At 40.3% G+C, this 70347-nt stretch overlaps 6 protein-coding genes across 11 annotated transcripts in view; 4 read left to right on the forward strand and 2 right to left on the reverse strand.

Annotated features, from left to right (window-relative positions):
• Positions 1–8954: 8954 nt before the first annotated feature.
• On the forward strand, positions 8955–34065 carry tesk1b (testis associated actin remodelling kinase 1b). Its single transcript, XM_046065777.1, has 11 exons — positions 8955–9172; positions 9965–10688; positions 22327–22448; positions 22635–22683; positions 23224–23370; positions 24440–24522; positions 29202–29292; positions 30049–30132; positions 30869–30955; positions 31938–32034; positions 32125–34065. The coding sequence occupies exons 2-11, from the start codon at positions 10500–10502 to the stop codon at positions 33225–33227; spliced, it is 2052 nt and encodes a 683-aa protein (XP_045921733.1). The 5' UTR covers positions 8955–9172; positions 9965–10499; the 3' UTR covers positions 33228–34065.
• Positions 34066–34185: 120 nt separating this feature from the next.
• si:dkeyp-75h12.7 lies at positions 34186–42489 on the forward strand. 2 transcript variants are annotated; one of them, XR_006827679.1, is made up of 8 exons: positions 34186–35439; positions 35653–35773; positions 36935–37104; positions 37368–37546; positions 37980–38142; positions 38935–39059; positions 39185–39524; positions 42419–42489. XR_006827679.1 is itself a non-coding variant. In XM_046065792.1 (7 exons), exons 1-7 carry the CDS (start codon positions 35361–35363, stop codon positions 39332–39334), a joined length of 987 nt encoding a protein of 328 aa, XP_045921748.1. In that variant the 5' UTR covers positions 34186–35360; the 3' UTR covers positions 39335–41950. The 2 variants fall into 2 exon arrangements, 1 of the variants encoding a protein (XP_045921748.1); XM_046065792.1 differs by lacking the exon at positions 42419–42489 and having other exon boundaries at positions 39185–41950.
• Positions 42490–43432: 943 nt separating this feature from the next.
• pik3c3 (phosphatidylinositol 3-kinase, catalytic subunit type 3) lies at positions 43433–56267 on the reverse strand. The gene is made up of 25 exons (XM_046065776.1): positions 55872–56267; positions 54268–54456; positions 53566–53709; positions 53321–53450; positions 52074–52160; positions 51261–51356; positions 51063–51134; positions 50876–50980; positions 50048–50140; positions 49723–49908; positions 49300–49430; positions 48764–48845; positions 48423–48490; positions 47999–48104; positions 47190–47306; positions 46739–46870; positions 46517–46645; positions 46130–46199; positions 45807–45871; positions 45648–45732; positions 45459–45533; positions 45205–45373; positions 44459–44549; positions 44210–44335; positions 43433–43737 (listed from the first exon to the last, which is right to left on the reverse strand). Exons 1-25 carry the CDS (start codon positions 55934–55936, stop codon positions 43723–43725), a joined length of 2628 nt encoding a protein of 875 aa, XP_045921732.1. The 5' UTR covers positions 55937–56267; the 3' UTR covers positions 43433–43722.
• A 2225-nt stretch (positions 56268–58492) lies between these two features.
• Positions 58493–62791, forward strand: msmp1 (microseminoprotein, prostate associated 1). Of its 2 annotated transcripts, XM_046065798.1 has the most exons (4): positions 58493–58719; positions 60648–61014; positions 61123–61231; positions 62036–62791. In XM_046065798.1, exons 2-4 carry the CDS (start codon positions 60906–60908, stop codon positions 62205–62207), a joined length of 390 nt encoding a protein of 129 aa, XP_045921754.1. In that variant the 5' UTR covers positions 58493–58719; positions 60648–60905; the 3' UTR covers positions 62208–62791. The 2 variants fall into 2 exon arrangements, with proteins under 2 accessions (XP_045921754.1, XP_045921753.1); XM_046065797.1 differs by lacking the exon at positions 58493–58719 and having other exon boundaries at positions 60355–61014.
• A 39-nt stretch (positions 62792–62830) lies between these two features.
• rgp1 (GP1 homolog, RAB6A GEF complex partner 1) overlaps positions 62831–70347 on the reverse strand; it is a 15432-nt gene continuing 7915 nt past the window's right edge. Inside the window, exons 1-9 of one of the 4 annotated variants that reach the window (XM_046065784.1) lie at positions 68021–68363; positions 67685–67800; positions 66882–67015; positions 66471–66554; positions 66048–66197; positions 65521–65667; positions 64883–65010; positions 64275–64452; positions 62831–63505 (exon numbers count right to left, since the gene is read on the reverse strand). In XM_046065784.1, coding sequence (XP_045921740.1) covers positions 63282–63505; positions 64275–64452; positions 64883–65010; positions 65521–65667; positions 66048–66197; positions 66471–66554; positions 66882–67015; positions 67685–67800 — 1161 coding nt within the window. In that variant the 5' untranslated portion in view covers positions 68021–68363 and the 3' untranslated portion in view covers positions 62831–63281. Of the gene's footprint in view, positions 63506–64274; positions 64453–64882; positions 65011–65520; positions 65668–66047; positions 66220–66470; positions 66555–66881; positions 67016–67684; positions 67801–67943; positions 67983–68020; positions 68364–70347 lie in introns of those variants that run through there. The other 3 variants (XM_046065786.1, XM_046065785.1, XM_046065787.1) reach the window with 3 other exon arrangements.
• The window catches only part of gba2 (glucosidase, beta (bile acid) 2), a 10698-nt gene continuing 7919 nt past the window's right edge, over positions 67569–70347 (forward strand). The window contains exons 1-2 of the mRNA XM_046063955.1: positions 67569–67704; positions 69294–70046. Of these exons, the coding sequence (XP_045919911.1) occupies positions 69853–70046 (194 nt within the window). The 5' untranslated portion in view covers positions 67569–67704; positions 69294–69852. The remainder of the gene's footprint in view (positions 67705–69293; positions 70047–70347) is intronic.

Genomic DNA, 70347 nt, shown 5'->3' on the forward strand with positions numbered 1-70347 from the left:
GACGAACAAAACAAACATTGTGACGGTGTCATTTTGGGCTCTGTTTAATTGTGACAACAATTCTCACTATTTTCAATCGATGAATGGAGAAAATTATCAGCAAAGTAATCTAATGAAAAAGTTAATTGCAGTGTGATACAAAATAGTTCAACCTCAACCAACTACAACAGCAAAATCCTGTGATAATAATATATATAATATATAGTAGTATAACAGTCACAGGGGACATTTTTCATTCTGAGTACTTTTAGTTTAATACTTTAAGAGAATTTTCCCAATTATACTCTAGGCAGTACTTTAACTTGTAACAGAGTATTTTTACAGTAAAACACTTTTTGCTTCAGGAACTTTAACTTGCTAAATTTTTTTGGTACCGGTCTGAGTGCTGACAAATGAATGGTGGTAACCCTGGAGTGCAGGCTTGGCGGGCCCAGACTGCAAAGGCCTCTCTGTTAAAGTAATAAAATCAAGGAAATCCCTAGTTGGATGGTTGTAACACATTTTAAATAAGTTTTACAATCCTCCCCACCCTTTCAGCCATCGTTTAGCTAGCTGTATTAGCATAGTGGTTTGAAATTAGCAGGGGAAGTCTGCATCTCATGTTGCCTACTTTCTGACCTCAAAATCAATTTTTCTCTGTATATTCTGAATGTGCCTGTTTCCAGCTTTGACAATCACCATGCCTGAGAGCCAGGGAGGATGTAGGTAATCACTGAAATGATCACATGACTCCTATCTTGTCTGTGATTGGTGGAATTGATGTTGTTACAACTCTCCCATGTTACAACCATAACGGGTCTCCCCTACTCTTAATACTGTACTTAAGTACATTTTGAGCATACTTCACTTTTCATACAGTTTTTCCATTTTTATGCTACTAATTCTTTTACGTTTCACAGGCAAATATTGTACATTTTGTTCCACTAAATAACGTTTTTATTCATGTATTTAATTATTAGTCAAATTGCTATTTCATGGTAAAGAATTAACTTTCAAGGTAAATCTAAAAATTGCATGCAAGTTACAAGTGTTTTATTTTGAAAATTAGAGGAATATATATGATTTATTCTGGCTAGCTTGACGGTGACCCATCTCAATTGGCCCCTGTAGAACAAAGGTAAAGTTGAATCCTTTTTAACCCGTTCAGCCTGTTTTTAATAGGTGTGGTAGCGTGAATAGCTTGTGTTTAAACTGGTATTTGAATTGGTAATTTAGAGATAACATTTAAACATTTGTTTACCATTAAACGATTAAACTGCAAATTCACATTGAGAAACTGAACTTTTGCCTCCTCACAGGTCAGAAATTAGCATATAATCACTTTATAAGCAGACATTGTTTTAGAGTTAAAGATTTTAATCGCTATTTTAAGACTGAAATCAAATAAATACTAAAATATAACAAGTTTAGAAATTAAGCTATAGATACATGTACATACATAGAATTTATATTTGTTTACATGTGAATAAAATTAAATAAAACATAGACAAATATCCCAGTTATATTATCCTCTAAAGAAATGTTTGACTGGACACAAAAAAGGCCTCATATATTGCACATTAATTTAACTGTTCACCTATGTTTTCTAGTAAGAACATTTAATTTATTTGCCAACTTTAGTCGCTGGTTACTTGTTATATACAGAATATTTATCTAAATAAAGATAAATAAAAACAAATTATGATGTATTTAACCCCCTTTACCAGCTGCATTTTAACATTGTAATGATTTTATACACCTTAATCCATCAATAGACTAATAATATAATCCAATAAAATAATGTAGGTCTGCGTTACTCTGACATTTTGTATTTGACTCTAAAATAATATCAGAAGAATACTTCTTAATTGGCTCCAGTGAAGTAACTGTCTGTCAACACTAGAGAGCAGCATTGATGAAGGCTTTACTTCCTAATTGAACACACAGAGCACGTAGTCTGCCTCTGCAATGCAGGTCAGTGGGTTAGTTACAGTCAGCTCATACTGCACCACCAGCACCGTCTTCATACTGTGCAGGAGATGCTCAACATGGTGCATTTAGTGTCTGCGTTTTAGTCCCATACAGAATTTATAAATTATATTATTTAACAGTTTGAAAGACTAAAACTGCCTGTGAAGCTTTATTGAAAACAGCCTTTGATAACATTTTATCAGTGTTACTGCATGTCCGTGTCTTTTTATCTCATTGGTGATTTAGACTCAGCTTGGTTAGAAACCTGTGGTGTAATGTAACTACATGCTTTTACTAAAGTTACTGCATGTAAGTACAAATCTGAGGCACTTGAATATTTCCACTTAATGTTACTCCTGACTTCTACTCCTCTACATTTTAGTAACACATTTGCTACTCCAACACATTTACCTGTTAGCTAAAGTAACTTTACAGGTTTAGATTTTACATTCAGAACATGTGATCGTCCTATGAAACATTGTTAAAAATTAAACTAATTAACAGGATATATACATATATATATATATATATATAGGCATGCATACAACATAAGAATGCTACTTGTGCAGTAACGCCTCAGTAAAAATAATCCAGTATTGAGATATTGTATGTAGCAATGTATAGCATAGCAAATACCTTTTCTTTAAGTATATTTCGCTGTTAATACTTCTGCCTTTTGTATTGATACTTTTACTTTTACTAAAATATCTGAAATTAACTATTAAATGACTGACAGCCCTTGTATTAGACTAGCTTGCATACATGACTTTTTTATAGTGTATTTGTGACTAAAACATCCACTGCAGCATCTTGACGCTATATGTTGTGTCAAATGGTCATTTGATGGTATTGATGTATTAAATAATAGCTGTTGTAGGTTTTACTTAAAGCAAGCAACTACATCGGCCTGATAAGTGTTCTCACTAATGAGAGGGGGTTTGTGCATTTATCATACTAGTCAAAAACATCATATTAAGGCCTAAAAGAAATGTGAAATCAATAAGATCCACAAAATGTCAGCATGCACCCTGCTGGGCTATTTATTGATCCTCTTATTTCAGGAGGGACCTCATCTCAGGGCCACTTTTGAGATTAAGAGATAAGGAAAATTAAGGAAAATTTAGTTCACTTTAAATACTGTCAACCAAAGGAAGTGAGTGTTTTTGCACACTTTGAAATGCTGCAACCTTTTTGTGCACGTGTTGACCTACAACCTGTTTACCCATTAACACACAGCTGAGAGGCGATGCTTTGTCCTCAGCAAGTAAACATTTTCAGTGGACAAAATTAAGTGAAATCACATAATTAATAGGTAAATACTCCTAGACGGGGTGTGCCCAGTCCAAAAAAACAAAACATATCACAATCCAAGCCAAGCGGAGAAAAACAGATCATTCCTTACCTGTAAGGTGAAACCTGAGGCTCAGAAAACTACTGGACGTGTAGAGACAAGAGAGGAAACCGGGGAAAACACACAACTGACAGTGTTTGCATCCCTGCAGGAGAAATGCTGCTGTCTGGGAAAGTGCATAGAGCAAATGTAACTGCAGTTAACGGCCCATTATTTTGAGATTATGTAGCGTCCTTGCCGTGTGTTGAGTCGTGTTTTATGGGAATCTTAAAGCCTTTGTGAATGCAGGCCTTCAGGGTAAAATGATATGGGGTCGGTGAACAACAGAGGCTTCTTTAGGTAGGCCGTTACATGCCTTCCACCTATAGCTCATGATTTTGACTTTCACATTGTAGGAAAAAACTCCAGTTTTATATCAGATTTTGTCTGATGATTTAACCCTCGGTTCTCGGTGGAAACACTCAAATGGATCACATATATTATTATCCAGGCATTTCATTTTCCCAGTGAGATAACAGCTGGTTCCAGTCATCTGTGAGTGGACAGTAATTTACTTTAGTCTGATCCACTTTCCAGCGCCTGGAGACCAGTGTAGGCTGGTATGTCTCTCCCTTGGGGTTAAAAAGCTGACTGTGTGTCCGTTTGTGGTTGTTTTGTGTGCCTAAGTGACCATTTTCATTACCTAAAATTAAAAGTATTCAGTGTTTTACCCTGATTGTTCTTCACAGGGTGGAAAAAGCACGTTGTTGGATTTTCTACTAAAATCAAGATACATTTGGTTTTTTGGGTTGTTTTGCTGTTTAGTACTGCAAGGGGACTCCCATCAACTGTGTGAAAACTGCCTTTAAATCAATATTAAATCTGAAGAAGAATCACTACCAAATAAATTTCTCACAGTCTTTTATGTAAATGCTTTAAGTAATTTGCTGTAGCTTCCTGGAAACATGTCAGTTTTTGTATCTGGAAGCTGCATCTCTTCTTAAAGTGCTTCTGATTCACCAAACATGAGATGTGTTTTACTCGTGAGCTTCTCGTTGATTTGTGCACATCAGAACCTTTTAATAAATATATTTTCTTCTTTCATTACTTCAGACGCATTCTACTGTTCTATTTATTGGTTCCTGTCCATGTTGCACATGATACAGACATTTAATTGCTGGATTCATTCCTGATGACCATTTTACATATTGCTTTGTTTATTTTGTATTCATCACAGTTACATTCTGTATGTTGGTCACATGAAATTTCCACTTCCTATTGGTTGCGAAAGCATTAATTTAATACCCTGCCAAACTTAAAATATTTAAAAAATGAAACCAGTCATCTGTGATATAAAACTGGGACATAAAAAGCATTGTTCAAATTCAGGATAAAGAATCATTTCTGACTATTCAGGGTTTATTTTTCTACTTCGATTTATTTGGTCAACATCATTACACATCAATACAATACAAAAAATGCAACGTGCATGTTTGTTTTCAAATATCAAACTATTTATCTGTGAATTATCATTAACATTACGTGTTCCACTTTTATTTAATTGCCTAGAATCTTAAATATTTAAGAAAGGACTGTGTCAGAGGGTTATATAATGTATTATAAAAAACTTCTTTGCATCTATTTGTTGTATTTTTTGTGATTTTTGCACTGTTCTGATGTAATTATTTTAGAAAAGTAAGAAAATATTCACCAAAAAAATTAAAGAAGACAAACATGTTTGAAAAATACAGTTGGCGGTAGCTTTTTACATCTGTGTTATTTATATGGATGTTTTTTAAGAAAAGCATGGTGTATTTTTAGTTCATATGTAGACATATATATATAAAAAAATTTTAATGAAACATATACTGTATTTTGTATATATTGTGTATTTATATTATGTGTTATATGTGGCTTCCCCCATCAGCAGCAGCCCCATCTCCGGAGGGGGAGGTTGAAGGGGGAGGTGGGGGTGAGGACCCCTCTGCTCCTCCTTTGGGGACTGGCGTGTGGGCACATGAAACAGCTGGTGTGCTCCAAAAACCAATTATAGAGGCCCCTGGCCCCCCGCCTGGCTGCCTGTAAGGCTGGGCAGGGGAGAGTGTGATCGTTAGCACCCACAGATGAGTCTCAACAAGGAACGGTCAGATGGGAGACCCAGCAGGCTCAGCATATAGATTTGGACTGTGCAGATGGATGTATAGGTGGAAAATTGTAATTTCAGATGCAGGGAGGCTGTGATGTTTTATTTACACTGTACATTGAGAGCAGAGGTCCTGACCAGAGCACTGTACAGATTTGGGGGTTTTCAGGAGTGAGATACATATATGTTGCATAACAAGGGAAAGCACAGGTTTTGATAACAATATGAAATGAAAATAAGTACGTAAGCAACCCAGGTTTCATCATTTAGTGGACGAGCTTCCTTTCAATCATTGTAACTAAAAGCTTGTGCAACAGTTGTAGTTCCTACACTTCCTATTGTGCTCCGGGATTGATCTGTCTCATAAAAAGGGTCTGACTAGCTCAGGTGTTCGATGCAGCGTGCTATTGATTCCCTTCCTGCTGGACGTTGTTAAACTTTTCAGCAGGGGAGCTGAATGAGATCCACAGGAGCCAGCCTCATTTTTAAAATACACTTCTTTTTGTCCCTTTGTTTGACACCATAAGAATGATGGACATTGATTTTAAGCCCTGCGTGTAGTCTTACTATGATGGGAAATTATAAGTGACTGAGGATTTTGTAGTTAAGATAATCAGCTGATATTTTCATGATCTACTGGCTAAAACAAATACTGAGTTAGCCCTTCTGATAGTAGAGAACAAATACAGGACTGTTGAAATTATAAATAGATTTGGGCCTGTCAGTGGTGTGAATTGGATTCTGTGAGGGTTATCAGGAACACTGATAATATATTGATAAAACACAACGCATGTTAGTTCCCTCATTGTCCCTGGTGTTTTATCAATCCACCCTCCATTTATTTATTTTATGTCTACTCTGTAGATTAGTGTATGTCTCATTTGGTTTCTTGGTGTCTCTGTACCTGTTTTTTAAGGTTCATTGTTGTCCTGCGTCTTCTGTCAATTGCTTATATTATTTTATTTAATCCCAGTAGCCATTCTCTACATGAGACCTTTGTCTCCTGCCAGGCCATTATTGTAAATTAGAATCTGTTTATTAATTAACTTGCCTGGCAGAATTAAGGTAAATCAAATAATAATAATAATAATTACCAACATAGAGACAGGTGTTTAGTGAAAAAGTGATTTTTTTTATCTGATGATGGCTCTAAAAGAAAGTTAAGGTGATCAACAAAGTTATTAGGCTACAACTACTCCTGACTGGGGAACATGAATGTCTACATCAAATTTTGATGACGTTCCATCTAAGAACCAATTAGACATTTCACTAAAAGCCCCAAATGCCTAACTGCTGGTGGCTTTAGAATAAAAGCCAGGGGATCATCAAAGCCACTAGTCTACATCCTCTGAGGAGAATTAATGTCTTTATTAAAGTTCATGACATTAGCTCAGTCTGTGGGGACTTGAACCGGAGAGTTGCTGGTTCAAGTCCAGCACAGACCACTGCCGAAGGTGCACCTGAGCAAAGGCCACGAACCCTCGACTGGGCGCTGCACAATGGCTGCCCACTGCTCCTAATTAGGATGGTTTAAATGAAGAGAACAAATTCTGCAGGCATTGTACTGTGTATAAGTTATATGTGGCACTAAAGTTTATTATTATCATCATGTAATAGTTGTTGAGATATTCAATAGATGCTAGCTCATGGCTAAAAACTAAAAAATGAGGATATGAACAGACAATTATTGTTTTAAAATAAATCATTGCCATCCCCCAAAGTCACATCATATCATGGCTTATGCTCCAGATGCAAATATAAATTAATAAAAAACTAAAAACAAATTAAGATGTCCACATTCTATAAAATACTATCTACTAGCCATTGTTTATCCTTAGAGTTAAGAGAGTTTGGGTAGTTTGTCTTGATGTTTACTCTTCACACAGATTATCACTTATTTGAGTAATCAGTCTATAAAGACAACAGAAAGTCATCAGAGGCTCTACAGCCCCACTAGGAGATAAAGTAACTCTGAGACCAGTCAGAAAGGTCAGCGTGGGTCAACATAATCCCCTGTCACACACACACACACACACACACACACACACACAAGCGTGAATGCTTGCACATAATCCCCACACACAGGCTCACTGAAGCCCAACACAGACATCACAGTCAGTGTGATGAATAAGTTATCAGCAGCCCTAAATAATAAATGATACATATTATTATCAGCTACAATGGTGTGAGTTTAGTGTTTTTTCCTTTGGCTTTATAGGGCAGAGCAAATAAACTGATTAATGCGGTGAGAGACCACAGATCCGTTCAGCAGGAAGACATAAACCTCGTCCTGAGCAGCTCAGATGAACTCCTCCGGCTGAACGTGTTAATGGTGTGTGTCAGTATTTGGCTGCGAGGTGTGGGATGGCTCAGCGCTGTATGACACACTTTTTTTATGGCTCTTTGGCATCCAGCATCTTTGGGTGTCCCACAAGTTGTTCACAATCAGCTGTAAAGAGTATTAATATCCATGAACACACCAAACTTTTATCCGAGAGCTTGTCTTTACATATATTTAACCTTTACTGGTATTGGTTTGACCAATTTTATTCTGTCCAGTTGATGTCTCTTGTTAACTATATAGTTTATAATTGATTAAATGTTATATTTGTTTGTTTGTTTGTTAACCTGGGTTTGGACAGGTGCTCTATACATAAATATTATTATGTCAGCAGGTACAGAGTGTCTGTATGAAATATACCAGCAGCTGGCCAATTTGGACTAATTCCAGCCAACACATCCCAATTTGGCATTTATTTGTTATAGGCCTACCATTAGTTAATAACAACTTAAATGTTGCCCATCAGGCTAATTCAACTGAAAAGTGCCCACTCAGCTGGTTTATGGACAGTCAGGTAGGGAGATAAGGGCCTTTAATTGTGTTTTTTGTCTCAGTCTTTGAGTTTATTTAATAAATACTACTTTAGCTGGACTACAATTATTTGCAAGGATTACATATATTTTCTTGCTCTTTAGTTTCACAATAATTTTACGACCCCTTGTGGCATCTCGACCCCCCCCAACCAAGGCTGGATCTCCAACTGGGGAAAGTGGGCAACTGCCCCAAAAGCTCCAGGTTCACTGCATGTCTTGTTATTTTAATAAGCTTACTGGTACATCTGTTATGGAAATTGTACCAACAGAGTAAAATATCAGGAGAGGCAGGTTCTGCATTGTGTAAATTAATAATTATGGATCACTGAATCACTGGATTAATCAAGCAATCAGGGATCTAATATACATAATATAATTATATTAGGCTATATAAGAGGCTATAAGAGCTCTAAAAAGGCTCTCCATTATGTTTTCTGTGGCACAAATAAAAAAGTTTCCAGTCAAATAGCCTACATGATGTGTGGCTGCTTTTAATTGGAAGAGTTTGGATACTGTAGCACAATCAGATGTATACCTATAGGTGAGAACTGGGCCAGTTCAAGCGCCCCCACAGGTGCATTTTTGCGGTGATCACGTGTGGACCCGCCCCGCCCTGCAGCCTCCAATAAAGCACTGCAAAAGTCACCGCTCCCCTTCCATCGTGGAAGCAGCAACACAGCGAGGCAGGCGCAGAGGGGCTACGGCAGGGACGTAAAACGAAACCAAGGAAGCATGTGTGTGTGTGAAGGCGGCGCACGAAGATAATTAATTAGTAAAAGAAAGGTCTCGGTAACTGGACGCCTCAGCTGATCTGTGCCCGGGGCTCAACAGAGGACACCGGCGCATGCAGAGGTTATGCACTGAGAGAAGGCCAGGTAAGTCAGACGCTACTTTGCACGCGTCCCCTGCTCGCTCTCGGTGCAGTTGTGCGTCAGCGTTTTCAGTTTGAATCATGAAGCTAATATAGTACAGGCTATGCGTGCCTACGTTTGTGTATCCGGGGGGGACTTGAGTCCGTGACAGACGAGCTCACAAACTCAGCTCCCGCTTTGGCATCCATAATTTACGAGTCGCAGCCAGGCTGTGGGGAGATCCGCGACACACGCAGGTTCACAGCATCAGGAGGCGCCTGCAGGCGACATGCGCGCTGTCCACAGACCCCCAATGTGTCCGGGCGACCATTAGGCTAGTGCATCCATGAATACTGCCCGAGTGATTGGATCAATTTTAAAGAGCGCCTGTGTGTGTGCAAAGTGCAGGCACTGACAATGAGAGGCGATATCTTGCTGCATCCACGGCTGTTATCACTGGAGAGCAGATAACAAACCGCCCAATTTACGATCAACTCTGATGATTTGTTTTTCTCCTTAGTGATTTTATCTCGTTTGTCTTAATGCAGATAAAACGTGAAACACTATTTGAGAGGTACTGTCATGCTTAATTACGCCTCAAAGCATTGTGCTTCAGTACAAGAGTTTTAGGGGATCTATAATAATTTACCACACTGATCAGATTATTATATTGCCTTTAACTCTTTTTAGTTTAGTCACTAGATTCAGTGTAAGAAGGACTTTCAGTGGCAGAGCAGTCACATCAGATGCACGCACTTGATGATTTAGTGAAGTAACGCCCCTGTTTCCGCCCCTTTCTTCTCTCTCCCTCTGCAGTTTTAGGCTGCAGCGTCACTGAGGCAGCTCTGTGCGCACTGGAAATCCGGGATTCAATTGGTAGAAGCAGGAGGGGAGCCCCGGTCTCTGCCACTGCAGGAGGAGCAGAGTTGCAGCAAAGGCAGACCGAGAGAAAAGAAACGCCGCCAAGACGGCAGTAGCAGCAGCCTTCGCAGTTTCGACAACGGCACAGCCTCCTCTGCTGCACGGCATGAGGGACCAAACTGCGCACTGAGTCTGCAGGAGGCAACGCTGCAGCTGCGTAGTTTGTTAGACACAAACAGACACAAGAGTGCTCGGGACCTGTGCAGGAATTTGACATCGGAATTAGGCCTAACCTGTCACTGACCACAGCTGCGACATTTGGTTTCCTCAGAGAGAGTTGATCATCTCTCCCCTCCGGGGAGCCCTGTGCTGTGGCCTTGTAGCGGACATGGGAAAAGTAAACAGTAGTCGGGCTGGATTTTAAACTACGCACACGTCCAGCGTCCTCCTCCCGCCTCCTCCTCCTCCTTCTCCTCCCGGGGCGTCCGAGATGGAGACGGAGAGGGTCGAGCCGAAGCAGGAGGGAGAGGCAGAGCCGCCCATGCACAGCGTCCACGGAACCAACCGGATCAGACCGTCCTCCTACCGGGCCCTGCGCAGCGCCGTGTCCAGCCTGGCCCGCTTAGATGACTTCAGCTGCGAGAAGATCGGCGCTGGGTTCTTCTCCGAGGTGTTCAAGGTGAGAGAGAGAGAGAGAGAGAGTAAGTTAAACACAAGCTTCGTGTCTTGTTGAGGACACGCTCAAGGTTTGGGCCTAATTGTCACATCCTCCAGGTCTTCATGGTAACACATAATGAAGGTTCGTCTTTCTTAGATTAATTAAGATGATTGGACAGAGTGTGAACTCAACTTAGATTAACAGCCCAGTTGTTGACTTCCTGTTAACTCATGTGACTCAACTTGATCCCTTACAATCTATTTAAAAAAGTGGTATCTATGGACACCAGTGCATCCTAAACACCAAGAAGAAAAGATGCTGAGAAATCGCAGGAGGAAGTTGGTTCTTATTCTATTTATTTTTTTAATATCACACCTCATTGTCCCATCTAATGGTCCTCTCCTGTCCACACGTGTTTGCTGTGACCTACCTGTTGTGTAAGATGGACACTGTTTTTTTGCTGTGTAAGTGGATATGGTCATGACGGTAGATCTGGCACACTTGTATGTAACCAAACACTCCCTGTGTCTGTTCATAAGCAGCGGCCTTCCTCCCTTTTGTCACGCTGCTGTTCACTTGAATAGAGACTAATTCGGAGGATCGCCTCATTAAAGGTGGCTCTGAGTTGCCACATACATCCCGGTGTGATGGTGTGTGTGTGAGAGACAGCACAGTACAAAGAGCAGCTGGCCATGAGGCAACCTGCATCACCTATATGTGAGGTGAATTTGCATTATAAGGATAAACTTTTGTTGTTGTTTTGCTGAAAGAGCTCAAAACACTTTATGTTGAGCATTGTAGGACTTGTAGACCGCAACTAATGATTCTCAATAGCGATTAATCTGATTAATTTTCTCACTGAATTTTTTTATTGTTTTGTCTAATAACTGTTAGAAAATAGAGTAAAAATGCACCAATTGACAGACATGAATCAACAAGTTTTATAATCAATCAATTCGTTATTTATCAAGGAAGGCTTATCTGTGTTTTGTAAATTGTTTATCATTTGTGGTTTTGGATTGTTGATCAGACAAAACTATGAGGATGTCATCTCTGGGAAAGTGTGGTGGGCATTTTTCACTATTGGACATTTTCTTTCTATAAATTATAATGATGATCATTCAACAATTGACAGGGGAATGTATAGTGACAATCAGTTGCTGGTCTTGTCATTTTCTTAGGGGTGGTAAAATAAGTACTCGCTATAATCACACTTTGCATGTAAAGGCTACGAGTGATTGTAGTGGTCATGTGTGCACATGTGGATTTTATTTCTGTGGTGAATTTCGATCATTTATGCCTCAATTATGTTATGCAGAGTGTTATCTTTCTGCTCATGTCACTCCAGCTCTAAACAAATGTTGTACAGAGTTCATGCGTAGTTCAAGGTCTTGTGTTTTTCAGGAATCTAGACCCCCACAAAAATCCTTTTTAAACAAGAATTGAAATAAAATTACAAACTAACATGTGTAAAACTAATCCTAAAGTTGACACTTGACATTAAAAGTCACTTTTAAAGTCCAGCTCTCTAGGTTCACTTTTTGTCAGTCGCCCAAGTTTGTTTGGGGTAATAAGTCATGTAAGTAGTCAGAGAATTTGTGTGTTTAGGCTGAGAGGAAGCTTTATTCTTCACTTTCAACAATGGAACCTGTTACAAACTCAAGAAGTACAACTGTCTACGATAATACCCAGTTGTTAATAAGAGATTATTAGCCGCTCCTTTACACTGACATGGGAGCAGTGCCAAGACTCACTGGGGTGTATTCTTTTTAACCCCCTTCCTGCTTCCTCTTTCTAGGTACTTGTTGGATCTTCGGGTCTGTAGTTGAAGGCATGATCTGGATACATGTATCAAACAGTGGCTTGTTTTCAGGTGGACCAAAAAAGTTTAATTCAGTGGAGTTATTAAGGATTTTATACAGTAGACAGTAGGTTAAAAAAATGAGGATAAAGATTTGACTTGTTGCAAAAGTGGTTTCTGCGGTTTTGTGCCCACTCTATTTGAGATTTTGTACATAAACACATGTGACATGTAAACAACTGAAATCACAAGTGATGTGTGTACATAAAAATGTAATGCTATGATTTGTTTTTTTTTTTTTGTTACTGCAGTTAATGGTTACATTATAGATTAATCTGCTCAATACTTTTTTTTTTTATTATTTACATTTTAGAGACCAAACCAATTAATATTTTGGTCTCTGAAAATGTCCAATACATTTATTACCAAATTAATCAGGACCTGTAACCAGCAATTTTTTCAACATTTTTGCAAAACTGTTTAAATTGGATCAACTAATTGTTTCAGCTTTACTTTGTGATTGATTGGCCGGCCGAATAACTGGGCTGATATCTGGCATTTTGAGATAATCGTCATATGCACTCTTGAGGCCAATAAACAAAATTTCTGCGGGAAGCCTCGTCAGTGTGGCTGCTGTGGAACAACGTCAGCCATCCCCCTTCTCAGTTTTAGGAATGTGGTGGAAAATTGAGCACTAAATGTCCTTAGTCACCATTGTCTTTTCTAAACGTTAACATTTTGCTCCTAAACGACAGCTAATTTATTCCAACACCATTACTGGCTAGCGTTATATTGTTATACTGTAAAGAATAATGTATTTGAATGACATCACTTCTCACAAATTGTACACCCCTCCCTTAAACAACAGTTACGTTCTGAAATCTACAGCATGACCCAATGTGTGTTTCTATTTCAATAATTAAAATTCCATCTAAAACGACACGTTACTGGCTGAGATAATATTAGATTGTACTCTGCATGGAATAATGGCATTTTACATGACTTTTCTTAGTTTTGATATCGGCATTATATCGGCCCTACTCTCTAAACATCTGCATTGGCCATTGGAAAGCCATATTGGTCGACCACTATAAAATATGTCTTGCCATTTTCACAAGTAAATACAAATTTACTATAACCTTCAGAGGATAAAATATGAAAATTGACAGGATAGCAAAGTGATTCTTACCACCATATTTAAGCCTTGTAGAACTGATATATTAAATGGAAAGATAAGTTGAAATACTGGACATTTCATCTATTTTAAAGTTAAACTCTGATGTAAATTTGCTTTTTGAATAATAATAATATTCAAATATTGTCAATAATAAAGTCTTTGTGGCCTCTCTGAACAACTTAAGCCACTCTCTCAGCTTTGCCCTTTGAATGGCCAATGAGCATGCAAATGTCATCGACTTTACTGCCGACATGTCAAGTTGGCACTTAGGCTTGGACAGGCTTGTCCTTTGATAGCACCATATAAATGCAAAATTGTTACCACGACTATCAGTCACATTTAAAAAGTTTGCTGACATGGCTGGCTGAACGATCCAGTATCCTGGTTTGGTTCAGAGGTAAAGGCCCAACTGTACTGCAGAAAACCCCTCTTGAATGTTTTTTGTAAAATTTTGCAGCCCCTTAAGTGTGTGTGTGTGTGTGTCGTTGAGCTTAAGTCAGTGCAGATCAATGGAGGCAGCCAGACAGGTAGCCATTCACCTCTCCAGTGTGTAATTGTGCAACCGGGAAAAAATAAAAGACCAAGACAAAAAGGGACCAAACTTGTCGAGACAAATCCTTCAGGCACCATTTTTCATCTTCCTTTTTTATATTCTTCAAAGGAAAGGGGGTGTGAACCTGAAGGCTCGGAAGCAATAAACAGTTCACTTAACTACAAGAAGTAATTATTTATTTGTTCTGTGTTTCTCAGAGCTGCATGGTTTTCTAAACAAAGAAGTGGGATTGATTTTTCTAATTGCATTACTGTGTACCTGCGTCATTTTCCAGCTGTTTCTGTTCTGATAATAAATCCGTATATTTGCTCATACAGATAACACCTGCTTGTCTAAGAACACAGAACAGGCTTCTTATCAGATTTGGTTCTCATTTGTGACCTTCTCCATAATTTACATGAGACATGGAAATCACATGACTTTGTTTGCTAAAGCTTTCACAGCGTCCCAGGCTGACTTTAGTGCTTAATTTTCTTGTGCAAGTCTTATCTGTTTGGATCTGGATTGGCCTTTTCAGCAGCAGTCCGATAGCTTGTAGTCATTGTTGCAAGCTGCTAATGGTTTCACACCAACACGGACTTGAGAAAGAAATGGTTTACCATTTTAGGGAAAACGTCAAATTCTACCTTCCAGCATCCCTAAAGCTCATTAATTAAAACTATAACGTGTTTGCTTAATCTGTACAAAAACTTTTGATTTTACGGGGTTATGTGCCAGCTTTTGTTAGGCTACTTATGGCCAGAGCTGTCTTTGTGCCTAGCTACAGCAAGCTAACTAGCTGTAGCTTAATAGTTACTGTACAGACCTAATGTCAAACTAGATCTTTAAAGTACTGTATGAATGCTTTATGTACTTTTATTTATTTTTGTAACCTGCCAAAACACTGCAGTTAGTGTTGAGCTAACTCTGATCCAGTTCATCAAATAGCAACATTTAAATGTTTAATATTTTGCACTTGATCCATTACAAATGAATACATGTAGTTTTACTGTTCAGTTTCCAAAATGCAGAGTTAATTTCCCGCCCTGCTAACTAAACCTTTTTAGTGAAACACGGAGTCTTAATATTAGAAAAATGTTTCAATCAGCCGCTTCAGCCTGAACACTCTGGTTTGTAGGTTGAGAAGGTCTTGTTGTCTAGTAGCTCCATATTCTTGATGATTTCAGAGCTGATACAAATGTTTGTCTTGGTCATTGTTGTGAGAAGTGAGAGGTAAAACTGAGTCACATAAAAAGAATTTCTCCATAACAAAAGTCATCGTGGTAAGTGTATGTGTTCGTTCATTTGTCCGTATTTGCATGAGATATGACCATAATAAGCTGGAGGAGAGTAATTTGGTAAGAGGGGCATTAAAAACAGACAGGAGGTCTCCGAAGGATAAATAGTGTGTGTGTGTGTGTGTACACACGTGTTGTGTATATCCAGTTTTCATCTACTGTCAACACCTGTGGCCAGGCAGACATTCAATATTGACTTTCAATGGAATCACATTGTGATGATATGATCACATGCATCATCAAATGATTTAAACTAACTTCAAATGAGTTGGAACTTTTTGTTCAATATGTGTGAACAGTTTTGTCTTTTATAATGTTTTCTTAATTAACGGTTTGGTACATATATACAGTAGTCTGGAATAATGCACATAATTTCCCCAAGACCGATGTGACTTCTTTACATTGCTTGCTTTCTCCAAAACAACTGACCAGGATCCAAAAATATTCCATTTATTGTTATAAAAGACCTGAGACAACAATTAATGTGTTTGGCAATCTTCCAAAATCGATCGACGTTTTGGGTCAATCGACTAATTGTTTAATCATTTGAGCTCTTACTGTCTCAAACATTTTCCTTTTTGTATCATAATATTTAGTCTTTTAACTCATCGATTAGAGGTGGATTTGGCGATCCAGGATAAATCCAACAACTAGGGCTGGACAATATAAAAATAATTATCACTAAGTTTATTTTTTTTCAATAACAATATAAGTAATGGTCAATAAATGTTTGATTTTTATTCACTTAAATCGTACGCAAATGAGGACTTTGAGGAATTTTTTTTTTTTGAGAATAAAGGACTGAAAATTACATAATTTTCTGATGCATATTTGTTGACACAGGTTTTAACAATTTTTTTTTTTTGTGAATGTTCTAACTCAGACTTGTGAATTGATCCACTGTTTGGCTTCAAGTGTTGAACGTAAAGAAGAATTTAAACCACAATTAATCAGGATTCTTCAACTTTCACTCAGGAGCAAAAATCAGCCGTTAAAATCAAAAGAAATAACTATTTGGTACTTACTGTGATAATTATCAATATCAAAAGATAAACTTTTTATCGTGATAAAATTTTTGGCCATATCGTCCAGCCCTACCAACAACATGACAAATTCTATGATTGAGCAAACGACACAGCAAGTAACTAACCGTAGCGAAGTTGTGGATTAGCACATGGTCGCTACAGTTGCTGCTGCGAAGCTAACATGCAGAGAGAAATATGGTCCCAGAGCCAGCACAGCAGCTCCAGACAGCGAGACTCACAACTGTCCTGCTACTAAAGCTACCATCACAACAGCATGTGTTGCTGAACTAGAAAGTAAGCTGAAAGTCTGTGGACAAGTAATGTTACCTGACACACAAATCATGGTTGGAACGGCTTAATTAGTGTTGGGGGGGGGGGGGGGGGGGGGGGTGCGGACCACTTCGTTTGTACACAGCCATGGCTCTGTAAATGGGGAAAGGACAGCTAGAGGACCCTGAGGAGATATTTGCTTTATTTGACGAAGACGTGTATTTGTTTAGAATAGCTTACCCCATCCTTTTAATTGGAAAAATAAGTGTTTGTTGCTGCACTAGTAGTCATCCTTTTGGTTTAGTTGTGTGTTGCATTCATGATATTACTGAGGAAAGCAGAATCCTTTTGTAATTTCAGTTTCATCTTGAAAGAGATTGTGGGACTCTCACGTCTGGACGTGTTGGGATGTGACCAGTTCTTAGGAAACTCCTGGAACAAGCTGGGTTTAAAGATAAAATGGCGGGGGGGGACACAACACGATCCATCATCAGCTGTCATCTGTGTGCTTGTGATCAGTTTCATGGTGTTGGGGATAAGGCGGCGCTCCGTGTGTGTCCATGTTGCTATTGGATGGCAGTGTTGGTATAGGTGAGCCAGTGCAGACTTGAACATCAGCGGCTTAGTGTAGCACTTTTCCACCATTATTCCTCTCCTCCCTCGCTCCAGTCGAGGCCTGCTCCGCTGCCACTGGCTGCACAAATATTTAGCTTTTGTTTATGTTCTGCACAACCGCACAAACACGAAAGCGCTGAGCATGTGATATGCCTGTCTTCACTTGAACCACCGTGTTTATTGCTGAAAGTATTTCAGCTGGACTAGGGATTAAAATAGGGAAGCGTTGGGCAACAGTTGCACAATTATCTGATTTCAAATTCCTCCTCCTTTCCATCGTGGTTACCAGTGTTTCTATAAATCTATATCAAGAAAGGGTATGTGTTTTACATCGGTGCACAATGAGCGTTTCCTCCCATCCACATCTTGGCAGTGCAATGGCCTTTAGCTAAACCTCGAGGAAGGCCGCTCCCCTGCAAGACGGTAAACAAATGACTTAATGTTTGCATGTATAATCAGTATCACAGACATGGTGAAATACTTGTGGTGCAGCAGAGCTTAGTTGTTTTTATTGTCACCTCTGTCCAATCATGCTTTAAGAGTCAGTCCACTGAAATAAATAAACACACTCTGTTATCTCTAGTTGCATCAAGGCATGGTTTTTAGAGGTGTCTGAAATCTCTGCCTCCTCCCTTGAGTGAATAGAACTTGATTTGTCTGAAATGTGTCACGACAGGACCGTCTCCTCTGTCTCTCTTCATCTGTTCCCATCAACATTAAAAGATGGCAGATATCCTGATTTTTAAAAAAACAATAAACAGAGCAGATTCAGGTCCAGTGACAATAAACATGGATTTATGTATATATGAACGTGAGACCTCTCAATGTTTAGGGTGTGTGTGTGTGTGTGTGTGTGTGTTTCGGGTGGGTGTGGATTTTTATTATTATATTTTTTTTTTTTGGGCTGCTTCACACTGAGAGCAGAGCCTCAGGCGATGGCTTGAGCCTCGAATTGTTTTGTAAGGGAAGCTAATTTCTCGATTCACAGGCAGAGGGAGTGGAGTTTACCCCCTTCAGGGATTTCACTCAATCTCTTCACACTTCAGCTCAAAGCTCGCTTGTCAAATCAGTTGAAGCTTTTTTCATCCTGAAGTGATGACTTGAAGTGCTGATTCCAGTGTAAATGTAGTTCAGTCTGGTTTAAAATGCTGCAAAGGTTGCACATTTAATTATGACGATTTAATATTTTTGAAGGACAGATTCTGTATTTTGTGCCTGGCCACAGACAAATTGGGCTGAGAGGTACTGTTTTCCATGTAAATGACCTGACTTAACTAAACATTTAGATCTTAATGTTTTGTGTTGCAGAGTCATACGGCTATAAGACTTGATATATTTCCACAAACAATCTGCTGCGTTTATATGGAGACTCTCTGTTGAAAATATATTTTTCAGCTGGTGAAATTATAACAATGGCCCCTGCTGGTTGTGAAGTAACCATGAAATCCACAAGGGAAAAGTTGACCCAGTGTCCAGAGGCAAAGTCATTCGTGTGTGTGTGGTCACACTCGGCCACACTTGACCTCCGCTGCGCTGCAGAAATATGTGATTTGTTCTGCAGACTGAGTTTTCTCTTTTCGCTCACAACATGTAGCGCAGACAGTTATCACATACATGGAACAAACTGTTAGCTGTAGCTAACTTGAGGTCATGTCCTCGATATTGTTTCAGGAAATTTGGGAATTTGGGTTGTTTAACATCCTGAAAATGAGTTTCTGTTCTGCAGTTTCACATGGTGAGTGTTTTTAAAGCCTGGTAAGCCTCAAATTGGACTTTCTCTTTTTTTATTTTTTATTTTAGGCTAAAAACATGCATGAAAACGGTAGCATTTGGTATTTCTCCTCCAGAAAAATATTCTTGGCTTTGTCAGAAATGCTTTGAAACGGCGCATAAACTAGAATATGCCAAAACCTTGTCTTAGCAGTTATATTATACGACACTGGGAGGCTTTTCCTTTGAAGTAAAGTAAAACTTGTAAATTCAGTTTGTTTCTAGTGTAACAGAAATTTCCATCTGTCAGTTTCACCTTTAAACTACTGCTCTGGACTTTGTGAGACTGAAACTCATTTTCCTCCAGTTTCTCTGCTACTACAGTTTTCTCCTGTTTTCTGTCTTAAGAAACATGAACTCCCTTAAAATCCCAGATCCTTTTTAAAGGTTAACACATCTTTCTTGTGTCCATCCTCCATCTGCAGTCTTTGGCCCATCCTCCTCCTCCTGTCTCACTGTGCATCATTCTGCCCTGTTGGGCCGCCGGCTAATGACAGACATCACTGCACATGTTGGCTGCACAGAGCGAGAGCAAAAGATGCCTGTGACCTTTGCTCTGCTGACAGCAGCACTTTACAAGGCCATGTTGAAGGAGACTGTGTGTGTGTGTGTGTGTTCGTTTGTGCTCGCTCCATATCGTGGAATAATGTTGATGTAGGCGTAGACATCAGCATTCCAGTGGCAAGTCCATGGAGATGACCAGTAAAGTGGTTGGCATAAAGCATTTGGAAGAAAAGAACACACACAGCTCATGGTGGCTTTGCAGGGTTAAGCCTCTCATATGGCTCAAATCACACACCTGAGAAAATGTTGCACTGTGAGTCAGACAAGCTCTCATCATCTCAATGATGACGAGTGAGTAGTTTGTGTGTTTTTTTTGTCTTGGTTTTTTTGAAGGCTCAAAACAGAAGGGACAAGCAGCATTGCAGTTCCAACCACTGCTGCATCAGCAGTGTCTCACATTTGCACTGTTATGTGTGTGTGTGTGTGTGTGTGTGTCACACAAGCATGTAAGAGTTTCTTCAAGTAAGTGAGAAGGCAGGGGGAAAGCAGTGACATAAATCCACAGCCATGCAGAGCTCCACAGTCCTGTTTGGCAGATAAATCTGTGCTAATGGAAGCGGGAGGAAGGTGTGTGTGTGTGTGTATATAAAGAAACCTCCCTAATCAGCTACAGGGCTCAATCTACCAGCCTACATGAGCCTCCTCCTTTAATTGCTGTAAATCTATGAAGAGAGGCAGAGATTAAGCCTGCACACTCCTGCTGCATGTTTTACATTTCTGCTCCAACTTCCCATCTGCGAGAGAAAGCAGCTACTGTACACAGTTTTTATGTGTGTAACTTACATGTGTGCATCCATGCGTGTGTGTAGCACTTTGCCACAGGCTGAAGTGGCTCTGTGGAGAAAGGATTTAGTGCGGCAGAGATTGACTTTCATTGACTGGCTGTTAAGATGAAGGGGGGGGGGTGTGTGTGTGTGTGTGTGTGTGTGTGTGTGTGTGTGTGTGTACTCACTGCACTCTAGTCTGGTCTTAATAGGCTTTGTGGTTTTTCTATCATTGCTCTGATCCAGAGCCCAGCTGATATCTGGGCCAGTGTCACACTGACTTCAGCTCCAGACTTTCACCACTCACATGCTTCCTCCTCCCTCACCCAGTCTTTCGTTACATGCTCATGTCACTAATGAAGACACAACCTGAAATCCTCCTTTGCCAGTTCAACTTCACTATTGGCTTGAAGGAAATTTGGTTTGCAGTCAGGCATTAAAAGCCTGAGTCTTGATCCTTAATGTAAGCAAAAGTGTGGCCCCACAACTAAAATTCAAAACAGAAGATTGCAACCATAAACTGGATTGCAACCTGCTGTTATTCTGATTGACTGTGTTTAAGCAGGGTTTTGCAGTCAGATGGATTGCTCCCCAGAGGATGAATCCTGATGACTTTGGTGATCCTGAATTGTCCTCTGGTGCCACCATGAGGTTCACATTTGTGATTTTTGAGTGAAAAGTCTCAAACTATACTGTAGGGTGCATTGATTGCAATGAAATTTAGTTCAGATACCCCTTTGGTTTATGACCAAACTGAAGACATTCCCATCAGCCTAAGCTGTCCTTTGTGCTTAGTGCTAATCAGCAAATGTTAGCATGCTAAGAGAGTGCAACACTAAGATGGCTTATTCATATGCATACACCTTATGTCATTACCATGTCAGAATTTTCATTATTGATACTGTTAAAGTTTGGTAAAATCAGTAATATTGGCCTATAACTTCAATATGAGAAGGTCTTAGGTTTATTTACATATATAACTTAACTTAATTTAAGGTCCAAAGAATTACAGATTAGGCCTTTATTTTTTTTAAATGCAAGATCACAGAAATGCAGCAATATGAAAGTAAATAAACTTAAAAGCAAAAATGTAAACCAGCAGTCCTTTCTTGTGCTTGCATAATGCTAGAGTTCTCGCCTGCCTTCACTTTTACAGTATCTAACACTGGTAATTACACATGTACAGTACTGAGCTTTCACACTCCACAGACTCTAACACCTCTGACTTCTCTCTGCACACTCAGCCAGTAAGTATTTAGTGCTTGTCTGCTGCTTGTGTGCAATTCTTTGGGAAGCTAAACTACTTCCCAAGCAAATATGAACAAACATGTAGCCGGGGAGGGGGGGTGAAAGCATGTCTCGTCACCATGGCTACCATACCAGACAGAGCCATTGCCATAGCAGCAGTTTGGAGCAAAGAAGCAGCCAAAACAAATGAAGGAAACACAGCCGACCTGCTAATGTTTCATGGCCAGTTTCCAAAAGCGCTTGAGTGTTAATATCACTCAGCACTATGTTGTAGTCAGTCATTTTATTCTTTCAGGTAGCATTAACTGTGATTTATGTGTTAATGATGAGCATAAATACCGTGCTGCAGACTTCATACGTGTCTGTTAAATGGTTCTGTGAACTGTCATGTTTCTTTGAAAAGTGGAACAGGCATCAATTGCTCCAGAGAGTCTGTTTTTTTTTTTTTTTAAGAACTTGTATTATCCGCTGCAAAATTGCCTAATTTCCTTTGCTTTCCGATTTCTACACAACAATGCTGAACTTACCGTTTTGAAGTAATTTCAGTGTGAATTGTGGGTCAGTTAGCGTTGTTGTTGTTGTTGTTGTTATGCAGGTGCAGCATCGTGTGTCGGGCCAGGTAATGGCTCTGAAGATGAACATCCTGGCCAGTAACAGAGCCAACATGCTCAGGGAGGTCCAGCTCATGAACCGACTATCACACCCCAACATACTCAGGTAACATTTGTTTCCCGACTTGCTTGTCATTTTGTTTACGCTGGGTCGCACAGTATAATTGGATCCTGCTCTTCTTTACAAGATTCCTGCGCCATGTGTGCTCCTGTGTCCTCCACGAGAAGGGCTTTGACTTAATCTATATACTTGTCTTGTTCTGCTGCTAAAGTTTGTCTGCTGTGCCTCCAGGTTTATAGGAGTGTGCGTGCACGAGGGACAGCTCCACGCTCTCACAGAGGTAAGACGCTAGTTAGAAGAGTACTGAGGCATGTTTAAGAATCACTAATTCCCTGATAGCAGTACATCAAGCATGCATACAAAAAAAAGAATTGAAGCAAGTCATGATGTTGAGTCAGACAGATTTAGGGAAAATTATCTAATTGCAATTTGTCCGACCACTATTTCTATTGCAATATAGATAAAAATATATTAAAAGTACACCTTTTTTTTTAAACCAGTTTTGTGGAGAAAAGTTTATGAAACTTTTAAAAAGTGGCAATATGATAAATTTTTCAAAACGGTGTCCTTCAGAAAGAGCATTAAAACAAACTGTGGACTGATTGAGGAAACGGGACAATAAAGAGGAAAAACTCCCTGCACTGTTTTTACAGTTCATCGCTGCATAGCACCAGTGAGACATTTAGGTCCCAATTTCCCAAAACAATAAGTGAAGCAGCTTTCATATCAACATCCAAGTAATTTAAAACTGGAATGAACTCACTGTGCATAGATTTGTGTGTTTTAGTAATTAACTCCTTTTTGTTGCTGTTGAATCCAGTACATCAACGGCGGGAACTTGGAGCAGCTGTTGGGCAGCGACGTGTACCTGCCGTGGAGCGTGCGGCTCAGGCTGGCTCTGGACATCGCCCGGGGACTGCAGTACCTGCACAGCAAAGGCATCTTCCACAGGGACCTCACCTCCAAGGTGACGACACACTCACACGTCAGTGACAATGTGCTGTGCGTGCACGCACGCACGCACGCACGCACGCACACAGACTGGTCCTGCACCTGGTCCTAAGGTAGCCATGCTTATGTATTACCTGCACAGATGCACAATAAACAGCTGCTAGTTAACATATGGCTGTTCCACAAGAGAAAGTGAACGCACTGAAATGGTTGTTCTAACATGAGTCCTGTAACTGCAAAACATTTAATGAGTTTTGCTTTTAGGGTAGATTTTGAAACCATAAAAAGCTCTGGTGCAGATTTAGAGGCTTTGCAGGTGCGTCACAGATCTTAGGACTACATCTGGTGCCGTCATTGAGCTCCAGTGCTGAAACTGGCTCTGTGCCAACCAGACAAGCAAAAGGATCTGTGGGAAATGTTAAGCTATAGATGTATGTCAGGTTAGTAAAGTTTGGAATGAAAAATGAATATTTTCATTTATAGCAGGCTCATGAAACGGGAAACTCAAATGGCTTCCAGCTAGATTGTCATAAACCAGCAGCTGGCTACAGCAGTGGGCAGCTAATCTTGATAAGTAGACAGGAAAGCTGTGTACTCATAAGCAAACATGGTTTATTCAGCAATTTTTAAAACGGATATTTAAAAGGAACGTGAAAAGAGACAGATGACGATGAATTACATGGAGACAAACTGTAAAAACAAAAAAATATAAAGCTTAAAAAGATAATAGTACACTGTTTTTAGCCTCTGCCATTTTATTTCAATATGAAGTATAAATACTTCATATTGGAAAATGGCACAAAAATCAAACATTTGTTCCTTTTGGGCCAGATGACCAAATTGTAAGTTTGTAAACATCAGCCACCATTGCTTTGGAGCTAAAATACTTTTATAGTACACTTGAAATATACTATTTAAAGTTCTGAACACTAAAATGTTACATCACTGTTGAAAAACGCACAAAGGGCAACATGCAGCCATAAAGACACACACACACACACACACACACACACACACACACACACACACACACACTCTTAAGAGCAGTAATAGTGATGTGTGTGACCTCTGACCCCTTTGAGCAGAACTGCCTGGTGCGCTGGGAGGGATGCTTGTGCTCGGCCGTGGTGGGAGACTTTGGTCTGGCAGAAAAAATCCCACATTACAGGTCAGTCCATTCATCAAAATGTCTATCAACACTCTGTGATTAGATAAGTCACGCTCAATAAATTATATTCCTCCACTTCTCTCTTTGTCCTATTTATCTCTCCTGCCGAATCTGTTGGAGCAAAGTGTTCACAAATGTCTCCCATAGCTTCTCTTTTCACTTGGAGACACTCAGATGAGACAGAATCTCACACACACACACACAGACCCGTTACTCACACCAAAGCACAGTCATTGTTTTTCCAAAGTATGCATTTATGCTGCCTCCCCTCCGAATGTTGTGGTTACCCCCCTTCCCTCCACTGTTACTCACTCTTTGGGGAAGTTTTATTAATATTGTGAAGCATCATTTCAAGGGGAAAGAGGAAAGAATGGCTCTGCTTGCAGCGGTGTTTTTTAAATGCAGTGACATTTATGTGGCATATTTTATTCACTGCCATCACCTCAGCTACCCTCTGCTGATTTTCCAGTGACATCATGTCTCCCGTAATGGTTTATGATCAAATTCTGTACTTAAAGTAGTAATACCGCACTGGGGGAAATGGTCCACAGTGCAGAAGGGAAAAGTCCTAAATTGAACATTTTAATAATGGTGCTGTTCAAATAAAATCTCCAGAATTTAATATATAAAAGTTTATCAGCCATGTCCAGTGAAAACCTCTCCAACTGTTTTTAAATATGGCTAATAGCCAGTTATAAAAATATTCCAGTTAAGTACCAGTTTGTCAAATTGTAATCAAGTACAAGACTTCAGAAAAATGTGTTCTTTGTGTATCGTGTCACGAACATATAGAGCATCAGCTGGATTGTTAGGAGTGGGATGTCGAGGCCACTGCTCACATGTTTAGACACACCACTACATGCCGTTAGCTCTTCATCCTCTCCTCCTCACTCTGCCTGCAGCTGTTTAGTAAACACACGACTCTTGCTAAAACAAGACAGCGTCACTTATAACCTGTGTGTGTGTGTGTGTGTGTGTGTGTGTGTGTATTTATGGTGCGTTTCAGTTGGCTTCTTTTTTGCCTAGCCACCTTTTTGTGTTTACACAAGTGTGTCTCTGTCATGGGGGGGGGGGGGTGTAACTTCAGTGAAACTTTGGTGATTTTCAGTCTTTTGACTAAACTTTGATTTTCAAAAAACCTGTCAAGATCCGTCAAATGAGCTGCACAATGATACAAAGTTGATATTGTACACATGCAAAGCTTCACGTGTGTGTGTGACTGTCATTGTGTTTTTTTTTTTTCATACCTGCAGCTGTCAAACATGAAGCCTCTGTTTGCTCCAGCCTCTGTTTCAATAGCAGCTGGTGAATTGTGTTTCCGTCATTTTCAAGGGCATGTTTGCTTTATATTTTAGTCAAACACTGTATCCTGTAGCGGAGAATAGATTATGTTGACAACCCTTCTCGTGTGTGTGTGTGTGTGTGTGTGTGTGTGAGTGGCATGAAGGAAAGGAAGGATGGATGGGGTTTAGGAAAGTACTCCAAATAAGGTCAAACTATTCCAGTCCTCCTCCTTTTGCTCTTACTGCCTTACTGGATCTCTGCTGCTCCTCACATAGCAGGTCGCTCTTGTCCTGCTACTCTCCCATCATTCCTCTGGTGTCTTAGCTCAACTCTTTCTGTTCGTTTACCAGCTTTCTGTTCAGCTGTTTACCCTCCACTGCTTTCTGCACGCATTCTGTTTCCTAGTTTCTGTCGGTCCACTTCTCCAAATGTTGTTTACATTGGGAGCCACTATCATCTCAGCCCCTAATTTCTCCCCCACTGTATTTTTTTTTATTTTTTTATTTTTTATTTGCTGTATCATAGGCAGCAGTAGCAGATGGAAATAGCACAGAGGAAGTATCTGGGGGGGGGGGGGGGGGGGGGGGGTGTGTGTGTGAGCACGTTGTCCTTGCACATTCTTGTGTTCCTTCCTTTTTTATTCAGCTAAAATTGCACAACACTATCTCCACTTAACTGCAAAACACTGTGGTTTCTTAGATACAGAGGAAGTGCGCACTCACACTCGGGTTTCACCTCATAAAACCCCTCTTGATTGAGTTCTGCGTTAAACAAATGGGTGGACAACACTACTCAAGCACGCAGGCATCACGCTCCATTTCATTATCTGCCGTCGTCTCGTACAAAGTGCAGCTCTCCTCCTGAATGGAAAATGCTTATCATTTTGTCGTGCATCTCTGTTGGGACTCTGAAGTCTGGAAACACACGTGCATTATTTTCTTCTGATGCAAACTTATCTGCACATCTTGATGTAGTTTTACTATTTAATGTTTTCATTATTGTTAAATCTACTCGTTATTTTCTCAGCCTTGGCCTAAAGAAATCAGAAAAAGGTGGAAAAATGGCCAAGGCAATAACCTAAAACCCAAGGTGACATTTGTTTTGTTTTTTTTTTTGTCTGACCAGCAGTCCAAAACCAAAAGATATTCAATTTAATGATGTACAGGTGAAACTCAAAATTAGCATATCATGCAAAAGTTCATTTATTTCAGTAATTCAACTTAAAAGGTGAAACTAATTATAGACTCATTACATGCAAAGTGAGATATTTCAAGCCTTTGATATAATTTTGACGATTTCTTATAGCTTATGAAAACCCCAAATTGTAAATCTCAGAAAACTAGAATATTACATGAAATCAATAAAATAAAGGATTTTAAATACAGAAATGTCAGCCCTCTGAAAAGTATAATCATGCATATGTACTCAGTATTTGGTTTGGGCCCCTTTTGCATGAATTACTGCCTCAGTGCGGCGTAGGCATGGATATTATCAGCCTGTGGCACTGCTGAGGTGTTATGGAAGACCAGGATGCTTCAACAGCAGCCTTCAGCTCTTCTGCATTATTCGGTCTCATGTCTTTCATCTTTCTCTTGGCAATGCCTCATAGATTCTCTATGGGGTTCAGGTCAGGCCAGTTTGCTGGCCAATCAAGCACAGTAATCCCATGGTCATTGAACCAGGTTTTGGTACTTTTGGCAGTGTGGGCAGGTGCCAAGTCCTGCTGGAAAATGAAGTCAACATCTCCATAAAGCTCGTATGCTGAAGGAAGCATAAAGTGCTCTAAAACGTTCTGGTAGAAGGCCGCGCAGACTCTGGATTTAATAAAGCACAGTGGACCAACACCAGCAGATGACATGGCTCCCCAAACCAACACAGACTGTGGAAACGTCACACTGGACTTCAAGCATCTTGGATTTTGTGCCTCTCCATTCTTCCTCCAGACTCTGGGACCTTGGTTTCCAAACAAGATGCAAAATTTGCTCTCCTCAGAAAAGAGGACTTTGGTCCAATGAGAAATAGACCAGTTCTTTTTTTCTTTAGCCCAGGTAAGACGCTTCGGACGTTGTTTGACAAGAGGAATACGACATTTGAAGCCCATGTCCAGGACCCGTCTGTGTGTGGTGGCTCTTGATGCAGTAACTCCAGCATCAGTCCACTCCTTGTGAAGCTCCCCCACACATTTGAATGGCCTTTACCTGACAATCTTCTCCAGGCTACGGTCATCCCTGCTGCTTGTGCACCTTTTTTCTTCCACACTATTCCCTTCCACTTAACTTTCTATTAATGTGCCTTGATACAGCACTTTGAGAACATCCAACTTGTTTTGCAATTACCTTTTGAGGCTTTCCTTCCTTGTGGAGGGTGTCAATGATGGTTTTCTGCACAACTGTCAGGTCAGCAGTCTTCCCCATGATTGTGAACTCCACTGAACCAGACTGAGAGACCAATTAAAGGCTCAGGAACCCTTTGCAGGTGTTTTGGATTAATTAGCTGATTAGAGTGTGACACTTTGAGCCTACAATACTGAACCTTTTCACAATATTCTAATTTTCTGAGATTTACAATTTGGGATTTTCATAAGCTGTAAGCCATAATCATTGAAATTATATCAAATAAAGGCTTGAAATATCTCTTTACATGTAATGAGTCTATATATTAGTTTCACCTTTTTAAGTTGAATTACTGAAATAAATGAACTCTTGCACGATATGCTAATTTTTTGAGTTTCACCTATACAACACCACAAAAATATTCACAATAAAGCAGCTAGAACCAGAAAATTTTTTAATTTTTTGCATTAAATAACTGGGTGGTGATGGCGCAATGGATAAGACTAATGCCTTTGATGTGAGAGACCCGGGTTCAATCCTCCCTGAGCAAGACACTTAACCCCTAGTTGCTCCAGAGGCGTGCGACCTCTGACATGTATAGCAATTGTAAGTCGCTTTGTATGAAAGCGTCGGCTAAATGAATAAATGCTAACTAAGAACTGACTGATTACTTTTGATTGAGTGCTTAGTCAATCTATGAATTGTTTCAGCTGTTTATTTGCCATCCCGAGGTGTGAGATTTATTTTAAAGCAATGTCACCCAAATCATCACAAGGTCATTTTAAACTGAGGTGTTGTGAAATTTATTTGATGGGGCAACACTAAAACATTTATTGTGAAGAACATATATTGTTGTTCATATTCCTTTATTTGAACTGATTCATTAGCCTTGAAAGAAACATAATCAGACCCCAACCTGTGATATTTTTTAAAGCAATATCCCCAAAATTTAATATATCACAACCTTCAAATAAGTGCGTTTTTTTTGGGGTTTTTTTTACTTGAAGCTTCCTTTTCACCCCTGTCCTCAATGTATCCCTTCTTCTTCCCCTCTCTCTGCAGTGAGGAGGAGGAACAGGAGCCCCTTGCTGTCGTCGGTTCCCCCTACTGGATGGCCCCGGAGGTGCTCAGAGGAGAGGTGTATAATGAGAAGGTACTGACGGATCGCTTTCTTCATTACCAGTCAGCTGCAGAGTTCAAGGTCCACAGTGGGCGCGATGAAAGCCAGTCAAATAAACCCGGCAGTAAAGCACTTAAGCAATACATATTTAATAAATCAGTTATTATGTCGAAGGCAAACAGGAAGTTATATAAGGGATGTGCTTCTTGGCCTGGGCTACTTGTATTTTTCTGTATAGCCAAGTGGAAATCTTGATTGCCTGTTCAGGTTTCATTTAAGGGATGATGACATTTTCAGTATTATTCAGTCTGCCTGTGTAGTAGTAGTATAAATGTCCCAAAAAATAGAACATATTCACATAACTTGCATAATCAGATTTTCAGACATCCGTATCTACAATAAATTTAAAAAATAAAATTACTAATAAAACTTGTTGTTGTAACCTACAAGAGAAATTGAAGACTAAATGGCCCATTTGCCCTCTTTTCCAATTTTTTTTTTTTTTTTTTTTTTTTTTTTTTTTTTGTCTTGGCTAACTAGAGCAATAATAATAATAATAATAATAATAATAACTTTGACATTTGATCTGCTTAACAGAATATTGTTTTGGTATTTCATTAAAAATAAACATTTTATGAAGTTTGGTTAAATGACAGGTGATAAACCAGAGTAGTAAAAGTGGGTTTCAAGTACAATATAAACCGTATATGGTAGCTGACTGTTCCTGTTTTTTATTATTTACCGCTCGATATAAATGTTTGATCGACTCCTCTTCCTCTCTCTCTGCAGGTGGATGTGTTTGCATACGGGATCATCCTGTGTGAGGTTATTGCGAGAATACAGGCCGACCCTGACATCCTGCCACGCACTGAGGTACCACTGAGAGGAAAAAAATATATAAATAAAAAAAATGTGTGTGCGCGCCTGATGTCTGTCAGTATTTCAAAAGCACCTCCAGCACATGATTTGTTGTGCAAGCAGCAGTGTCAAAATGACTCACCACACTTTCACCATAACACAGTTGATTTTGAAAAAGATGTCAATTATGGTAGATACCGATAGATATCAAAATGAGAACAGCAGATGAGCAGTGTGAATCTCCTGCTCACTTAAGAGACATGATGATTCACCCAATTCCACATCACATACATATTCTGAACAGGTTTGTGTGAAAGCAACAAAACTAAGTATATTCAAAACACTCAGTATAGACAAAGTATGCTTTTGATGTTAAATTAAGCCAGAAAGACAATGGACATACAAAACAGTTTTGCTTCATGCAATGGCACTCAAAATTTGTTGTTTGACATCTATTTGTACACGAATTGTACACCCTTCCTTCTTGGCACAAACTGAGTAACGGCATACATAAAATTTAACGTGCATACTGTAGACAATTAGGATGGATTTGGGACACAGCATGAGTGTTAAAAAACCCACACTGAAAGCCTTTGAAGATATCACGAGGGAATTTCTCCCCCTTGTGGCTGTTTCATAGTACAACAGTTGAGACCAGCTGACAGTAGTATTTCAATTAAAGTGCTCTAAATAAAATAAATCTGTTATATAAATGTAAACTATGTGTAATTTGGTTGGTGTTTTTGTTCAGGACTTTGGTCTGGATGTGGAGGCCTTTCAGCAGATGGTGGGAGACTGTCCTCCCGACTTCCTGGAACTGGCAATCGCATGCTGTAATGTAAGAAACACTCACCTGGCACACTCACGCATGCTCAGTCCTTTGGTTTATGATTTCTTTATTCTCTGTTTCTTCTACTGTTCTCTTCTTTGCTGCAGGGTCACTTGTTTACATTAGCATATTTTGGGGGATTTCATGATAGTGAGAGAGCCTGAGGAAGTACTCGGGTTGTGCTTCATGTCAGCTGAAGTTTAGGTGCACTACAGTAATACACAATTCAACAATGCCAACTAACCACATCTTCCAAAATGTTCATTTGAATCTACGCCTTTCTAAACATGAATGTAGGTTTTATTGCAAGAATTATAATTAACTACATTAGACTCTATTCATTTTAGCTCAGTGTGCCTAATAAAGTGGAAACGGTGTATGACGCCTGATAATAAATGGTAACTTTGACATAAACATTTATCGGTAAAAAGAAAAAGCAGCTAGCTTTCACGTTGCCTCTTCCGTACTAAATGCCAAATGCTGGAGCATATGTTTTATAGAGTTGTGACGAGATCTGATGATATTAAAACGTGACGATATCTCTTGTCGAGGTGAAAAGCAGTCTCACGATATCTGCATGACGTGAGTGTGAGGTTGGAATTGGCACAGAAGATGCCACCGCCACTTTTTTAAATTGTTTATGTGGCAGCATTTTGGGTACCCGGTGACAGACAAGACACGAACAAATAAGGAGGAAGTGCAAGCAACATTTCAAAATGCACCTGCTTTGTTTTGCATTTTGTAGCTTTCAGTTGAATCAAAGATTATCTTTCCAGTCATATATTTTGTCATTGACGATTTCTTAATAATAGAGTAAAAATATTGTGGTGTTGTTTAAACAAGTCCTCAGTTTCGTGAGTTGATGGATGACCAAATCAAATTGTACATTCATGACAAGCTCAAATCAGTCTGAATTTTGCACTGCAGTTCTCCTGTAGGCGCACTTGTTCAATCTGTTGAATTTTGCCTCTTGTTTTCTCCCACCTGCCAGATGAATGCAAAGCTCCGTCCATCCTTCTCCCAAATTGTAGTGGAGCTGGAGAGGAGACAGGCCGAGAGGAAACAGAAAGACGAACCAGCAGTCAAAGGTGAGTCATCAAACGCTCTGTAGACAACAAATGGTAAACGTTTGTTCTTTCAAATTAATATTGAGCACTTTTCCTTCTTTTTCTTCACAGCTGTTTGTCCAGCGATAGACCCGCCTAGAAGGCGATCCCTCTGCCTCTTGTCAGATCCTCGCCTCTCCCGCAGCAAATCTGACATGCTCCACCCCCCAGACGCGACCCCCTCTGTTACCTTTGCGACCCCTGCTCGAGTCAATCCCTTCTCTCAGAGGGAGGACCTCAAGGGCGGCAAGATCAAGCTGTTCGACACTCCCAGCAAGTCTGTCATCTCGCTCACCTTCACCCTGCCCCCGCTAACAGACTGCGATGACCCCTCCGAGACAAACAGCGGTGACCTGCACCGGAGGCACAGGCGCTGCCACTCGCTGCCGTGTACACCTCCTCCGCACCTCACGTCTGTGCCAAACAATGTCCTTACTGTGGAGGAGTCACAGTCTGAGATAGACACTGTAGATGGTGAGACAAACGGAGTGAGTGAAGAAGAGAGACTGCTAGAAGAAGAGAAGGAGGTCAGGGAGGAGAGAGGAGCTGATTCAGGGCTTCCTCTGTCCCTTGAACCTCTGTCGCTGGAGAAGGAGGAGGAGGAGGAGGAGGAGGAGCCCATGGACTGCACCAGCTCCCCAGACACACAAGACAGCACTTCATCTCCTTATTCCACATTATCTCCTCCTCCGTCCCACTCCTCAACTCCCATCCAACCCTCCACCCCGCCCTTTTCAAACGGCTGGGGGTCAGCCAACTCCAACGGGCCCCCGTGCCTGCCTCCCCTCTGTCATTTAGACAACGACAATGTGGTTGTGAGTCGACCCCTGGGATGGAGCACCACCAACGATCCCACCACAACAAACAACAACAGCTACCACTCCTCTCCCAGCGACCCCGCCGGTTCGTCCCCGTTCGGGTCCGGCAGTGGACACTCTCTGGACCAGGAGGAGGTGATCTCCTGTCCCGGCTGCTGCCTTGCTGGGCTTCGCTTCCCCTCAATGTGTCTCAGAGCTCCACCACGCAGAAACCCCTACAAGAACTTGAACGGGGACCATGCAGCCTCACGCGGGCTGCTTTGTCCGGGACCCAAGGGTCTGCCTCCCTCTCCTACTCCCACAACCGCCACCACCAGCCTGGAGCCGGGACTTGCCTTGCCGGGGGCGCAGACATAAACTAGAGCTTCTCAACACCAAATACACCCAGAAAAGATGTTTGGAAACTCTGCACCAAAACATCCTCTGGAAATTAAGTGGTTCTTCTTAGAATTTGCACAGATTTTAACGCAGCAATACCCTGCTTATTTTCTAGACACACTTTTTGGTGCAGAGCAGGCAGACAGTGTCCAGATAGGTTTACTGAAACATGAAAGCTGCAGGACAAAGGAACTGGTGTCTTTCCTGAGTTGCGTCGTCCTCTGCTGGGCTGAGGGCGTCACAACTTAAGGTGTCGGCTGTGCCTGCGTAGGTCTGAGTGTTGATCGGCAGCGTCCAGAATGATTCAGCATGTAAACACTCCAGTTTGGGGCCCAGTTAGTTAAATCCTGTATATATGCAGATGTAAAGATTCTTATCCCTGATGATATTGATGATGATGCTGAAATGAGGAATGTTAAGCTTAGTATTATTACTGCTGCAAAGATTTTTGATGTTTTGGTGCTGTTTCTGAATGAACAGGCAGTTTTGCTTTAATGTCTTTAATTATCAAGAGGTGTATGGTGCACTGCTGGGGTGTGTGTGGTTATATGGACATATGTTAGAGTGTGGTGGATTCAATGTGAGAGGCTGGATGTGTGTGAGAGAGTGTGTGTGCCATACACCATACTTTTGTTGCTGTATGATCTCTGTTGGCCCTTCTGGTTGCCTGGTTAAGCACTTCAGATGTATTACTGTTGTTAATAAAGAAACTATTGATGTCATTATTACCATTGGGAATGAATGGTCCGAAGACCTGTAAGAGATGTACAGATTCGTATTATTTAAAGATGAGATTGAATAAAAAGATAGAATGCAATGATGATCTCATGATAATTATTTGGTAGCAGCACGGCTCTGGGGTCGGTTGGTCCAAACTGAATACATCTTAAATTACTAGATGAATGAAATCTTGGACAAACATTCATCGTGCACAGACAATGTTTCCTGATGACTTTGGTGATCCGATGACTTTTTCTCACCACAAGACTGACATTTGTGATTTTGAGTGAAATGTCTCGACAGCTATTCGTAATGACATTTCATTTAGACATTTGCGTTCCCCTTAAAATGAACTATAATAACGTTGGTGACCCATTAACTTCTCATCTATTAGTCTGTTTTTTATTTTTATGATCAAACTAACTGCAAAACCAAATATCATACCCACCACCCTCAGCCGCACTCACTAATAACTTCTGCTAAAGGAGGATGGTGAACATGTTCCTTCTTCCATGGTGATCAGTATCAACATGCAAGCATTGTCATTGTATGTGGATGTTGGCACTTACTTTAGCAGCATAAACAAGAAGACATGCTAATAATAAAGATGTTTAACATTTGAACACTTAGCGTTATGATTGTTAGCTAACCCGTTAACATTAGCATGTAGCTCTGTAGCGTATACAGTAAAAAAACAAATAAGTTAAACAAATGTGGTGAACATGGTGGACATTTTTTCTTGCTCAGTATCAATGGGTTAGCACTGTTATTGTCGGCATGTTGGCGTTAGCATTTAGCAACAAAGACCATATTTCCCTTAACACGATGTAGGCCTACATTTAGCGGGGAAAAACCGGGAAAAACTCAATTCTGGCAGATGTTTTTCCACACCATATTTTCTACTTGATGAGCTATTTCTAAGACACTTCATTTATAAATGTATCCCAATTTCACACAAGTATAACCAAAAAACACAGAAAAATCTGTAGTTTGGGCGAAAAGATCGAAATTACAAACTCTTACACTGGATGAGCTCTGTGCTTGATAACATTGTACTGAAGGTTCATGTTCCCAAAAGTTTCACTTTAATCATAAGTTTATCTTCTGTCTCAGTGTCTGAAACTTCTCATCCTCCTAAGTAGATTACAGCCTTTCCTCTCCCTTACAAAATCACTGTCCTTCAATTAAATCCTTCTCTCCACCCCTTCCACTTGCTCCTGCTAACTCCAGCCTGTCATTCTCCCCTGCAGCTTAGTCCATCTCCTCCTCGGTGTGTCTCTACAGGTGCATGTGTCTTGCTTTAAAGGGAGTTGGTCAACTCCAGTACTGTACAGGCTGTAGTTAAGACCCTCACAATCTGGCTCACTTGATCCAGGGGATCACAAAGTTGCCATGCAGACATCAGGTGTAACCACGGGTCAGCTGAGAGCACAGGTGGGGTTGTGCATTACAGTCGCCCTGCTCATGAATGGTGAGTACTGACGTTAATAACACAGTTGTGCTAACTAATAAGTGTTTTTAGTTTAGCTTTTAGTAACTCTTTCCTGTGTTTCAATAAGCCATTTTGTCCTCTGTGTGCCCACGCTTAAGTGTTAACAAAGTTGTGACAATCAGACTTAAGGGGTCAATGAGCATCTGTGTGAGTGTGCTATTTTGGTGTACCTGTTTCGTGTGAACTTCCCAGGGTCGACTGGGTTAGTCTGCTACACTACAGTGGAATCACTGGATTTAGGCTGCCTCCTGCAGTGGGATTGTCCTCATGCCAGTCCTAATACCACCTACACAGTGCAGACAAAGACTCAGGGGTAAGTCCTCCTGTCTGAGTGTGTGTGACATTCCTGTGACTTCACACAATATGACACTTAAATTCTCATTATTATCTCATCTATATGGTATACTACACATTTTAAGTTAGGTTAGTAGGTTTGTACAGTCCTTTAGATCAAGTGCTGCTTAGAATAACACTCACAATAAATTTGTGTAAACTAATTTATTTATTTTTTTTCTGCACACAACAAACAAAACAAAATAGGTGGGTGTCCCCCATTTAAGAAAAAATAAAAGATAGATATCAGCTGACAAAATGATTTAAAAAATAAAAATTTATTTAAAAAAGATGAAATAATTAGACATGACTGTTTCTTTTCTAAAAATTTCAGAAGATAAGGAGCTCCTAATAATGTGTAGGCTGGCATTTCATATCTGTACAGTGTGATATCTGTGGGAATACAGACCATGTTTTATAAAAGGGAAAATGAAGATGGTCAATTACAATGGGAACTATAAAATACAGTATAATCATACAAAGCCAACACTGCCTAACGATCTGGTGGTAGTAAGATGCAGTATTGTTAGGCAATAATGTGTTTTGATACCTTCCAAAGAATTTGGCTGGTGCTTCTTTCACACCTGGAGCCTGGTCAGCTCTCCAGTCTGTACGTCTCTGTGAGCTTCATACAGCGCTAATATGTTTCTACACACTGAAAAGGGACTCATGAACAATATAACCAAAGCAGCTTTGTGCAGGGAGAGTGAAATGACAGAAAAGACTGGTTTTAGAACAGTTGCGGGTTGTAGGCCTTGGACACATGAAAAGAAAAGCATGGATAAACTGGTCTGTTGCATAATAACCAGGCCAGGAACACACTGACTAAAGAGATCAAAGCTGCAAAGAGGAGCTACGCTGAAAAGCTAAATAACAGCTTTGCAGCCAACGATCCTGCGTCAGTGTGGAGAGGCCTACACTCTCAAACTACAGGAGACCATCCCCCAACACTGCTGGTACTCAACATCTGGCAGACGAGCTGAATGGCTTTTATCGTAGGTTTGAAAAGCCCACAGTCACACCTCTCCCCCGCTCCACAACCATCTTCAAACAATCACCTTCCCCCTCTGACACAACTCCCTGGAACAACTCCCGTGCAATAATCCAGTAACTCTAATCAACCACCTGTTTACTGTTGCAGGGACCCCTGGCAGGACGTATCGTGGTGCGTTTGGGTCTCATCCCGCAGCTGTGACATCTCTCAGGCCTTCTCTAACTTTGAGCTGTACAACATGATCCGTCTCGGTGTCCACCTCAGCCCCAGCTCCACCGTCTGGATCGAGCCACGCAAGTTCGACTACAGTGACTTCAGTCAGTGACATGACTTTCTGTAATACAACAGTGTCAAAAACAAAAATTCATGAAACAGAGAGGCAGCAGGCTTGCCTCTCTCTAGTCTGTGGAGATTTGATTGGAGGAAATAACAGTAATGGGATGAAAACCTGCCGGCTCTTGTTTGCACATGCTTTGAAACTGTTAAAATAACCTGCTTGAATGTATGTGTATATAATGTGTATATATAATAGGAATCCCAGGATAATTAACAGCCCCCTTCTCTCCTCTCCCCACCCCAGCTTTCAGCGCTCCCTCTGTCTTGGTCTCTTTGAAAGACGACGAGCTGCTGGTGCAGGTGCAGTTCCCCTGTGCTGCCAACAGGAGGTGCTCTCTGGAGAGGTGCTGTCCCATCTCTGAACTGATTGATCCCTGGACCACAGTGACTGTATACAACAACCTCAATCACTCTGAACACCAGGTCTGACATGCTTTGTTGCTCAAAACCCCTGCATACTAAAAGGGAGTCCATATTTAATTCATAGCCAGTTGCCCAGTAGAAACCTGGCATGCTCTTTCTGTACAATTCTCATTTAGTAACCAACGTTCAAACTTGGATCCTGTCTGTGCATCCATTCCTAAAAGTTTAATTTAGACTCTAAGAGTATAAAATACAAACAGTTCCTGACAGTGAATTACAGACACAAACACTGATGTTGCTGTTTAAAATCCACTTGTCGTTAGTTAACATCACAGGGTTTGTGTAAGATTGTGAAGGCCTTCTTAATGCTAATGTAATGTAACCGCAAGCAAATATTGGTTCATATGTAATTCAGCTCAGCGTCAGTGAATTGTTTGTACTCTTTGAATCTCTGGTTTTATTCTGAAAAAGCCATGGCTTTGTGTTTTTGCAGAGCCGTACAGTTTGGACCCAGGAAGTGGTGTCCTATGTGGAGCTCTCTGGCTTGGCTCCTGGTCAGAACTACTGTGCTGTGGCCAACTTCTCCTTCCCGACCTTCTCCATGGCTGCTTCCCCGAAATCTGCCCCTCGGTGTGTCCAGACTGTTTCCAAATCAGGTGAGAGGACGATTGAAGAGAGTCAAATTTCTACTTTTGAAGCATCTTCATGAATGGGTGGCTGCAAGATGGTTAAAAAAAACAAATGGGCTGATTTAAAATAAAAGATTTCAACATAAAATCATACAAACAAAAGAAAAGGTGCAAATGAGATAAACCTAAAAATAAATAGTTGAGCAATGTAATGAGAGAAATTCAGGCTTCTATGAATTTCTCTTCCTCAACATCATCTCTTAAAGGTTTGTGTTTTCCATATATCATAAATGTTTTTCATTATCTGCGTTTATTAAGTTACATTCTGCAGGTAAGAGTTTAAGGTTACATAATCTAGGCCAAACAGGTGTCCTTACACATATACCATAAGATGAGATATTCAAAACAGTTTTTCCAGGAACACTGAACAGTTGTGCAGTCCTGTAGACAAGAAACAATGGACTTATCTAATCTTTGCATTTTTCTTAGTCTTGTTAGTTTTTGGTTGATACGGCAATTAAAATTTAATGATCTTAGAGTAGGAACTGGTCACCACAGCACTGAGGGGTTGCACATATTGGGAACCATTAGGTTACACTTCAACTTCCACTTCAGGGGTGAATATGTTCCCTTTGTTTACCTCTTAAAATGTACAGAACCTAACCCCTGTCTCACTACAGAGTCCAGTTAGATCCTGTGCCAGTGGCTCGGCTCATTCTGCAGCCTCACTGCTGACTCACCTTGTTTACTCTGGGTGTTAAATTATGCAGCGTTGCTCGTACGTGTTTGTTGGAGCAGAGATTTGTGTCTTCTCTTCAGGGCTGCTGCCTGTGATGTTTCTGGGAATCGGGCTGACGTGTCTGCTCCTCGTTCCACTTCTCACTGTGTTTCTGCGAAGAGCAAGACGAGCCGCACCAGCCGCTGAACCTCAACCCAAGACTCCAGTATGATTTATTTTCTCACACTTTATTTCTCTGCCTGTTTTCTGTAAACTCAGAATTCACTGATTCAAAAGTACACTGCCTATTCCTCCTCGACAGACAACTGAACCCATATTTCTTTCATTAAGGCGTCCGATCATGATCCAGTCTCTTTGGTCCCTCTTCCCTCGGTACCTGTCGACCTTTGCGACATCCACGTGGAATTCGCTGATGACCGTAACCTCCTACAGTCTCCCCTGCAACCAGGACCAGACTTGCATCCTGGGAAACACCAGTGATCCTCCCCATCTTGTCTCCAACTCAAATGCAGCATTACTGGGAGACCGGCGGGGTGGAGCTGGAGCGAGGCCTGGAGTCTGGTATCAGCATCCCACCTGCATCTCACTCTTCTGAGGAGACATGTGGGACAAATGCAGACTTATACTGAAAGACTGATAGCCATCTTACCATGAGTGTTGCTCTGTAAAGGTAGGTGTCTGTAGGGCCGGGCCTCACCTCCAGCACTGTACTCTATACCTCTGCAATCCTGGTACGGTCCTGTACCAAAATCATCCTCATGAAATATGGAGAAGTGATAAACATGCGTTTCCCAGTATGATATTATCTGCTGAAATTAACAGAATACATCAAGTTTACAATTAGGCAGCTGAAATCAGTATTGGCATATGTTGCTGGACAAATAAGAAAGATGAGTGTGTCTTCATTACCTAGCTTGTCCACCAGAGAGCACTGACAGGTTAATTTTTAAACCGTAGTGTCCCGCTCAGAACATTTATTAAATAACCTAATTTAAGTGCTCCTTCTTTATTTATGCTATGCCTTCTATGTTGGAAAAGAAAAAAAATACAATTATCTGTCACTATTTGGGTACCAAATTTTTTCAGCTGAGGTCATGAGCTTGGGGTAATGACTGACAGAAAGGGATCAAGTTTACTATTAGGCTGCTGAAATTAGTTTTCTTTAAAAAGGAGCCAGGTGAGGAGGTTCGGGGTTCTTATTCAAAGGCCTGTACTCTATCTAGTATTTTCATGCTATTTTATACTTCTACTCCACTACATTTTAGAGGCAAATATTGTACTTTGTACTACATTTATCTGACAGATATTAGTTACTTTTTTAGATCAAGATTGACAGGTGATCTGTTTTTTTTAAATATGATGCTGTGTTATAGGTTTAACCACTCAAAAGTGTATAAAGCATTCAAAATGAGCTCCACCTCAACCAGCGATAACATTAGAGTACTGTTCAGTAATATAATAATATAACACTGACGTATTCTGACAAACAAATACTTTTGATAGTTTGAGTACATTCTGCTGGGAATACTTTTGCATTAGAGTAAAGAATAAATTTGTAACCGGCCTTTCTCACCGCTTCCTGACATTTTGTAGACCCAACATTACTTGAGAAATCAACCAGTAGCTTAATTGATAATTCAACTATTCACCCCTAAAGGCCAGTAGGCCACAGCGTCAGGCAGTAAGGTTTAAACCGCGTGACAGCAAACTGCTAAAATGTCTTTGAGCACGTTAATGGATCCCTTCCAGCTCTGAAGACGCTGCTCTGTACCTGACCTCTGCCCTCTGACGTTCATTTCTGGTGGACTTGTGTGGAGTCCATTATTAGGAAGATGAATGGAGATCATGTGCAACAAAGCCACCAAATGACCTCTAACATGTAAGTCTGTTTAGCTGGGAGCTGTCATCAAGTGATATAAATGTGGATCCCAAACATATAAGCACATTCCTCTGGCTATGACTGCTCCGATAGAGGGTCATAGAATCGCCATTACAGATGAAGCAGAGATAGTTTATCTGACAAGTCCAAAAGGAGCTGTTTATGTACCACTGATTCAGTGAAAAATCTAAATCTGGCTGCAGTTTTTCCCTTTCTGCCTTTTGTGCTGAGGTCATCTAACAGGCCGGTCCAAACCATAAGCTTCATAAACAAGAACTAAGAAAACATCTGACCCCCCACATGCAGCCAGCAGCTCCTTCGTGCTGCCCCCCCTGCCCTCCCCCCTAAAGGGACAACAGAGTTGTTTTCTTCTATCATTCATTGCTCTGAAATGTTTCTGACTCACAGTTGCCCTACCGGAGCTTCGCTGCCCTTTTACCCGTGACTGACGCCTCATTATGCCTCCTGCATGAAAACAAGGAACATCTTGACATCTCGCCTTCTGTTTTGCTGGTGTTGCATTCTTTCCGCGTCATTGGGGAGCCTTGGGGGTTTGGCCGTCCAGCATTGTTTGTTTCCCCTTCTATCTTTTCCAGAGCCCACAGAGACCTGGGGGGTTATCCAAAGCTCCACGCATAAGCCAGTAGCATGGCTTTTATTAATAAGCACAGTGCTGACATTGTGGAGAGATGATGAAGCAAGAAACTGGCTTGTGTGTGTGATTGAGCACCTGACCACACAACAGCCGAGCTGCATGAGTGGTACACGTTTGACCTTTTTATTTTATTTTATTTTCCGCTATTTGCAGTAATTTTTCTGAAACTATCCAGCAAGATGGATTTAACTTTGCTTATCCACTAGCTTTGTGTGTATCTTGGCGGTGAACTGCAGTGTGAGGTGACCTTATTAGGCTTGTTTCTATAATGATCTTCCATCAGATGACTATTTTTGCCTTTTGTATTGACAATAAGGAGGAGGAGGTTTATGCCAACACTGTGTGTAACTACTAACTTTAAAGTTGATAACAAATCATGTACGCGACCAAAACTCTCATTATCTCACTTCAGACTTGTAAATGTGTATCAAGCTTATCAAACGGTTGTTGATATGAGATTAAAACAAATTTACAAGCTCTGTTAATCAGTTCAAAGTAGTTCTAAATGTGATATAAATGCAGCCTGTGGTGCTCTGTTGGGACTACTTTTAATAAAATTCAGGCTAATACAGAGCTCATGAATAAACTGTGTTGGTCTTTTTCCTTGTTGAGTTTCTGGCAGTCAGCAATCTTACATTCTGTTATCAGCCTCCACTGTATTAAAAATATACACTTAGACATTTTGATTAAAGTAATTAACTCATGACTTTAGAAAAAGTTACATTTTTACGTATCTAAACAACTGAAGTGCTCTAATTCATCGGTTCCTTTGTTCTATTTTCGTAGCAGTGAGGGTCTTACATTTCTTGCCTGTTTTGATGCCTTAAAGGATAGGGTCACAAGTCTGTCAACAATATATGCTCATGTGTATGTAGAAACAATCGATAGTATTCATTCCGCCTCTCCATACTGTTCCTAAAGACTCCTCATGTGACTCTACTTAAGTTCAGCCAAAGCCAATTTGAGGCTTCTGCAGTCTGAGTTAATTGAATTAAAGTCGGTATTGTTTTTTTCTGTTCTTACTTTATAGGGGAGAGCAGGGTGATTCCATCCTTTGAAGAGTTATCTATTTTACTCCCCCTGTGATGAAGAGAAGCCCGTGGAATAAGCGATAAGCACATTCAACTTTCATGTGTGTTATATCTATCTATATCTTTAAATAAAGATTATTTGGCTGTTATTACCTCTAAACTGCTGGATGACACACATTTGTTAAAATGGCAGGGATGGGGTAATTTGACCTAAAGGACTTGGGAAGTTGAGCCAGCTATTTTACTATAATTCAACATTGCATTCTTATGCATCACCAACATGATGTGACTTAAAGAATTTTAGACCAGAAACAATCATGTCATACTTCTATAAATGGAAAACAGACAGGGTTTTAACTCCCCTTGAGGATTTGGACAGAGCAGTGGGAGAGGTACAGAATGGGAAGTCCATACGTCAGGTGACAAGAGACATGAAGATCAACAGGATGACTTTAAAGTGATACATTCATATGAAACAACTAGGAGACATAGCTGAAATGTTTCACTAAGTGAAATTAAATGTCAACTGGCATTTGGGTTGGCACAATGAAATGACAGTGATGTCCCTAATTTTAAAAACTGCATTCATGGTGGCACTTTCCTGTTAGATGCTATGGCCTTTGTTCTGTTGTGTGTAAAGGCATTTATTAAGCTGTTTTGGGTTTACATTAATCAGTAGCTGCATATAACTCACCACTGTAACTTTACAGAAAAAAAGACCCCACACATCATTATAGAAATGTATAGCTTGTGCTTAAATCACATGGACTGACTTGTTTTCCACGTCTCTAAGCAGGAACTGCTTAGTCACACGCTCAGTGACTCACCAACCCACTGAGGGTTCGACTATTTTCGACCCCCAGTGTTGACGGTTTGACCATCCACATATGGTCAGCAATGCTCAATTAAGAAAAATGTTGCGCGCCATAAACGCTGCATAGCTGCACTTTTTTGGGCCAAAATAATGAAAAATACACACAGCTTTAGAAAAACAAACACAAATGGCCAATAAGTTCACTTGTATCAACATTTTTTTTTTTTATTTGGCCATACTTTTCATTCATTCATTCATTTAATAATTAATATACATTATATATACATAAGCAAACAAAGACATCTATGTCCTTGTTTATCCATGTTGCAGTAAAGGTTGGCAGTGCATTCTTGGCCTTTTTAACAGTGTCACTGGGTTTCTTTCGTTCATCCTCACACACACGGGATCAGTCGAGTCAGCATTGTATGATCGTGTGTTCCTGCTGCAGAAATTTGATCCAGTTCAGCCTCGTCTCAGTGGTGTCTCTGCTCATCTGCGCCAGTACTGAAGAAAGACAGGAACAAATAAGCTACTACTAAAGAAAATACTTTTTAACATGTTACCAGAGCAGGTGTTGCACATTTTAGCCTGTTCATAGCAAATAGTTTGTTGTTAACATAACTGCTGATGTTTCTCAAAGCAAAGTTTTTACATAGTTAAATGGTTTCAGATTCACATTTATTACAGTTAAAATCAACTGTTGAAGGAGAAACCTGCTTTAGGCAGATAATCCATCAGAGAAACATGAAACAAATTCAAACCCTAAAGTTACTTTTTTTTCTTTAAAATAAAATAATAGCGAATGAGCCTCATTTTGTGGCAGATTATAACCATAACCTTATTGATCATCTTAAGACTGACTTATGGTATGTTAAATTGCAGTGATGTAAGTGGTAATTGTGCTGTGTTGCCCTGGACAAATCTCTGCAAGTCCAGAAACATCTTTTTTTTTTTAAAGTATGTTGAGTGCACATACCTGAGCAAACTTGTGTATCTGCTCGACCACAGCAGCAAACAGAGCGCCCACGCTCTCATCAATCAGACTCTGCATGTAATGGACTGCCTCCTCGTCCGACAGGTCCAATCTGAACTTGTCCTGCACCTGAAGGCAAAAAAACATAACTAATTTACTTAATCAGCAGTACATATATTAGTGTTATTACTTGGCTGGGGTGACATTTCTACTCCTCTGAAAATTAAGCGTTTAAGGTAACAACAAACTTACCTTCTTAACGGTCTTATCAGGCTCCAGAGCGATGTCAGGAATATTGGCATCCACCATGAGAGAGAACAGATTCAGGATCAGGTTGGAGTATCTGAAGAAATGGTGGGAAGAAGGATATTTTACCTCAGGGGTTTGGTTTGTGTGGTAGTTCAGTTATGTAGGCGATGCTTTTGAAAAAATCTTGTTCTGTTGCTGGTAGTTCAATATATTTTAGTCCATCAGATACAAATTGACTACACTTCCCGATCCCGTCTACTGGTTGTAAGATTGATTTCAGTGTAGTCAGTAAAGTGTGAAAATCAGGTGTCAAACAGAATTCATCACAGCACACATTTAGTGACCTTTATTTTTGTCAAAAGTTTCTACACGACCTTCCTTACACCAACAAAGGCGTATTCCGAGTAACAGTTCACCAGCGTTATCATGTAATGATAATGTAACAAACTCACACTGAAGCTGATCAAATACCTATTTCAAGTAAGTATCTGCAAGTTTACTTTCACAATCCACTAACCTGTGGCCACAAAACAGGGAGTAAATCGATTGTGAACGCTTTGGAAAAATGGTTGGTGATGAAACATTCACTACTACTGCTAATGGTCACTTAAAGCCACAGTGCTGGGAGAAAGTCTTTCAAATCAAAGACTCAGTGGATGCACACTCCCAGTTTGAGACTAGAAACATGACTCTTCCACCAGAGAATGTGGTTTCTGTTCTCTTGTGTATTTGTGTGTCCGGTCTCTGACCTCCTGAGGTGCAGGAAGGCGGTGTAGCATTGCTTCCTGAACTCCTGGTACTGCTCGCTCTGCATGCCTCCCATCCCCTCCACCATCTCTTTGCTCAGCTTCATGGGCGGTGGCAACGGTTTGGGGTCCCGACCCAGAATGTAGCCGAAGTCGATGTGGAAGAGCTTCCCTGGATGAAGAGAGAATATTCTGAAAGTGTCCAGTAAACTGGAATGTTTAATGAAACGGTATCTGAAAGAACATCTTTCCCTCACCGGTCTTTGTCAGCAGCAGATTGTCCAAGTGTCTGTCTCCAACTCCGAGGATGTACGTGATGACACAGTAACCAGCTGGAAGGACGCAGTAAGAGAGACTTGAGATTGATTAAACCACTGGGAACACCACCTGTTTTCTGCAGGTAAAGTAACAGATTAACCTGTTGAAACAGACACAAAGTAACTCACCGCAGCTCTTCACGTAGGTGTCCATCACCTCAGAGCTGATGCCGTAGGGACCCTTTTCACTCGGTGCATGCTTCCTGAAGAAGCTCTGTCAAAAGAAATCACATAATTAAAAGGACAAGTCACGTTGTTTGTCAGCAGTGTCCCTACAACTCCGCTCACCTGGATGTTGCCTTCAGTAGCGAGGACTTCAGCAACAGGAACAGACTGAACAAACTGCATGAAACCTGGGAGAAGAATGAAAAATTTTCTTTGGTTAGGCTGGAAGATAATTGGGTAGTGAAACACATTTTACATACTTTCAAACACTTTTCTGCTTTTTTTTTTTATGTATTTTCTTTGTTCTTTCAGTAACTAAATGTGCTTCCTTCACAAAGAGATTCTTTGTTTCAATGGGACTAGCAAATAAAGTAATACTGTATTTAATCAGTTTCAATAGCAGCCTATTTTCTACCAGAGAGTGACGGGTGCTCATGTCTTCTTACCGTGCTTGGTGCTGGTGGCTAATACTTTGTAAGGTGTCAACTTCAGGTCCAAGTTCTCTTTCCTCAACAGCTATAGGCCCCAAAACACAACCCAGATGTTTTCAATCAATTGTCTTTTTATAACTGATCAATCAATTGTAAAAAGAGCTAGGTAAGCAACAACTGTATTTTATGGGTCATTATTCTCCAATTCATGGATCCAAAGAACACAGTACTGTACCTGCATGATCAACATCATTATCATGAACTTTTTACAGTAGAAAAGAAAAGCCAGTAACTACTGGCTCAAGTGCCTGTAAGTCTGATCAAATTAAACTAAAATCACCACCAAATACATTCCTTTATCCTCATTAAACCTGCAAACAGAACATAACAGAGTATTCTTACTTTGTCCATGAGCGAGATGATCTGAAGGATGAGCTGATCCTGTCTTAGGTCGTCTCCGTGTTTGAAGATAACTGGGTACATAGCTCCATCCTCAGCCTTGAAGATCAGCTTGGCTGGCATCAGAGCGCTCTGACACACACGAGACTCATGAACAATACAGATACTAGTACTAGATACTGGTTTTAGTCAAGACAAAGCAAATGAAAGTTACATTTTCTGTACCTTGAAGAGTGTGGCTGTCTCAGGGACGATGCCTCTGATCCTGATCTGAGGCTCCAGAGGAAGAGGAATCGGCTCGATCTCTGACAGATTCACTTTCTCGTTGTCAGCCAGCAGAGCCTGCAGCCGCTCCGTCTGTAGACACACGGGGAGGGACGCCGCTGTTAACGCAACTCAGCAGGAGCAGTGTGTTCATGTGTTGATACAGTTAAAAGCAATCACCGGAGACTGAGTGCATATGTGAATGACAAAGAGAGTGTCCATGTGAGGGCCCAGAGATTTTTATTCTATCATGTGTTATTGTAGCGGAAAACTGAATAAATTCAGAATGATTTCAATAACAAATCTGCACAAAATAACCTGTAATGAAAGCATGTTTTTGAAATATTTGCACAATAAAATGTAGAAACACATACAGCTACAACTACAACTCCATGTGCAGGTCTTCTGTTACCTTCTTCTTGCGATTTCCACTCTCCCTCTGCACAGCTTTCATCAGCTGCACCAGTCTGTCTACAAACGTCTGCTGGGCGGCCAACAGCGATCGCATCACTCTCACACATTTATCACCCTGGAGGGAAGAGGAAGTGTGTGCATTAAAGTCAAAGGACTAACTGCATATATAGTATGCTGTTTGCTGCAGAACAGACGTATCAGAGTGAAAAAGATTATTACATAATAGTTTTGCTTATAAGCTTTCTGGTGGAGAGTTAGATGAGAGGAATGATACCACTCTTGTGGCTGTATGGTAAATATGAAGCTACAGCCGGCAGATGGTTAGCTTAGCTTAGCACAAACACTGGAAATGGAGAAGCAACTAGCCTGGCTCTGTCTGACTAACAAAATCCACCTACCGGCACCGCTAAATTTGACTAGGTAATTCATATACACACTAAAGTGACAGTTAAGGAGTTACTGTATGTGCAGGATTATTTCTTACCACTTAAGATTTTGTATGGATACCGCAAAATAAAAAAATGTGGCACACAATCTGCTCTTACACTAAAACTCACTTTGGATTAGAAATTATCAGGGAAGTATTTCTAATTAAATTTATTCATGTAGTATATTTTAAACAAAAAGGTACTTAAAGTGCTATCATTTTGGTGCTAAGCCATTTAGAGATTTGTAGATGGGACTATGGCAACATACATGATAATATAATGGTCTATTTGTTATACTGAAATACTCACCAATGAACATCAGTTACTCCCCCCCCGCCCCCAAATGTATGTACTACAATGTTTTGTTCGGAGTTCTGACCTTGAGTAACGCCTGACTGAACCTCCTCATGACATTCAGGTACATCTCGTGGGTCTTGGGATCTCTCTGCTGGGTGTCCTGATCCTCACACTCCACAATCACATACCTTAAAAAGACACACGGGTTTCGTTGACAGATGTACAGGTGCATCTCAAAGAATTTCAATATAGGCATAAAGTTCATTGTGAGCACCAATCTAAAATTCAAATATATTTTGAGATACTGGAGTTTCCCTGAGCTGTAAACAGTAATCATCTAGGTTAAAACAACAACAACAACAACAACAACAACAAAAAGGCTTGAAATGTTTCACCTCATGTGTAATGAACTTAAAGTCTCACCTTTTGAATAAAAGTAAATAAAAATATAAACACAAAGACATTTTCAGTAATAAGAAACTAAGCTGCTTTGAACTTGTACTCACCAATACAAATAGTTGGCAAGTGTAGAGTTCTTGCAGGCACGAGAAATGAGAAATGTGCACAAGTCTTGCTACAAAGAGACACAGACACAATGACACATCAATGCCGGGCTGAAACAATTAGATTGGGTTTTTTTCCCCAGCTCTTTAGCCCTGCGTCTTCTGTGGAATACATTTGAAATTTTCTGGCACAATATTATGTTTCTAACTTCCTGTTGCTTCATCAACTGGTGTTTGTCCATGTGTCATGTGGGAGGATTAATTCTGATTAAAACTGGATTCTCCTATGAGACAGTTTCTGTGCTTCTCTTGTTTTCTTTTCAGGGATATTTTGACTTTCATACCTCTAGATTCTCGCTGTCGGCTCCGTCCTTGCCTTTCTGTGCGGCAGTGGGAGGTCCAGATGTGCAAGACAGGATCTGGGAACTGCAGACAGAGAAAACTAAATGGTAAACAGTCTGAGAACATGGCAGTTACAAACTTGAACAAACTTTTACTTAAACTGATGAGATGGTGTGTTCAGTGTAGACTGTTTCAGTCTGTGAGGTTTAGTCAGTGCTCTACATCCAGCTGACAGCCCGAGGTTCTGGCCAGAGCTGTACGGAGCTACGCCAGTAAAATCACAACACCCTAAGAGTTCATTACGGCTTCTGAAAGACAAATAATCAAATTCGGCAAAGCAGCAAGTACTCGCCCAAGCAGTTAGAATTTTTGAGATAAATTTAGACCTAGGCCGTAAAAAAACAAAACAAGAAAAAAACAACTCATCAGCTGACCACAGGAAAACCTCCACATGTGCCTCGCTTCTGTCAAAGCTGCTAGTGGTGTTGACGTATTTAGAGCCGGGGTAGCTGTTCTAACCTCTCATCCAAGTACTGACCTGTCCAGTGTGGAGTCATCTGAAAGTCCCTGGCTGTCTCTCTTGCTGCCCGGCTCCAGGCCTCCCTGAATATCGCTGAAGTTCTCATACTTGAGCGCCTGGACCAGCTGGAGAAGATACATCAGCAGGTCCTGCAGAGATGAGACGGGGATAGTTATGCTTGTGGTACAACAAGAGTTTCTTTCTAAAGTACTTCATATTTTGGAATTAAAGCTCAGGTTTATCATTTAATGTTCTTTTCTGTCAAAGTATAATCAATTGATCTAAAAAGTCTTCAACTTTCTGTGATAAGTATACTTTTTTCTTATTGATGGATGATGAACTTTGGAATAAAGCTTTGTCTCACAACATTTCTACAAGTTTAATACAGAGTCACTATCATGCATCCAACACAAGTATACCCGCCCATCCTACTACGCCGACCTCATCATCTGCCTGCTGCAAGCGGGCCACAGCGTAGCGTCTGACCGTGGGGTTGGTGAACTGGGATGACAGCAGCTCCAGGGAGTCCTCCACATCCATCGGCCTCCACTTGCCCAGCAGCTCCAGAGCCTGCTTGGCCTCCTGGGGCAGATCCCAGTTCACACACTTGAGGAACTTTGTCAGGGCCTGTGGTGAGAGGAGGAAGAGAAAGCCGTGAACACGTGAAAGATAGTATCCACAGGCACTAGGAGAGAAACAGTGTTTGAATCTGTGAGGACTGAGACAGAAACCTGAGTGGGTATGGGGGCAGAACAAACACACCCACCTTCTCCTGCGTGGTGAGGTAGTATCTGAACTTCCACACCAGGTCCTGTTCTTCAGAGCTGAGCTGCTTGGTTGGAGGATAGCTCACAATGATCTGTTGGTGCATACAGACACACACAGATATCAAGTCAATCTACAAAAGCAGACATGGTGATGACATACCAAGGCATCCCAAACATTTGAAGCGTTTACTAAATATCTGACTTTGAGGATAATCTACTGAAAATAAAGGCTATCGAGGCACTTTGACAAGCATGGGGAGAACAGCAGAGACTAAAGCTGTATGTGTTTTAATAAATACCATCTTTATCTGAAAGTTATAATGCCTTGAACACCCACAGAAACAATCCTCAACTATTTATATCTGTGTATGTTAAAACAGTTTGTTCTGGTCCTTCGCTGAGTTGCATTCAAAGCATCTGTAAAATTCCCAGTCATCACACAAAAGCAATGCCACAACAGCTAAGGGCAAGTTTTTGGAACATCAATGCAATATATAGTCTCCTACTGACTTGGGATCACTCTACATTAGAGAACTACTGTAACTTTACATCAACAGTAGGTCTTTGAGGTCCTCTGACTGGGGTTTGCCGTTGCTCCTGACTTAAACTAAGAGAAACTTTGGATCTGCTGAAGCAGCTTGAGACTTGTCTTTGTGTAGTTTTTTTATATATCTTTATTTTTTTGTTTGTATGTTTTTACTTCTCTTCTCTGAATTTTATATCGGTATTATCATGAAGCACTGTGTGACATTTGCTCTTGAAAAATGCTATATAAATAAACTTGCTCACTGAATTACTGTTTGATTTGATTAGAGATGGTTACTTACATTAAGCTGGTCGCGTGTGGCAGCGTTGGGCTTCAGGTCGTGATCTGAGGGCCCACTGCGGAGGCTACGGGCCAGTTTGTGATGCTTGCTCTCGACCAGGTTCTCCTGCAGAGAGACCGTGAATCGTAAAATGCGACTTTTTTCTACAATGTAAGTGTGTTGTTGTAGCGAGTGTGTGTCCGCTCACCATCCCCATCTGTGGGTCAGGAACTTTGACGATGTCGCAGCTGGTAAGAACAGGTGACGTGTCATCTCCGTCCTGAGAGGGGACAAAGTGAAATACACCAATCAGCTCCACCGTTTCCAGTGTTATAATACACACAGCTGGCTGCTTAATGGATCTTACATGTTAAATCTCGTTGTGTCTTTATACATATGTAAATACCTTTTCATAATAGACAATACTGTATTCCTTGTCATTGGTTTTGACACGGGGAAACTCCACCATGAGGTACATGAAGTTAGAGCTGCGTTTCTCACTCTGCAGAAACATACATGAAGAAAGCTTTTAGATTAAACTCAAAGACAACAAATAGTAAAAGACTTTTATAAAAAATTGCAAATGACATGTGCATATAGTGTGTAGATCTGGTGTGTTTATAACATGTAACAAGGCTAAGAGTCTCCACCCATGTTAGTGGCTCTGTGAGGATACTTACTTACCTACTTACACACAGCGGGGCTGTGAGCTAAATGTTAGCGTCAACATGCTAACAATCTTACAATGACAAAGCTAACATGCTGATGTTTAGTAGGTATAATATTTACCTTTTAAGTTTAGAGTGTTCAGAACAGTTAATTACTTTGCACCTCTATAACGAGAGACCGGTGCGTTGGAGGGGGACAAGTAGGTCAAAGGTTTTTCACACTGACTAGTTAGAAAGTGTGCCGAAATTTTCTTTGCAAGTTTAGCGTGTTAGCATTCTAAAATTTGCTAAATAGCACAAAAGACAAAGTACAGCTGAGGCTGATGGGAATTTCAATAGTTTCACAGGTATTTGGTCATAAACCAAAGTATTGGACAAATTTAAACTAAATGAAAAAATAAGGGTTTTCCAAAGTTATCAGAATTCATCCTCTGGGGAACATGAATGTCGGTTCTTATGTTCAGATCTTTCAGTCTGGACCGAAGTGGGCTTCTCCACTAGAGGGACCAAAAAGTGCTGTTTTAAAACACAGTCCAGGTAAACCAACTCACCTCGTTGATCATCTCAATCTCTCTGAAGGTCAGACGGTCCAGCCAGTCGACCTTCACCATGTGGCCCTGTCGATGGGCCTTTGTCAGCTAGATGGAGAGAGAGATTAGGAGGAAGACGGGAGGAAGAAAGAGAGCAGGGAAACGAGAAAAATAAAAAAAAAAAGAGTTTACCAAAATACAAAAAAAGCCTAGAGGTTGAAGTTCTGTTGCAGTTGATCTGGTCACAGCATGGTGGCTGATGTAAAAACAGCTCAACCAGTCATGCACAAATCCAGTGCCAGCAGCCAATCCAGCATCTCCGGTCACTCACTCAGCAGCCAACCCACTCATCAGTCAGTGTGGGTGTTGGGAATGTAAGCACACTTTTGGCCATGAACTGCAGCTCAGCTGGTTAGAATTAGTACTCTTTAAAACAACATATGAACTGGTAGCAGCCTAGACATGATTAAGTCAACTGCACTCAGGATTAATAAACAAATGTAGGAATCAATGAGTCTGTCTGAGGAATTAAATAATTAAAAAAACAAGCCAATCCGATCAGATGGTATTGAAATGAAATGCTTTCCCTAAAAAAAAGCTGCAACAAGTTGACAAACATAATTTTCTTGCGTCCACATAAACAAGAAACACATGCATACACAGAACAAACTAACAGATGGCAACAACAGCAGAAAACTTAAAAACCAACGTGTGTGATGTTTTCAAGAACGCAGCCGTACACCTTCACAGACAGGTGTTCACACCAAAACCTGGGTCAAAATGGATTTGTAAACGCACTGAATGGGTTTCCCAGGTAGAACAATGCAAAGTGTTCAGGGATTTAACCGATGAAGTATTCATAACTTCCCTGACACAGTCTGAATTGTCCTACTGTGGTACTCCTCAGTCAAGCGGCAGGTTTAAATTTATTATCAAATACGTTTGGACCAAGGCCTTCTTCACACACGTCCTGTACACAAACGCACATTCTGCTCTACTTGTACTCACATCACTGAGTACCTCCAGGTCAAGGCCCTGGAACAGATGGTGGTTTAGACACGTATCGGAGGGTTTCTGTCTTTTTCCAACACACGCACACAGTTTCCCGTTCACCCTCCACCCTTTCTGTCAGCCGATCAGTCCCTTCCCTGTTGTTCTTCCATCCTACACCGATACAATTCCTCTCTCTCCAGTCCTCAGCCCTGATCTCCTGTCCACACACACCCACACACACCCACACACACACCCACACACACACACCGTTGTACCTTGGCCAGTCTGCCCATCTGGTCCTCTGTCAGGCTGCTGCTGGTGCGTCCTGGTGTGGTGGTAGGCTCCCCTCCATCCCCCTCCACACCCGGCCAAACCTTCAGGTCATGCATCCCTTGCCGGAACATACTAGAGGAGGACAACACATCAGTGTTATTTTCGTTTTTGTAGCAAAACACAGGACTTTCTGAGTAGACTGTTATATTCTATCAGTGACAAAAACAGCCCAGAAGGTTTGACTCACCCATATTTGCCAAACAGGGTGACAGTGGTTCCCCCGACTGGGACGGCTCTGCCGGGCCCATAGATGTCCCACACTGTGAGAGCAACCTGGGCACTTTGGGGAAGGTCTGGATACTTGACTGGCAGCCGCAGCCACTCATTCCAGCTGCAGAGGACAGTAGGAGAGAGAGAGAAAAAAAGATTATAAGATTATTTTTTTTGAAGCTACAGGAAAAATAATCAGTTATTGGAGTAAGTTTTGTGCCTGTTTAGCATCAAAGAGTGAGAAATACAGGGCATGTGTGTGAGAAAGTAGACTTTTTTGGTTGGTTTTTGATAACCAGTGTTCACCTAATAATAACAACAGGAAGGTGTTTATGTACTTTGGGGGCATTTTCTGCATCCGTTGGTTGTACAAAAAGTATAAAGACAGGACAGAACCAGCAAACAGCGTCAGACTTAATTAATTCTTTGATGCATTATGACTTTCAAATTGAGACTTAACTGACAGAAGAACAAAAACAGCAATTCAATTACAAAACAAAATATGCAGAGAAAATTGATTTTATTTTTATTATATTAATATTTATTTAATTTTCAGGTTTCACCAAATTTTCACATACCTGAAAAAATGGCTGATACCCAGTTTTTATTAAAAGCCAGTTATCAGTGCAATACTTCAGATATACTAAGAACACAAAAAGAGAGACAGATTGATACTCACTTCCAACGTGTGCTGAACGCTTTGTACGAGGTGCGAACGGGTAGGGCAAGGGGTTTTCCTTCAGCAAACACCTGACATGTGACGTAGAGGTCCGAGCAGTTCTCTTGGTAGAGGCCAGAGAACCGCAGCATCGGGTCTTCCAGCAAGGCCTTGTAGCTCTTCTGCTCTCGCTTCCCCTCTAAGCTGCCTCTGGCAGAGGAGAGAAGAAACATGGTAGGAAGGTGACAAACAAGTATGTTTGCTGATTTTATCAAGATTGCTCTAACGTTTCCGCTCATAACTAAGTCAACATTTCTAAACTTTTTCTTCAGAAGGTTTGTGTTTTTCCATTTCATTTTCCAAACTATTTTAGACGAGCACCTGTGATGATAGAGAATAAGGTGACAATAACAATTTAAAATGGCATCATGCGTTTTGGGATTTCTTTTTTTCCTGTTTATCACTGTTTCACTCACTAATATGTAACAAATAAAAACATATTTCGTTAGATTCCTTAATTTATGATGATCATGATACAGTGGAAGTGTTTTTACAAGTTCTGATCTATTTGTTCTTTTCCTTTTGTTTTGTTAGAAAACACTAGCAAGTAGAGAAAACAATTAGTCTGAGTAGTGCCTGAGATAAGCTGATTAATATGTTTATTTAATTAAAATGGACACTTCCTGTGAGTCAAATGAGAGACTGGAGAAAAAAGATGGACACAGCCGCTTAATTAATTTGACTCATGAGCTGTGCACTTGATTTTAATAGATAGTCATGAGTCCTGACCAACAACAGACTCCCTGAGTCATGGTGAAAAAAGTCAACATCCTACAACAAACTATGGTGATGAAATGTTACTCCACATCGGTTAAATGACTGGACTCAGTTTAGTAACTTTATTGTCCCAATGGGGCAGGAACTCTGTCCTTGTCTCCACAAAAAAAGACAATAACATAAGCATCACAATTCATCAGAAATACAGCAACCTAGCAAAATGTATTTTATTGACAAATGTTTTAATTACTAAGTAGAGAAGGTCTATTAATCAATTAATTGGATTTGTTAATTTTAGTGACAATCTTTAGAAATGAAGTCCAATTTTGATAGCTAGGAAATAAAAATGGAAAACATTTTTTGCACACACCTTCAAAAAAAAACTTTTCTTCTAAAAAAAATTGTAGATTATTCTCTTCATTGATTGATTGATCAGTTTGTCCATCCAATGTCCATCAAGAGGGGGACTAAAAATGACAGCTTCAACGTAACTTAGGCCTACTTGTTTTGTCAGCTCAAATGTTGAATTTGCAGCCATATAACGTTACAGTAAGTCATAAAGAAGTAGTAAAATCTGTATATTTTGGCTTAATCGATGATTGGTGGCTATTCATTTTCTGTTTGACAACACTAAATCTCCAAACAAATGTTAACACAGGACTCTGTGCCATTTATATGAGTGTTTGATGAAGATCTGATTGATAAACAGTCTGTTGGGACACAGGTTAAAGTTTAGTCAGAAAAACAAACACACACAGCAAACACAGCCAGCATCCTGTCAAGTCACAAGATAGATTAGTCAAGTTGCAGCGCTTCACCACCAACCACGCACCAAGTACAAAACTTACATCTTAAGTTGAACGTTGATGTCCAAGTCACAGCTGTAGACATAGTTGAATTTATCAGTGTCCATCTTCCGACGGGGAAACACTAAAGTCTAACCAAAAACCTGACGGCTTCAACATGAAATCCCGGACGGTTATGTGACACTTTCTGCGACAAGGCCTCGGCTCGGAACAACAACACCTCCTCGGGACCCGGTTTAAACTACGGCACGCACTGCTAGCTAGATCACACTATCACTCTGTATATACGTTTAAAGAGATAACTTTGAGTGCCTGTGTTCACGGTAAAGACATTATTTCAACGGCTGTCTCACCGGGCTTGATTTTATGTTTCTCGTAGCTAGACAACAACACAGCATCAGCCAAATCTACAGCCAGGCCAAAGCAGTCGATCCTCGATGCGATAGGATTGACGAAAGTGAGAAGGTGATCGTTGTATCGTGTTTTGATTTTTCGAGCCTGATGGGACCAAGCAGGAAGTGGAAAAGAGGCGGGGTTTACAGCATGCTTGTTAAAAGCAAGGCACTTAAATTGAGAATACTCTTTGTTAAAAGTAAACTTTATATATTCATGATTAGATGCACAGTCTAACCAGAGTGTCATGCTGACTAAAATTTATTCTGGCAATTAGAAATATTACTATAGGCCTATATGACAATAATATAGTATATGCATGTTTTGCACTAATAGGAATACTATATTTGTGGTAACGTGACCTTAGATTTAATATAGCTATTTAAAAAATGTTTATCCTGTTCTTAATGTATTTTGTGGACTGTTGCCAGAGCCATAACAAATGTTAATTGTAGAACATTTTTGCCCATTTGATGAAACAATCCCTAATCAAGGGTCACTTACTGTTTTTTCCCCTGGGGCTTTTAACAGTATCACACAGTCTTCTTTGGCATATTGAGTTTTTTTGTTTTTTAAATCTTTATATACAGAACAGAATACAAATATATAGAGAAATAATTTTGCCAGAAGTGGTCTATATTGTTATATACTATATAATTAATACATTTATTATAAATTACTTATTTTCTTTTCTTTGACTTTTATAAAAGCAAAATACCACATTCTCCCACATCAGTGCAAAATCTCTGTAAATGTGGTCAATGATGAATCTGCTGAAGTTTTGCCAGAATTTTCAGGTGTGTAAACAATGCCAAAAGAAGTGCAAAACACTGGCAGATTGAGTTTGCTTGCTGGTTTTAATGGAGATCAAGGGGCTTTGACAGTATGAAATCAACTACTGAGCTTCCATGTCAAAAGATCAATCTGCTTGTGAAGACCATGAGATACTTTTTAAAGTCCTGGAAAAATCTAGTAAGCTGACCTTGAGGTCCTGTGTTAATGATGATGATGCAGAGGTAATTTATGCTCTAATGTAAAAGGTTTTCTCTCACCACTGCTAGATATATTTGCTGGAGTCTATTATGAGTCCTTCTGAGGTAAGAACTGTTTATTTTTCCAAGTTTATAAAGTAAAATTGATCTTTCTATTTCACAGTTTATAACTTTTCTATATCCATATTGATTTTGTCCATACATTCATGGGGTAAATAATTGTTTACAATTCTTGTGAAGTAATGTAGTTGTATAAACATTACAACAATAATATATATATATATATGTATATATAATAGTAAGGATAGCAACATTACATATATAAAACCTGTTAGAGTTCACATAATTTATTGTTTTTTTTTTAATTTTATTTCTTTATTTTGTGGTGATGTTGTTAGAGCCCTCGCATATGATGTTTGCAAAGCAACATTGTTTTTGCTGCAGCTGTACATTTGGTGTTTTATAGGTCCAAATCAGATGGGACTTTCTGTATTCTGCAATTTATTAATGGGCAATTAATACTTCTACTAATAACAAATCATATATGTTTATGGTATCAGAGAGATACAATACCCTTTCTCTACTAAAATGAAAGAAAGACAGTGTGGATAAAATGATGCACAACATTTAAGGTAATGTGAAACTATAGTTAGGCGTGCTCTTGAAAATTGCATTGTATGTTTATTTGTGATTCATTCTTTGCTGCAATGAACACACAGAAACATGTAAATTAATTATGTCAAAGCAAATACATTCTGTAACATTTTTACAGAATGACTTTAATAGCCTCTTAGGGTTCAGTTTGTTAAGTTGGAAGATTTACTATTAAGAAGTCCCAACAAACAGCAGTCCTCTTATTCAAGATAAAAGATACCAAACATGATGACAGCCCTTCGAACTTTCAAACAGAAAGTTCTCCCCAATAAAAGTGCACTTGCCACCAATGAAGTGCATATCCGTGAAGGACAACAGGCGTGTGACAGGAAAATCCTCATCTTTTGTTTTGGTGAGGTCCTCCCTTTTCATCAATGCTGACGACAACTGGTTGTCAAATCCGGGTGTGAACTCCTCGTCAGCGGATTGTAAGGGACACATACAAGAGGTCAGCACCACCCGAGTTGAACTTATGGAAGAACATCTGCCATTAAAACACGTTCCCTCCTCTGAAATAGCATCTGAATAATATCAGTAACATGTCTGTATAATGATTGTATTTATGACAACAGTATTGGAACTGCAACACGTCTTCATAAAAAACAAGGTACAGCTTGAGAGAGGCAACTGTGAGTCATCTGAATGAAGAAGCACTCCTGACTGATGAGGGAGACCTATCAACACTCTACCAGAGAAAAGGCCCGTAAAACACCATGTTATGAGGCCCCGGGGCCTCCTGTGAGAGAATTTTCCCCATGAACTCGCACCTTAGACTGCAGATAGCAAACAACTGGAAGAAGATGAGCTAATGTGTTGTTGGCCGAGGCAGAGATACTACGCTGCATTGTCAGGTCGGATCACATTTCATAAATTTGACTTTACTTTTTTTATGTACAGGCTAGAGCTAGAGGCTTTTTGGGGCTGATACTGAAATCAAGGGTTTACTGTATATTCTTGGCCAAATTATGTACACACACATATACAATATGTTCACACACAACAGTCTGTACACATACACTTATATGTATTGCTGCTGCAGGGACCTGCTGTAACCTCTGACCCTGTCTACCTCATATTAATGATGCCATTAACTCCAGTCTGTGACTTCATGGGGTCCCATCCAATCCCAAAGGACTAATGGACATGCGGAGTGTCAGGGAAGAAGAAATGTGTAAAGATCTATTAAACTATATATATTATATATTTAACCTCTTTAGACCAACTGATGTCAGGGAATCAATATTATCAGCCACAGTATTGGCTTAATTGCAAAGAAAAAAAAAGGGTAATTTAGAGAAAGGGTCACTATTACACAGTTTGATCAGAAGTAAATCAAAAGATCTTTTAAAAGAAAAGTTATTAAGGGTTTGTAAAAGCAATACGGAGGTAATGTGGCAGACGGTTTCTGGGCTCTGAGCTGCCAAGCAATCAACGGAGACTCCACTATGTTGTCCCGCCCATAGTGTAGCGTAGAAGTAGTCCAGCACGGGACGCCCCGCAAATAGGCAAACTGTGGTTTTTACACTTTGGTTTTTGGCTGAATTAACCAAAAGAGATATGATATTTTAATAAATGAGCTGTAGAGAGATGCTGGAAGGCATATTTTTCTAGCTTTGCACAGAGCAGGGCTAGCTGTCTACTCCTGTTTCCAGTCCAGTTTGTGCTAAGCTAAGCTAACTGGCAGCTAGCTCCAGTGTCATATCTACTGTACAAACACAAGAGTTTATTGATCTTATTATCTACTTCTGGGCATGAAGGTGAATGAGCTTATTTTGCAAAATGTTCAACTATTTTTTTAAGAATAAATTTCACAAAAAGTTCTTATCACAAGGTCCAAGAGCTTTCAGCAATGTCTCATATCAAAACATAAATTAAAGAGTGGCGAAACATCAAACGCAGATGCTTCTGTGCACCAGGGCTAACTGAATAATTTAGTGAGTATGAAAGTGATGTGAATAAAATGCTATGGCCATTACAGTCACCAGATGTCAACCCAGTTTCACACTTATGAAGAGTCTGGACCAACGTGTAAGACCATGCTCTACACCCACCATCACTATATAGCCAAATGAAACAATATAAACTTTCATTTTCAAATCTATTTAGTGATGTCTCTGATGTTACATGTCCTTTTGTTAGGTTTGGCTGTGTTTATCTATCTATCTATCTATCTATCTATATATCTGTCTGTCTGTCTGTCTATCTGTCTGTCTGTCTGTCTGTCTGTCACTGATGTTCATCCATCCAACAGTTCCACAGTCTTGGCAAGGAGCACTGAAGCTGTTCTGCAGGCTCCATACTGAGACACTTCAGGCTGGCTCACCATGAGCCGTCAGAGCAGATTCAGTGCTCCTGGTCATAGATTCGTACAATCCATCTGCTATAGGTGTTCAACTGGGGTCGTAGCATTTGATTTATATTATTTTCATCAAACCATGCAGTGACTCCTTTTATGGAAGCATCTGCTTATGATGTTTCTCCACTCATTTACATCCCTTTGAGTATTTGAAGTGACTTAATTGGATTTATTCATTCGATCAGTATGTGTTACTCACATCTCCAGTTTCTGGACAGCGACCTGGGCGACAAAAGTAAATGAGAGGTTCAATGGTGATGAATCATATTTGATAATTCCATCCCATCCCTCTTTCTCTCCCCTCTCCTCCTCCTCCTCTCCTTGGACGCCACCTCTCTCTCTCCCTGCCCTCCATCAAACCTCTCTCCTAATCTTCCCTCTCTTAGTCACCACATGGATGTGTCATTGTTTCTATCATTTTAGTGGTTCATGCCCGCTGAAGCGCAGCGAGGTGATCTCCGGAGTGCCAAAACAGCGCCAAGATACAAGATCCGTGTTCTCTTCACACACAAACCACCACCTCCTCATTCCCCAATGGATGGCACCGCCGACACCTTCTACAGCCAGGCCTGTGGGCCACATGACGGTGCTGACCACACCTCCACGCCACGGCCGTAAAGCCTCGGGATGTATAAATAAGGGAGCAAAGGGAGGCGAGGAAGCAGAGGCTGACCAGACCAGATGAAGATGGAACTCGCCGTGGTAAACTGGGTGCTTGCAGCTGCAGGGTTTCTTCTGTTGACCAGTGGTGGGTCTGCTGCACCCATGGAGTGCCACTTCAACTCCAGAGGTGAGATCCCATCCTTTAAAATCTCATAGAGCATCTGGACTATTTTTTAAAAAGAAAGAAAAGCAGCATGTTTCTGAGTTCATTCTTTACTGCCATGTGTTGTTCCAGCACTGTGTGTGTTCGAGGGGAGACAGTACTCACTGGGTGAGACCTGGATGGACAACGCTTGTATGCAGTGCACCTGTCTGCACCCTGTCGGCGTCGGTTGCTGCGAGACGTGAGTACACAAACAACCTGTGGGGTTTGGTGTCCAGATGCCCACAGTTACTGTCCTGCAGCTAGCTTCAGGGAGACTGAACAAAGTACTTAAAGTTACTTCATAGTGGTGGCTCTAAATTGTTGTCTTCAACATTTGTATTCAGGTTTTTTACTTTTTTTACTTTAAGCTAAGAGTCTTTTGCAAGTCCTGCATTCAAAGTTTTACTTTAGGTACCAATAGCAAATTGAACCAAAAAGTATCAAAGTAAAGTCATGATGCATTTTATTTTATTACTGATGTAAACAGCAGTTTAATGTTATTGCAGTGGAACAATTTGATACATTGTTATAATAATATATCACATTTTATACTAACATTTTAGAAAATATTATATAAGATGATCATATGCTTATATGTAAAATCCTGATGTGCAGTGTAACTATAATGTATAAGAGTATAAAATAACTTAAAATGGAAGTACTCATGTATGGTACAATTACCTCAAAACTCTACTTAAGTACAGCGCCTGAGTACATGTACATAGTTACTTTTCACCACTTGCATTAAGAGCTCGAGAACATTTAGTACACTTTTATTCAGGCCCTTTTCTTGAAAGTCAAGACTTGACTGTTTTGTAAGATCAACACCAAAGCCTGCAACCTCCGGTGATGGTTGTTTATTTTCATAAACATCACTTTGGCACTGCTGAACCAGCAAAAGAGTCAAACTGTGTTGGGAGTTTACAGTCCACATTACAAAGAAGGAAGCGGAGAGTTCAAGGAAAACCGTCTTCTTTTCTCCTTTACCTCAACAACTGTCCAGGGTGCATCGGCCGGTGGATTTCCCTGCGTGGTGTGAGGTGCGGGTGGAGCCAGTGACCTGCCAAGTGGTCCTGGTCCAGAGAGCTGACCCCCGCCTGCCCTGCTCCCCAGGTGAGGACATCAAGGACCCCAGCCACGGATCGCTTCAGCTGCAGCAACAGCTCGACGGGTAGAAACCCGCTCAGACCAGCGACTATCTGTTCAGTCTGTTTGCCTGTGAAACCAGTACCCACTCTAGTTAAATATCAGTAACCATTTTATACACATACTGTACGAATATAAAGCTTTAACAGCATCTGTACTTTTTGGATTGAGTAATCAATGAAGGAAATGTGAGTGAAATCTGTCTGTGAAACTATATTTAAGGAAAACTGCAGTATTTTCCAGCAGAGAACTTTTTGAGCATCAAATGGTGTAATCTGTTAACACGTTTGGGCATCAATCTTCTGTAGACAAAACATCATTTCCATTATGTGTTTGATATTAATTATAGTACGCAGTTTGTTATACAGGTGGTTTGGGGAGTTTTTCATGTTAAACATCCTGCACATCTAGACAGTTAGAGGCTTCTTTCTTCAATGTATTTGGGAAGATTATATTCAGCAAAATGCCAAATTTCTTTAACTAATCCAATAATGACTTTTTGTAAATATAAGCAAATAAATACGTACATTAATATATAAAAGGATTCTTGTTGAATTTGACCTGTTCTCTGCTGTAACTCAATTACCCTCCAAATAAAAATCCTGAGAAATGACTTTGTGAATTAATGAATGACTTCCTCACGGGTAATTTATCAAATTTAAATCACACTTTTAATTCATTTTTCTCTTGTAGTATTTACATCTCAGTACAACATTTGCTCAAGCTGAAAGAAAAACGGTTAAACAGTAAAAAATATATTGAATAATAAACAGTTTGAAATGAGAACAAGTGTGCGTCAAAAATTACACAAATACAGAAACGCACAGCAACCGCAGAGATAGTTTCACTTCAGGAGCTCATAGTTTGTAGATCTTTCAAAAAGGGAGCTGCATTTAGATGCGCATCAAAATTAATATGAAAAAGTCAAAACATCAGCTGCATACTTTACATATGGAATCCATCACTGGCTCTGAATATACAATAGACACAACGCTCCTTTGTTCCTGAAATGTGCACCTCTGTGTTAACATCTCTTATCTGGAAAGAAGTCTCTCCCTCTCCTCCTGATTCCTCACGTTCACAATCTTACACAGGCACAACAGTTAAATATTAATGCTGTTGGTCCCCGTAAAGTGGGACATGTAGGATGCCAAAGCCGGATTAGTGGGCAGGACTTTGATTGGCAGATCCCAGCTGAAGGTATCCACGTCGACATGCTCCGCCCCAGCCCAAACTGTGACCTCTGACTGGTTCTGCAGAACTGTGGGCGGTTCCATGGGCTCCCGGGCAGTGACGAATTCAAAGTGCAGGCGCCACCTCAGGATCACTGTACAAGCAGATGTGTGATAAACAAGTCTGACATTATCCTGCATATTATGGAGCTTGACACTCTAAATCAGTGGTTCTCAAAGTGGGGTCCCCAGCAAAAAGGCGAATAATTTATCTGTGTTATAATTCCATCCATATTTAACACAGTGAGTGAATGTATGACTATTATGGTCACAGGGTTCATACACTTTGTGGAATAACATCTAAAAGAAGAAATCCTTTCAGATGGGGGACCCTGGGACAAAATCTTATCAAATGGGGGTCAGTGGTCTAATTTGAGTCACTTTAATGTTAATGTGAAATGTTCTAAAATCGGGGGTTTTAAAGTCTAACAAAATGTTAATTACAGTGTGCAGTGTACCCATGGATGTTCGACTGTTCCTGGATTACTTTGAAACTGAAAAAAAAAAAATCTGTTCAAATTCAAGTTCTGGTAATGTAAGAATCATTTTTGCTCTGATTTCTAAGTGGATTTATGAACATTTATTCAGGATGGACATCAGAGATAATGATATCCTTGTGTAGTGTAAGTTACATTGAATCTAAAAATATGTGTATGTATACTAGTGGTAAAAAAGTGCACAGGGTACCTTCATCTAAAGTTGGACATGCGGAACAAATTTGCCTCTGATATTTGCGTGTGTAAATTGTTCCATATTAGACGTGTGAATGATTTCTGTTAACACTCTAACAGCTGCCCAGCACGTCAAAGCAATCCAAAACATATAAAAGGACAAAAGGACAGAAAAAACCTTCTGTTGACTGACCTATGTCTGTGCTGAAACCCGGGGTGACGTTGAGGGGGATGGGGAGAGAGAAGTGGCTGGAGGCGGTGTGGAGGCACGACTCCAGGTGTCGTCCGTGTCCAGTCACACTGACAGCCTGTCCGGGACGCCGCTGGTACTGCTGCTGGATCTCCTCCTCATTCTGAAGACTCACTGAATACTGAAAACAGAATCAGAAAGCTTTATTGTCATTGAACATAGTACAACAAGATTTGAGTGCAGCTCCCCTCAATGTACATAGATAAGATAAAAAGACATGCGGGTAATAATAAATAATTGACAGAAATTCACATAAATGGTTAAAAACTGGAATCAGCAGGAGTAAAGGATATTGCACAGTCCACGTATCAAAACAAATATTGCACAGTTAATATAATATATAATAATAAACTCTAAAAATATTGCACAAATTCCAGTGGCCATCATAGAACTCAGCCATGACACTGAGTACTGTTCATTGTTTTTGACAGTTAAGTTCTTTTATGGCTTGTGGAAAGTAACACACACACATACACACAGGATGTCATAATTTACACTTGGATTAAAGAGGAAAAACTAATGTTGGACAAAAACAACAAAGACAAACACACCTGCAAGCAGGGAATGTCTCCCTCTGAGAAGTTGAATGTGCCGATGATGTCCTCCCCGAGTCTGTAAACGGTCTTGAAGATGCAGAACTTTGCTACTTTCCCACGCACATTGGTGATATTAAACATGTCTGGACAAAACAAAGAAACACGGGTCAAATGTGGACTTCCAACTAAAAAAAGAGTGGAAATTATAATCCAGAAAACAGTAAAACTAGTCCAACAGTACTAGTATTATTTAAGAGTTATAGAGCATTTGCTTAACTTCTGTAGTTTACATTTCTGTATAAAATTACTTTTTTTTTTTTTTTTTTTTTACTTTTGTCATCCATTTGAGTACATGTTCATATGATATGTCTACATGACAAATCTAGCTTCAATTAGCTGCTCTATTGGTTAACAAAGGCAAACCTATTGATGACATGGATGCAACAATTAAGCTTGTGAGGAAATACAGTTTTATTTGTTGCAATAAACTTCATGTGGATGGAAGAGTGTACAATTTCACACAATAAAATTGTAATAATAATAATTTTGACAAAAGCAGAATTGCATTGTGTTTTAAAAAAAAGCAACTAGAGTGAGATAATCCTATGCTTTAAACTGCTGCAAAGACCAGAAAGACAGAGAATGCAACTCACGGGGGCAGCGTCTTGAGGTGGTGACCATCAGCATGTCCAGTGCTCTCTCCAAAGGCCGAGCATCCCTGCGGCTCGCTTCCTCTTCCTCCAGGAACGGGTTAGAGGGGGAAACCTCCTCATCCTGGGGAAATGGAGGCTCTGGCATTCCTACAGGACGTCACAAAAACGTGACTCTAATTTTTGAACTTCTATTTTCTAAGCAAAAACACTAACTAAACTGTCTTTATATCCACAGTCCAAAGAGAAAATCACAAAATAAACTGGTCTCCTTCCACTAACAACAAAAACATTTCTAGGGTGTTGCCTGCTTAAGTGGCTAGAAGAAAACTTAATATTCACATCAATTTTTCCAGCATTTATCTGATTGTTGCTCTCGTTTTCCTCATTGTGTTCTTCATCATGTTAAAGCAGAAATAAACATTTTACCACTTTAGTGGTTTCAAACTGACACACTTCATTAACACCGGAAGCTTTGCAGTGCTAAAAAATAAACACAACTGAAACTAAGTAGTGAAAATTCATCTAACCTTGCAGAACCAGGACTCTGAAGGGAACTCGAAGTAGTTTGATAGGAGAGTTGACTCTCTGGCAGCCGATGGTCAGTTTGTAGACGTACTTCACCGCCTGACCTCGGAAACTAGGAGGACCATCTATGGGCACGATTTCACTGTATGAATCTGTGGGAGAATGAGTGTCAGACTGTTTCAAACAAACAAATGTTATTTATAAATGTTGCATGGCCATTTGGGAAACAATACTAGACAGGAAACATTTAAAATCATTGTAATGTAAAGGTGTTGTCATTTAGACAAGCAAACACTGTGGTTTTCATTTCCTTTTTAAAGTTGTTTCAGTAGGTCACAGTTTTATCCACACATTAAGAGTAGATTTCACTTATACTTTGAATTTTTATGGATCTAAACTTTACATTCACATATGTACACACATACAGGTTTTGCTTTCCCCGGGGTCCAGGCGCAGGTCACAAAATAATATCTTAGGTGGTGTGTCCAGCACACACTGCCCTCGCTCTCCTGTAGAAGAAAGGATTAGTGTTAAGGAGGTTCGAGGCATATCACACATAAGGCTATTATAACAAAGCTAATAATATCCATAACCTCTTACATTTTTGTCTGAAGACATGTTGTATTGTGATTTGTTTATCTAAAAACATAAATACTTCATGTAAATGTACTTTTGTTTTGCTTTATTTGTCAGGACAGTTGTGAGAGACAGGAAAGGCAGGGAATAGAAAGGGGATGACATGCAGCAAATGGCCTCCAGCTCAGCCTCAACACGCTGTTTATACAGCAGTGATTTTCATTTCTGCTAATCGCAGATCTTTTCCTGCGCTCACTAACCTCTGCTTGGAATAAGCACAGTGTCGCTCTCAGCCTGGACATCCTGTTTGTTGCCCTGGGCCGGTAGAGCCACTCTGCTTTCACTGGCATGAAACTGGCAGTGGATCTGAGCACTGGCCCATGCCAGCATCTCACTGAGTCAGAAAAAAAGGGTTACGCAAGAACATTTACAGAGTGATTGGTTGATTGATTTAAGTGTGATGCATCAGTAAATGGTAAGAGGCCATAGACAACAACCAAGTTGATTGTGTAAAACAAATGATGTACAGATGCACAAATTCTAAAAGGAAACATTTGAAACGGTCCCATATACATAGCAGAAATGTTCTGGTATGAAATGTACAGTTTAATCAGTCTAGCCACCACAAAAGCCAGCATAACATATCAATACAGACAACTAAAGCATATCAGGATTCTTTGACAGATCTTTTCCCCAAATAGTGGATTCCTCAGATCTTTGTACTTCATAATCAACAATACTAAGATCACAGAAAAATAAAATAAATACTGTGTTTCAGGGATACCTTAATATTTATTTGGCAATTGGCAGTCGTAAGGTACCAGTCTTGTTTGAGCACACTAAGGCCTTTGGCTTCTTCTTATATTTAATATATGGTTCTGTGTGGTAATCTTAGCTTATTCAAGATATCCTCCTTCAAGTGTTTCCTTTCAAATAGTTTGTTTGTTTTGGCAATGTTTATAGTAACGTTACACTACAGAGACAGAAAGTGGCATCTTCATGTCTATGTTCTGGTCTATGATCGGTGAAGAACTGGTGTCAGGAGCTAAATCGTAGCTGTTACCTGCTGGCAGATGTGGAGAGGTGAGACATCGGGTTGGTGAATGTTATGAGACACTCCATGAGCTCGCCGGCGAGAAACACGGGACCTCGGGCCATGGAGGCCACCACCTCGATCATCTGTAACGTTAGAAAACCACAGTGCCACGTTACTACATTAAATAACCGATTACTAACACGCAGAACAAAATGCACCGACACACTTTGTTTCATTACTCCTGCAAGATAATACTAATTAAAGTTACAGTTCTGCATAAACATACCGCTACAGGCCGCTCAAGACAGAAGTTGACTTGTTTGGTTCTGCCTGCTAATGGCTGCTGTTTTAACTTACACATACCTTGGCTTTTGACGATACAGCAGCAACACAATTACGTCGTCTTATCCAAAGGCGCACATGAATTTACTTCTCAAATAAAACAGAAGTAGGCATATCTTATTTAGTTAGCTAGCATTACAGCTAAAGGTAAACAAAAAAATGTATTTGTGACTTAGCATATCTGCTGCTGTACGACCAATCACGAACAAGGGGAATGAAAAAACTTCTAAAGAATAAAAGCATATATCATAAAAAATAAAATTTCCTTTAGTATATGTTCTGTTTAATGTCCTGCAGGCATCGCAATCTTAATTAAACATATGTTTTTAAAGAATAAAGCGTGAGAGAAGAATCTCGGTAAAGTTTTTGGCTGGCCATTTAGAAAGACGTAACGTAGCACACTCAAACGAGAGGTGGGCTGTTGCCATGGTAACTGGTAGGGAGGGAGGAGTTAAGTTTAATATTTACAAAAAAACTGACGCACGTTAACACCACGTACTCTACTGACGTAGTAGCCCCTTTTGTCAAACTTTTATAACTTGTGTGCTTATCAAAATGTGCCGACGGCGGCTTCCAACTAGAGTGGAAATGAATAAATGGGATTAATTTAATCCCCCCCCCTTTACTGCAAATGGTACGGTCGCAGCAGCAGCAGCAGCAGCAGCAGATTGACAACTTTTTATCCCTGAGTCAGGCTTTAAAGGCATCATTTACATTCAGGCAGTTTACTGAATTTGACGCCATTAAACTCGAACAACAATTAGCTACTCTTATTTTACTTAAAGTCGCTAGGTTTGTAGCTTTGCTTTGGTTTTATATCTACTAATTGTGTAAAAGCAGGTGGTATTAGGCAGCCTGACATACATTGTTACCTGAGAGACATAGATGAGGGCTAAACGTTTTTTTAAAATCAGTAACAAATGTTAAAAATTTCCATATTGAGCGCCGGGCTAGCAGCAGCTACAGGGGTTTGGCAGAGGTCGCTTTGGAGCAGCAGCAGCAGGATGACACTATCACTCCGGTATTAATAAATATGTATCTATTATTTTCTCTTGTGTATAGTTTAGCAAGTAAACGTAACCGCTGTCCCGTGTCTTTCCAGTGAATGTGGTTTTAGCTAGAGTTACACAATGAATGTTCAAAGTGGTCTAATGTGATCAGTTTGCGGCTTTGCAGCTAACGTTAACCACCGGTGACTGAGATGCTTGCTCGATGTCGGCCCTCTTACATATACGCCAGATAAATGTCGCCACTTTTTAACGATCTCGTTTTATCCCGTTTGATCTCATTGCAGGTATCCCCTCTAAATGACTGAGATCGGCAACCTCAATGCTTGTTGTTGCTCTTGAACTGTTAGCTGTCATCCATCCATCCATTGATCCAGCCACCGCTGCTGACAACGCAGCCACGTCCGGACTCAGCGCAAAGGGGGGGCTAGTCTGCTAGCTCTAAAAAAACAGGAATCGAGAGGGGGATCGTGAACCACACTGCTGCAAACAGTCCCAAAGGATATGAACTTCCTGAGATGTAACTTAGAGGCTAACTGCTCTTGTGGACAGTAAAAACCTTATAATGGTAGCAGCACCTCCTACCTGAAGGAACAATTGTTTACCCCTCAGTTCCTGTCCTACAGGAATTCAGAGCTAGCCAGTTGAGAACCGGTTTACCCCACATGAATGACTACTTAATACTGACTTTGCGTTACTTATCCACTCTGTAGCTGCCTCCTCTGTGGTTTTTGCCCCCACAAAGAACTACCTTTGTTGACAAAAGGTGGTGACAACTCCCTATTTGTAATCAGTTTTCCTGCTCACACTCACTGTCATCTCCCTATTGCTGGACATCCTGCTAAAATGACTGCAGAGTGGGGTGAGAAATCCTCAGCGGACCTCATGAGTAGGTATGTCTCCAAGGACATGGGATACAGAGTGCCCAAGGAGGGTTGGCGCATCTGTCTGGCACATGAGTTCAAAGAGAAGAGAAAGCCCTTCCAAGCAAAAGATGTCTCGCTGTCCAACGTCTTGGAGCATGTTGGCCTTGGAATCAGGTGAGATGTTCACTCTCTGGCTCTCCTCTTAATGTGCAAACAATACAGATGCACCCTGTTTACATGCAGTAGACTGTGAAGAGCTGATTCATACAGTGATTATGTTTATATATCACTTTTCAATGAATTTCCAGCCATTACGAGGATATGCAGATAAAGGAGAGACAAGGTCCACACCCAGTTTTCTCGTTTGTTATACAGACATCAAATATTTGCTCTGTGATCGATGAAATTCTCAACCAACAGATATTTGGCATTGAAAAATAAACATTGATTCAACAAAAGTAAATGTTATTCTTTT

The sequence above is a fragment of the Micropterus dolomieu genome, linkage group LG12, assembly GCF_021292245.1.
Source record: "Micropterus dolomieu isolate WLL.071019.BEF.003 ecotype Adirondacks linkage group LG12, ASM2129224v1, whole genome shotgun sequence".
NCBI lineage: Eukaryota > Metazoa > Chordata > Actinopteri > Centrarchiformes > Centrarchidae > Micropterus > Micropterus dolomieu.

Excerpts from the sequence above, each read along its gene's own strand:
- tesk1b (XM_046065777.1), top strand. The coding sequence starts at position 10,500 with ATGGAGACGGAGAGGGTCGAGCCGAAGCAGGAGGGAGAGGCAGAGCCG. Across the intron at positions 24,523-29,201 it reads GAAAAAATCCCACATTACAG|TGAGGAGGAGGAACAGGAGC; the intron begins GTCAGTCCATTC and ends CTCTCTCTGCAG. Across the intron at positions 32,035-32,124 it reads AGACGAACCAGCAGTCAAAG|CTGTTTGTCCAGCGATAGAC; the intron begins GTGAGTCATCAA and ends TTTTCTTCACAG.
- si:dkeyp-75h12.7 (XM_046065792.1), top strand. The coding sequence starts at position 35,361 with ATGCAGACATCAGGTGTAACCACGGGTCAGCTGAGAGCACAGGTGGGG. Across the intron at positions 35,440-35,652 it reads AGTCGCCCTGCTCATGAATG|GGTCGACTGGGTTAGTCTGC; the intron begins GTGAGTACTGAC and ends TGAACTTCCCAG. Across the intron at positions 39,060-39,184 it reads AACCTCAACCCAAGACTCCA|GCGTCCGATCATGATCCAGT; the intron begins GTATGATTTATT and ends TCTTTCATTAAG.
- pik3c3 (XM_046065776.1), bottom strand. The coding sequence starts at position 55,936 with ATGGACACTGATAAATTCAACTATGTCTACAGCTGTGACTTGGACATC. Across the intron at positions 46,200-46,516 it reads TCATCTCGCTCATGGACAAA|CTGTTGAGGAAAGAGAACTT; the intron begins GTAAGAATACTC and ends TGGGGCCTATAG. Across the intron at positions 44,336-44,458 it reads CTGATAAGACCGTTAAGAAG|GTGCAGGACAAGTTCAGATT; the intron begins GTAAGTTTGTTG and ends TTTTGCCTTCAG.
- msmp1 (XM_046065798.1), top strand. The coding sequence starts at position 60,906 with ATGAAGATGGAACTCGCCGTGGTAAACTGGGTGCTTGCAGCTGCAGGG. Across the intron at positions 61,015-61,122 it reads GTGCCACTTCAACTCCAGAG|CACTGTGTGTGTTCGAGGGG; the intron begins GTGAGATCCCAT and ends GTGTTGTTCCAG. Across the intron at positions 61,232-62,035 it reads GGCGTCGGTTGCTGCGAGAC|GGTGCATCGGCCGGTGGATT; the intron begins GTGAGTACACAA and ends ACAACTGTCCAG.